We start from the raw sequence: 60948 nt of genomic DNA on the forward strand, positions 1-60948 counted from the left end.
TCACTATTTTATTGGTACTTGGACGCAGAAATGTTATTCATTGAGAACATCACAAAAAATCTTGAGTTCAATACAATACTGTATGTCTTTAAAGCTTCTTAGGGTATGTTTGATTGCACATGGAATAACCTTGTCATTGTCACCATCGTCATCGTTATTGTCTTCGTCGTCACCGTCATCACCATCTTCGGCCAACTTCTCTCTCTCTCTCCCCTTCTCCATCCCTTACCTCCGCCACCACCACCATCACTACGTTCTTCCCTCATCTTCTTCATCATCTTTTTCCTCACTTACTTCCGCCGTCACCGTCGCTACCATCACCACCACCACCACATCCTCCCCTCTTCCTCATTTTCCTCTCCCCCTTCTCTCATCTTCTTTCTCCTCATCCTCCTCTCATTCTTTTTTTTTTTTTTCCTCATATAATTTTTCCATAATTTTATCCAAGTAAAATCAAATAATAGAATTTGATTTTCCAATCCTACCTATTTTCCACCACTATTTTTCCATGGATTTCAAACTCCCTGGAAAATCACTTTCCATGTAATCAAACATACCCTTAGTTCCAACTCTAAGTGACATAAGAAGCTTCCCTACCATATGTAACAAAACGTGTACAAATATCTTACAAAAGAGTCGGACTAGCCTTACTAAGTTAGTGAGGATTTCATCTTTAATAGAGGTCATTGGGCCCACGTTGTTACATAAAAAGTATGATTCGATACATTAAGATTGTAGATGACAAAATTCTATGTACATTGAATTTTTTTTTTTTTTTTTCACCTTGAATTTTAAATTTAAAATTTGGAGTTAGGTGGAGTTTTGGTAGCCATCCATTTTCAAACCTTGGATCAAGTCCAACCATTGTCCTCTATGGACCCTATTCCTTATACCATTGATATTATCACGAATCAGTCAATCAGGACCATCAAATAGTGGTCCACATCTTACCAATATTGATTAATCTTCCAAAAATCAGTAATTCAGTTTTTTATTTTGACATACTAAGGATGGCCCACAGATTAAATTGTACCGATAGACCAATCACTGAGCTACATGCAAGGAATATAAGTAATTAAGGAACATTGGGGATGATACACCTGAGGCTCATCTAGAAATGTGGACTTTTGTGATACAATCTAAGCAGACATCTTAGAAATCCTTGTAGTCCATGGACCACCCTTTTCGTTCCTTGCATGGCTTAACAACATTCTTTCTTTCTTTCTTGGAAATTACTTATCCATCTCCAAATTAACCCTTTATAAACCACCCATTAATCTACCCAAATTAACTCATTAATCTGCTCAAACCCATACTCTCTCTCTCTCTCTCTCACACACACACACACACACAAACACACACACACAATGGATTATAAGCTCAAAGACCACCATGAGAGTTCAAGGAGGAAGCAATCTACTAGAGTAAAGAGAAAGCCCATGAAGATTGTCTACATCTCCAACCCAGTGATGGTTAAAGCTAGAAACTCTTCTGAGTTTAGAACACTTGTTCAACAACTTACAGGCCAAGATTCAGACATCATCAAGAGTCCCACTATCACCACTCATGGAGTTGCTAACATTGAAACGCCAAAGACTACGATGATTGATCGGATTGTTGTTGATGAGAATTTCATGAAAACAATAGCTTCAATTGGGTTCACCAAAGATTTTTTTTTCAATGAAATGTTAGATAGTTTTGCTGAATTCCAATCTCCATGCATTAATGTGTAATTTGCTTTTTTTATTTTATTTTATAGAAAGAATTCTGATAAATTTGGTTTTGCATTTTGAGTTAATAATTAGTTTGTCTTACATTTTGATATTCTAATTAGATAATGTTGTGAGGTTACTGTACTTGTTGGAAAGAAAGTACAAGCTAGAAGATTCTACAAAATTGGGAAATTTAATTTTGAGGATCAACCTCCCCAAAAATCCTAGCTATCCTATTCTTTGAGTGAGTTAGAAGAAGAATCATAAAATCACTGATTAATTCGTGTATTCACTGATTTAATCGTTCAGTTGGTCCCTTATTCAGATAATTTTTCCAAAATTTTTGGGAAAATTCGTCAAATGATGGGAAAAGTGGATCAATGTTGCTAACCCCAAAATTCGGGAAAAGACATAGATGATGATAAAAATGATGAAATAAAAAATCAAAAGTAAACAAAATTAATCATATGTTGGAGAATTGTTATAAATTCAACCCGGATTCTTGATGATCCATTAACGACTCGTATGATCCGAATAGGATGGGGGGGGGTGTTGAAGCGCCCGATTGAAAATTTTCGACCCATTTGGTTTGAATTTTTAATCCGATCTGTTTTATCCTCTTTGTCACTCTAAATATATAAAAGGTACTTTTAGGGTTCATTCTTTGTGTGAGAAAAGGGATAGTCGCAAGAGAGAGCACATAATGGGTGTAATAGGGGGGTTTTGTCAAACCACATAAATCATGTCTCTTATTTCGTTTTACTTTTAATCTCTTGCTCATAGTTTGTTTTGTTTGTTACACGCTTTCACACAACATCATACATTCCTCTTAGTTCCCATCTTTAACTTGGGCTCTTGAGTTGACACCATGCACTGTGCACTCCCCAAAAGCTTGTTTGCCATTGTCATTGCCCTGTTAGAGTATAGAGAATCATAAAATCATATTTTCTTTAGATAATAATTATTTAAAGTAAAAGATAAATAAATTATTTTAATTAAAATATACAAAATTTCAATTGACATGACTAAGTTTTATTGACTTATCCAAGATTTTCAAAATATCATTTGACTAGTCTTGTTTATCTTATGAGATAGTGTAAAGCCTGAGATGCAATGTAAATTTGTCTCATGGTGAGATGATACCGAGATGACTCGGGTGAACTATCTGAGTCTCAGATGAAATTTGAAACTACAATCTGGAAGAAAATGAATGACAAGGTTTTTATGTAAGGATGGGCATTGATCCTTTACAATACTTTTTTCTTGTAATTTTGTACAATACTCTTTTATTAATGGAGAGATCATACTGAAAAATACAAATCTAATACATCAACCATGTAATCATCATGACTTGGGTTAAAATTGAAAAATAAAAATAAAACATAATTTATTTTTAAATAGAATAAAATGGATTTAAAATGAAGAGTCACTAAACTCCAAAATTTCAAATAAGGGATTTTGCTCTTTATAGCATGTGGCACTTTTGCAGGACACTACGTTTGATACTAAGCTGACATGGACATGTGTACAAAATCATAGATGTTTTTCAGTTGTATCTCGAGGAAAAATACCTATAATTCTATGCACAACTCTACATCAGCCCAATGTACAACGTAGTGTCGTAAAAAGCACTTCAACATTTTTCTTTTATAAATCAGAAGATCTCAACCTATTTGAAAAGAAAAAAAAAATTCCTAAATTGATTTCGTACGACACTGTGTTAACGTGGCAGTAGTTACAGAATCATAGATGCTTCTCCTTGAGATACGAGTGAAAAAATCTATGGTTCTATAAACTAGCACGTCAACACAGTGTAGCAACTTAGTGTAGAACGGCTCTTCGAAAAATAATGTATTATAATACCTGTCATTATCTTATTAGTCGTACGACAAGAAGCTTCTTCGTAAGAAACATCACCAAAATTCAACAAAAGACTTTGCTTCCCAACTTTTAAGTGACATATGAAGCTTCCGTACTGATTTCGAAGAAAAAGAAAAAAGAAATATTCCGTAGACTTGAAACCATCGTCCTCTATGGACCCTACTCCTTAGACCCATCCATGCCTATCAAGACCACAACCAATGAATCCAGACCAGCAATAATCCTATAATGACACAATCTTCCAAAAATCTGAATATTTTAAAATAACTGTCAAAGTTGTAACTCTTGATTTGTTTGTAAAATTTAAGAACTTAGTAACTAAGTTTTATCTTTAGATACATTAAACGTGGTCCACGGGTTGAATCAATCAATCTGTGAGCTATATATATGCAAGGACTATAAGTACACCACAAGCTCATCTAGAAACTAAATATTAGTGAGGACTTTTGTGTTAAAATGTAAGCAGACATCTTAGAAATCTTGGTGAAACCCCACCACCTTTTTTAAGTACCGTGCGAGGCTTGACAACATTTCTCTTTCGTGGAAATTACTTTAATATATAAATATAATTTACTCCAATAAAGTCAAGATCCGACCTACCCTATTAGTAAAACGATCTATAAGCCCACATTTAATATATTGAACACGTGAATTCAAAGGTTGATTATGTTTGATCACATAAGCAAGTGTAAAGTCGTGATTTTAATTTTATGAGTAATTTATGTTAATGAAAATAACAAGGGTATGTTAATCTTTTATATAATAAATATTCAATATATTTTAATCTTTTGATTTAAATATATATTTTTTAATAATAATTTGACAATCAATATTAACATAATAAATACATTTATTAAGATTATAATAAATATATTTATTATATAAAAGATTAATATATCTTTATCTTTTTTTCTTTTTTTCATTAAAAGATAAAATAGAGATAGTATTATTGAAAAATAAATATAGTAGAGAATGTTAATGTCCTCATGAGGTCTTAGATATTAACATTCACCATATGTATAACACACAAAATCATAGATGCTTATCACTCGTATTTCGATGAAGAGCATCGATGGTTCCATACACTCATCAACGTCAGCAATGAGTGAAAAGACGTAAATTTCAATGTCTCGTATGTGTGAAATTCAAGTGAAAACAACCCCTTAAATAGATGAAGACAAGGTATTAAGTTATCTTTCATGATGAGGAGGTTACTGAATCTCAAATATAAGTCCTGTTACTTGTACGTTCTCTATAAAAATAATAATTAATTAGGAATTAGGAATCAGGAATCTTCCAAGTTAAGTTTCTTTCTTATAATTTTGGGTTTTGACGTAGATCTTTATAAAAATCCTATTAGGACATTGATGAGCTAATTCAATAAAAGTTGTTTATTTATATAGATAATATATTTAATGCCAAGAGTAGGTAACAAAATCTATATGAATAATGATTTTTTAACGTTCCCCCTCTAACATACACCCCCCTATGCCTCATCATAGAATGGTAGATCATTTGTCTCATGATACACAAAATCATAAATCTTTTTCTTGTGCATTCTAACGCAAATGATCTATGGTTCTATGTCGGGGGCATCAGATTATCACGATCCAATTTACATAACTTATTAAGAAACACGGGCTAGTCAATATTTTTGTGAGCTTGAAAGATAAAAAAGGCTATTATCAAATCATATGTTCTTTTATTACATCAGGTAATCAAATTCAATAAATTTTTTTTTTATTTTTATGGATAAGACATTTAATTCCAATCATAGGTAACAGATCACACTGGTCAAAATTTTGGTGGGCTTGAAAAGCTTCATAATTAAACCTAGTATCAAATCATTGGTCTTCTATTCCAAATGCCTGCTCACACAATCTTGGCAACGAAAATCCACTAATGGAATAATATCCACACTTCAAACTTCACAGACAGTGATATATATAGTCAACCCAAAGAATGTTGACTGTTGACAATGTACCATGGATGACATCAAAAGAAGATCTCCTCCATTGTTTCACCATCACCCGGGAAATTATGTAATGTATCCGAGTTCCATAATCTTCAACGGAGCCTTGCACCAAAGCCATATATGCTCAATGGATCAACATGATCATTCTCTCAAGCCATCGAAGGTTATAATTTTCGATTCAAAGGACATATATTTGAATAAAAATATACAAAATGATGCATATATTCTCATACATTATTGAGTTGGATCCTTTCTGGATAGGGCATGATTGATCCAGACTAGGTCTAATAAGTTATCAGATTGGGTTCTTAGGGAATCCAAATCCTTGACTTGGACATAAAATTATCAAATTAGAACAAATAAATTTTGAGTTGTATATAAATCATTGACAGCCTTAATCTTAATTAAGATTGACAGCGAAATCCCCAAAATGCTGCTCGTAGCTTGAAAATTTTGGCAACTTTTAAGTAATAAAATAGTTTTAGAGTATTGTTGATTGAATTTCTTTACTTTTCTAGAGTTATAAAAATAATGTTGAGTCTTACCTTTATATCAGGAAGATAGCATACATATAATTTTTTTTTATTAAAATGACAATATTTCATAACATAATAAAATGCTCTTATATCAAAGATTTTTTTTTTTATTCTCAAACTTTTTTTCTCATTTAATATATTTTAAATTCTACCTCTTATTCTAGTCTTTCTTAGTAAGGAAAAAAAAAAGACTTAGTAAGGCTCATCCATTGTCAAAACAAACCTCGAGATTTGTTCTTACCTTACTAAGTTAGTCAGGAACGTGTTTGTGTTTTTCTTATGTTAGATTCCTAGTTCTCCTCTTTTTTTTTTTTTTTTTAATCTTATGAATTCGGTAGATCCATTCAACTCTCACTTTTCTCATTATCAACGATGAGCATTGTTCTAATTTATCAATTTGCTTTCTCTCAATTTGGATCCAATGAACTAATTTGACTTTTCTTCGTAAGAACCAACCGACAATAACATTGAATCAAACTCTATCATCAATCAACGATATTACGTCAATTGCCTATAAGATTTTTTTGTAATTTCTAGTCTTTTACAGTGACTCGAAATAACACTCAAGTGTGCAAGGAATCATCGATTGTCCTCAAATGTATAACACTACTAGAAAAAGACATTTATGATTTTTTGCATATTTGAGTGGTACTTAGAGTGTTGTTTCAAGTTGCTTTATCATTTATTCGATATATCATGTATGAGCCGTACTACACCGACGTTGTATAACACTTTCTACAACACTCTCTGCAGGGAAGGAGTCAGGATTTCTTGTAGTGGGGGCAAATTATGGTTAATTGTATAATTGAAGAACTTGAAGATGAATGATTTTAAAGAAAAATTTAGAGATTTTTTATTAGAAGTTGAAGAAATTGATATTTAAGTCATTTTCAATTAATATATGAAAACGCCTGATCAAGAGGCAATGTCATCAGTAAAAAATTGAAAAGGGGAAAGGGGGAAGGGGGCAAAATTGGAGGGAGATGACGGTGTGAGGGCAAATGGGGAGAGAGGTGAGGGAGTGCTAACAAATGAGGTATGTAATTAGTTAAAAATATAAGGGTGTCTCAAAGTTCCAACAACACTTGTATCTCAAGAAGGAAAAGTATTTATGATTACGTGGATACTACCACGTAAGCATGATTCTAAGGACGGTATAGGGAGACAATGCAGCATTTCTCATCATGTACAGATCCTTTGATTATTTTCATATTTCGATTTGGTTAACATGTCATCATCTTATTGGTCATTGGATGCAAAATTTTCTACGTTGAAAACTTCAAAAAAAAATCTGGAGTTTAATATTAGAGCCAGTGTCTTGGAAGCTTCTAACTCTTAAATGACATGTGAAACTTCCGTACAATAATTGACCATTAACGTGCAAGAGTCGTGATTTTCTGGCGCGCCTATGTTCCCTGACGTGGCATGGTTTAAAACCACAATTCTCTCTCAGGATACACCATGTACATCTCCATAAATATGTGAAGTTGTGCATCTCGAGGAAAAGAATGTATGATTCTAACAAATGCCACATCAGAGGACGTGTTTCAGAAAATAAAAATCTTAGATAAAGAAAAATCACCATGGATATCACCCACAACCAATCCTTCTTACCAATGATCAATCTTCCAAACATCAATTTGATACAATTTATTTTTCCTCAATAGTTCAGTCTGATCTATAGACATATGGTGCCCATAGACCAATCACTGAACTACATGCAAGACTATAAGTAAGGTCTATCGAGGATGATACACCCCCGACTCCTCTAGAAATGTAGACTTTTGTAACACAATCCAAGCAGACATTTTAGAAATCCTTGTACCATGCTTGTACAACCCTTTTGTTTCTTTGCATGGCTTCACAACTTTTTTCTTCTTTTCTACTTTCTTGGAAGTTGCTTTCTTCATCTTCAAATCAACCCTTTATAAACAACCCATTATTCTGCCCAAACCCATAATCTCTCTCCTCTCTCTCTCTCTCTCAAACACTATGGATATGTTCAAAGACCATCAAAATTCAAGAAGCAAGCAATCTACAAAAGTAAAGAGAAAGCCCATGAAGATTGTCTACATCTCCAACCCAGTTATGGTTAAAGCCAGTAATTCTTCTGAGTTCAGAGCACTTGTTCAAGAACTTACAGGCCAAGATTCAAACATCATCAAGAATCCCACTGTCACCACTGAAGTTAATAAAATTGAAACGCCAAAGACTACGATGGTTGATCGGATCGTTGGTGACCACAAGTTCTTGAACACAATATCTTCAATTGGGTTCACAGAAGATTTTTTCCTTAGTGAAATGTTAGCTCAATTTCAATCTCCATGTATTAATGTGTAATTTGCTTTTTATTTTATTTTATATAGAACTTTGATTAATTACGTTTTGATTTTCTATTTAGATAATTTTGCCAGATTATAATAATACTAATTAGAAAGAAAGTGCAACTTGAAGATTCTCGAAATTGGGAAAATTTTGGGGATAACTCAAATGGTGTTTTTGGATTTCTTCCCAAAAACCCATTATTTTCAACCTGCATAAAAATACTATCTTGCTCTCAAGATTAGGTGGAAAAGGGTGGTGGGGTTGTTAATAAAAAAATTACTGATTAACTATTCATCGATTCACCAATTTAATTGGCTGATCTCTTACTCAGATAATTTTTCCAAATTTTAGAAAAAATTCGTCAAATTTGTGGATTTCAATGGAAAAAAAGTGGATTCATGTTGCAAACCACGATATTTGGGGAAAGGCAAAGATGATGATAAAACAGAGAATCAGAAGTAAACAAGATGAATCAAACATTTCAAAACAACAATCTCAAAATCAGCACAAATGGTTGCATCACTCAATACTCAAAATCACTTTTGACCATTGATGCTACCAACGATTAAGAATAATGAAACACACATCATTGTAAACCAAGGAAACAACATCATCAGTCATTCAACAGAACATAAATTTGCAGGATTCACTATGCACGTTTCATGCTTAACAAGGAAAAAAAGTTTTCAGTGTAAATTCCACCCCACAGTCGACGTTACTATCATACAGATCGAAAGTCTTTAGCCAATTGACTATCCCACCACCACACCACCTCTTAGTACCCTTCTTGGGTGCCTTTCAACTTGACATCTTGAGTTGCCACCACTGCCTTCAGCACTCCCCATGTCTTGCATGTTTGCCAAGGAGTTGTTTTTGAAGACTAGGTTTTTAAATAGGAGAGTTTGTTTCATGACTACTAACTTATAATTTGGGCTTTTGGTGTCACTTCATCTGTTTTGTTTGCATCTTGTCTTGTTTTGGGTCTTCTCGACCTCGACCACCTATTGCTCCTACTCTTTTTATTGATTCTTAAATTAATTGTCTATACTGATAATAAAAATATGTGGAAAATATTACCAACCCTTCCAGCAATCTCAACATTTAATTCTTTCAAAATCATGACAAAGGAAAAATTGAAGACGACGTAAATCTATTTTTTAGGTAGAGTAATCTTAGGGAGGATCACAAGGTTTTGAATTTTCGGGTTGAGGAAAGTAGGGATGGGTGCAAAGTTTTTGAACACAAGGTACGATGTGGAGGGAAGGCATCATCCTCGGATACCATAATGGGTCATAGATGTGATGAAAATTTAACTCATTAATCACAGATGTGTAGAGTGCACTGGTCATGAAAAACTCTCCAGAAAGAACATGCACAATATACTAAAGCATGTTATGTTCCAGTTGAAGAATAACATCCACTCCCAATTATATTGTCTAATAAGTAACTAAAACACCCAATCTGAATATCAAATAACCCTAATTCCACAGCATATCTACATGGTAAATTCCAAGCAATGTAATTAAGGTGACCATGTAGTTCCCCTAGGCAAACTCCTTGGGAAGGTGATCTAACCAAACGACCTGAATAATCTGATAAAAAATCGGATCAATTGAAATATATCATAACATAATACATTATATACATGGTTAGTCATAGTGTGTAAGTGTGACTACATACACTGGCAAAGAGAAAGAACCCCTTAATTAGGTCTCTCAGGGATACTGAGTCATCTCTCCAAAGGGAACTTTGACAACAACAAAAAAACCAAAGACCCTCCAAACAACACCCCACAGCGTTCAAAGCATTATGGAGCACTGAGTCACCTGAACCTTGAATCAAGTTTCTAAGGCTATTTCCCAAGGTCATAGAAGAAACAAGAACACTTCCATATACCCAACCTAGAAGCTCATAAAACAAGTGTAAACCACACCTAACAAATCAAAAACCTGACTTTTCCTATGCCTCTCCTAAAACCAAATTAGCTCCCTAACACTCCTAACCCCACACCAATATGTTTGATAAGTATATAGTTTATCGAAATGGAAGAAAAATGAGGTCAAGAAGACCTACTCATCACAAGCATTAGACTTCAATCAAAATATGTAACTTCTATATGAGGTTTCAATTAAACAAAACACCCTAAAACAACCACCCTTTAAACTCATCAAAACAACAAATCAAACCAACTATAATGCAAATCACTTCCTGAAGCAAGGAGTCCTTTCCTTTTAGAACCCCCACCCCCCAAAAAAACAAAAAAAATTACTGCAAAAGGGGCTAGAGCCCACAAAATTCTCTCTTTGCAAAAAGGCTTGGATATGCCAACTTTGAATAGTTTTATATCTGATTTAGGAAAGATCCAATGAATAAGGAATAAAGAAGTCAAATTCATGTGCTGCACCAGAAAAGAGCATACTTTGGACTACCTGGATGGGTATAAAGTTCCCAGTACAAATATTGGCTTTAAAACCAATATTTACCTTAAATATATCTTAAATAAAAATGACTGTTTCAAACTATGCATTCCAAGTTATATATGTTCAATTCCAACTGTTTTTGGATGCAAATCGATCTTAGATAATTATTTGCTGCAGTTTGAAAGAATTTGAAATCTAGCCTTGAAAGAAAATGGAAAACAGAAAGGAGAAGACCCACTCAATGTACATCAATGAATTGAACTAGGACAAAATATTTTTAGCACAAGAACAACGGATAAGAATGTAGTCAATCGATTGCTATGTGATCAATCTGTGTTATCAACATACTATGAAACCAGACTTACTCGGCACATTCACTAGTTTTTCCTGAGTTTTTGATTCTCCGCAATCTTCAGAATCGACAACCTGTTCTCATCCAGATACTGCATTAGTACGTTCACCATGAAGCAGAAATATATTCATGATTAAGTTAGAAATAGAAGGATGATATTCTAGTAAATTGGAATATAAACAAAAAGAAAGTTTGGAAATTTATATATAAATAATTAACTGAGTAGAAAAGAAAAAAAGAAATACAAGTCAGTCGAATTCTTGAGCAGAGAAAGATTGAAGAAAACAACCATTACCGAGTCAAATAATACATGATCCATAAATTAACCAAAGTAGAAATCTAATTGATTTACTTTCCTTTTAGCAATGAAAAAAATAATAATAATTTGCATTAATAGAACTGCTCTTAGAACCCGCTACTAAGTTCATACAAATACTCCACCAACTGATGACAATCAAAGATGAAAATTAGCATTTCCATCATGATTTAAAAAAAAAAAAAAAATTTGGGACACCATGGCTAATCCTATATCTCGATGGACCTGGGTTAAAACTACATCAAACATCCGCATTTGAGTGTGTTTGGCTGCAGGTGTAAGGGAAAGATTTCCATGGATGATGACTATCTTCTGATCCATGGAAAAAGGGGAAATTGGTCTTCTTCTTCTTTTTTATTCTTTGATGGGTAAGGGGAAATTGGCCTACCTGTGGAACAGGGTTTTAAACAAATAGATAAAAGTGTTGGTTTGAAGTATAGACTTATAGTTTATTCCTTATCTCTTACTCCCATTCAAGCTGAATAAGAGGATAAGTTATTATGTTGAGCAGAAGAGCGAAAATTCCACAGCAATACACCTGAACTACCATGATTACTATCAAAACCCTTGCAAATGTTCCCTGAAATCTAATGGACAAGTTCCATTTCCTGCTAAGTTCTTTGGTTAAAAGGCAAATAAGCCTAATCAAACCAAACTTATTACAAACATTAATTCGAAAAAAAGGGGGGATTTTCGACCAATGCCCATTGAATTTATTTCAATTACCAAATTAATGTGGAGATGGAAAACTAACAGGAATCCCAGATTGGTAGGAATCAGGAGGAAAAACTCCCTCCTGGGTTCATTTAATGCATTTTTCAATTGGAATTTTTGCTGAAAAGTATATCAAAATAAAAGGAGAAATACCCAGACATCCAATCTTCATTTGTAGTCTATTAATTACCTTAACACAACATCAAAAGACCCAAAATCAACCTTGAAGAGATAATAAATCATTCCAAAGCTTAAACATTGAAAGGACCATCATACCCCACAAACCAACATGTAAAAAATCCAACGAGCATCTAAATAAAACCCCACAGACCATCAAAACCCCTCTAATCTAATCCAAGAATTAGTACAACAGGAACGCCAAACCATGAACCAAGAAGAATCCATTTGAACATAAAGTAATTAGGAAACATCAAAACAAAAAATACCCACTAAAGATCATCCATTGAAAAAAAAAAAAAAACTTAAAAACCAAAAATGGCATAGAGATAGACCTGTTGTATGTGGTCTGGACTCTGGAGTGAAGTAGTTGATGTTATAAAATTGCTGCATTTCTTCTCCCCAACTCTTTCTGCTCTTCTCTACAATACAATATTCTCTTACAGCCTTGCTTTTTCTTCTCTTATTCCTCTTTCACGAGACTTACAATTGATACAAGTTGCAACAGAGAGAGAAGCAAACCTAGGACCAGTGATTCTGTTAGTCAATAGTCTCTGGAGTCTGGACTGCTCTGTCGCTTGTCGGACCTTTTGTCACTCTGGTGACGTGTAGTAAATGCTACACCGACTTTTGTTAATGCCGCACTAATTCTTATGTAAATAAAATAAAAATTAAAAAAAGTAAGTGGCAGACAGTTAGTGTGGCGTTACCAGAAGTTGGTGTGGCAATATTAATTCTTTTTATATATGGGGATTTTCCATAAAACGTGGGCAAGTTATGCCTAAATTCCGTATTCAATACATTGTTCATTTCAATTCTCAAAAACATGCATTTTGAGTGAATTCGACACTTTTATAAACAATGAATTCACTGGCATATCTACGAATTCGTGGATAAAAGTGGCGAACTCACGAGTTCATAAGTTATAAAAATGACGAAAATGAACTTGAAACTTCGTCATATTGATCTAACCAAATGGAGATTCACCCTTATTTATGTTTGTAGGAAGATTAAGGGCTCTTTTTATTTATATACATGTGCCAATAATAGCTTTCTTTAATTTGTAAGAGAAGATGAAGGTAAAGGGGCTCTCATTAGTTCGTAAGAGAAGATCAAGGTAAAGGGGCATGTCATTAATATGAAAATGACCTAAATGCCCCCTTCTCCCAAATTCCCTTAATTTTCCTCCCTAAAGTCTGTCATCTTTGGCCTCAATGGTAAATTGCTTTTAATTTGTTCAATCACATCTTGAATTCATCATTTTCAACCTCACATCATCCTTTTTAGAAAATCCTTAATTTCTTCTAAAAAGTCGGTCATCTTCTTTCAAATCTAAAAATCCTATCCTGTTCTCAAGGTTAAAGGATGAAGCAGCTAGGATCTTAAAAGTTGCAATTCAAGGTACGTAAAAAAAATTTAAACCAAGAAGTTAGCAATGATTGGTTTTGAGTTCAAAATCAAGAGTTAGTCTATAAATTGAAGACAATGACATTTAAGTGCAATATTACGTTTATATTACGTCTCGGCCCAAAGTTAATATGATTGATCATCTATGGAATGATAGTTCTTTTATTAATTATTTTTCAAAAGTGATCAAAATACTACTACATGAAGAAGGGGTAAATTTGACGCAACTCTTCTAAACACTACGTGAAAAAATGGCTAAATTCTATGGATCTTGATGTCAAATTTACTCATTTTTTACGTGGTACCCTCCTCAATCCTTATGACTAAACTACTAAAAATGCCTTTATATATAAATAAAATAAAGATGTCATTTACAGTTACATCATTTAATCAGGATGTTAAGTGGTCTTCTACCTATAAACTCTATAATGCTCATCTCATTTTTTTTCTTTTCTCGTTGCCCACCTTCAATGAATTTTGTTTCTAATCAAACTCTAAACATTTCAATTTGGGCCAATGGTTGGAGATAAAAGCTCTACACTGAGTTTTTTTTATTCTTTTTTACATGTAAAATCTTCATTTTGTTGAAAAAATAAGAGATGAAAAGTTGGGTTCGTGATTCTTCAAACGATAATACTTATAAATTTTGCAGGTGTCAACTAACTTAATTGGTAAAGTCTTTGGGTGATGATACCAAAGAATTTGGGTGATGATACCAAAGTTGTGTCCAATAGGGGCATATATTATTTTTTCTTCTATTAGTTGTTGGCAATCTCAATACTTCGCAAGTGGGGGGTACCAATTGGCACAAAATTCAGAGTAAAAGATGAGGGGTTAATTTATACTCAACTGTTTTATCCTATGATTAAAAGCTTTTGGGGCAACTTAATTATGACAATGCAATTTATATATAACCATTTTTAAAATCGTTGGATCACTGATCTAATCAATGGCTTCAAATTTTGATGAAATCCCAATTCCGGCTCACTGTTCATTTTAGTTCCCAAAACATGAAGAGTGAGATTGTGATCGCTTTGAAATACCTGCAATCTCGTTCTTCATATTTTGGGAATTAAAATAAATAGTGAGTCAAGATCAAAATTTCATCACATTCACGTCATGGAATGGTAATTTACCCTAAAATAACTTTTAGAAAAAGTGTTTTAGAAAATAACAATAACTGCTTCTTCATCTTATTACTGGTTTGTTTCCAAATCATCTCCTTTCATTCTTTGTATAATTCAAGTTTCAAAGATAAATTTTGATTACAAACCTATTCAAGCTCATATAGTCATTGAGGAAATCAAAATGTTAGTCAAAATTAAAAAATTACAAAAACTGAAAAATCACCCATTATTAAACTGGAAAACTACTGATTGTAATAAAACAAGCTGGAACAACCTGATACATATAATAACCTATTAAATAGCTCACATTCATGTCAAACTGAAGCTATTATTAAACTATCAGCTGTAACATCATTCACCATTAATCATGAAGATATATATAGGGTCCGTTCAGCACCCTACACTTTACCCTACGTGTTTTGTCCTACACCATAAAGATCATCTTCACCAAAAATCAATCTATTCCAAAACTTCTAACCCCATCAAAAATGATTTACAAAAATGGACGGTCCATGATTTTTCAACTTGTAAACATAGGGCTAGAAATTTTGAAAGTTTTGAAATGGGCTGATTTTTGGTGAGGAGGATCTTCTAACAGTAGAGATCATTCTCACCAAAAATCAGCCCATTCCAAAATTTCTAGCCCCATGTTTACAAGTTGAAAAATCGTGGACCGTCCATTTTTTGTAAATCATTTTTGATGGGGTTAGAAGTTTTGGAATATGCTGATTTTTGGTGAGGATGATCTCTATGGAGTAGGACAAAACACGTAGGGTAAAGTGTAGGGTGCCAAACGGGACCCTATATATATCTTCATAATTAATGGTGAATAATGTTACAGCTGATAGTTTAATAATAGCTTCAGTTTGACATGAATGTGTTTTGTCCCTTATATGAGAAATGTTCGACACCCTACATTTTGCCCAACGTGTTTTGTCCTACATGGGTTAGAAGTTTTGGAATGGGCTGATTTTTAGTGATGATGATCTCTATTGTTGGAAGATCCTCCTCACCAAAAATCAGTCTATTTTGAAATTTCTAACCTCATGTTTACAAGTTAAAAATCGTGGACCGTCCATTTTTTTAAAACCATTTTTGATGCGGTTAGAAGTTTTGGAATGGGCTGATTTTTGGTGAGGATGATCTCCTCACCATAGAAATCATCCTCACAAAAAATTAACCTATTCCAAAACTTCTAACCCATGTAAGACAAAACACGTTGGGCAAAATGTAGGGTAAATAGTAGGGTGCCAAAAGGGACCCTATATATATATATATGCCAAACATTTTTCAACTAGGGGTTACAAGTTTTGGAATGGGCTGATTTTTTGTGAGGATGATTCTTATGGTGAAGAAATCATCCTCACCAAAAATCAGCTCATTCTGAAACTTCTAACCCTAATTTACAAGTAAAACAAACGTGGACCATCCATTTTTTGTAAACTTTGATGGGGTTAGAAGTTTCAGAGTGGATTGATTTTTGATGAGGATGGTCTCATTAACCTGAAACATTAACAATTTACCATTGAATGTGTACAGGTTCAAATAGCTCAAAGCATACCCATTCCCAACTGATTGCCCGATTTGGATATATGACGCGGATCCATGTATGATTTCTAGGGCTTTTTCTAGTGATAATGAGGTGCAGCACATTTCAATAAGGAGTGTGTGAACACCATGCTTGACATAAAAAGTTTGCACAACGCAAATTTTGGGTGGATCTTGAAATTTTTAAAAGATCGTGATTTTCTGATGCCCCTTTTGACATATATATGCTCCCCGACATGGCATTAGTTAGAATCATAGATCATTTCCTCGGGATACACAACTGCACATCCCCATAAACATCTACAGTTGTGTATCCCAAGGAAAAAGATCTATGGTTCTAGTCCATGCAATGTCAGTGAACGTATGTTAGAGGGGGCGTCAAAAAATCATTAGTCTTTTTATAATAATTAATATTTATAAGGACTTCTTTCTTTCTCCATTTAAAAGTTAACATTATTTGTACTTATTTAAGAAACGTAGAGATTTTATTTTCCAATAAAAATAGAAGTGGTGGACAACATTCATGCTGTAATGTCTATTATTTCTGCAATACTTGAATAGGAGTTTGCCTTCTCATAAAGGGTGATCATACTAGTTCATCAATTTAGCCATTCAACTCAATTCCTTTGCATATCAGATATGATGGTTAATAATAATTTTCTCTTGTTGTTTTTTGCTTACAAATTTTAACTTCTTTTATTCCAATTTCACTCAAAAGATTCACGCACAACGGCAATATTTTAAGAAACTAATTAATATAACTTAATTTAATTTACTAATTATTTATATCAATAGGATAGAATCTGACCTGACCCTCAACCCAATATATATATATGCGGGATTAGTGGTTAGTAATTAGTAGGTGAAGGCGAGTTTTAATTTGAACCCAAATCCCACATCAACACTTACAAGCTTTTAACGCGAGATGGCACTTCCAAATTTAGATATATGTTTGAGATATTGAGCTTTAGGACAAACATTTTCAATCCAACTAACCATGGAAATTATAGGATAAATCACATGTTTCCACATAAGATAATGATCATTAGTCCATTAATTAACTTGATTGATGTGTTTAATGGGAATTAACTTAGGGTTTCAACATATATAATTAAATATAATACAAACAAATTAATACTTCTAACCTGTATAGAAAAAGATCTAAAAATAATAGAATAAAAGGTATGTAAATCAACATCAATTACATAGGTTTGCAACCATGAAAGGTTGTTACCAAGCAAGAAACTAAAGAAAAAAAAATGTGTAAGAGAAAAGACTGTATGGTGTATTCACACCTATCATAGTCCAGCATTAGAACTTGTCAGAGTTGATATGAACACACTTGAGTTGATATAAAACATGACTTTAGATTTAATTAAGTGTAGCAATTAAGATTCCTTTGGCCGAACCCAAATTTTAAGATAACGGTCAGAAGAGATCAAGAGCTTTGATCTTCTTGGTGCGACTCGTTAGCGACAAAAGCGACACCAGGGAAGGGAGGCGGCGGTGCTTGAGCGACGTGGCCAGCGAAGTTCATCACCTTCAATGTACATCGACCACCACGACCTCTTCCCGGGATGTAGGTGCATTTAGAAGGTTCCGAGGGAGTCACAGTCCCTCTTTGGAGGGACTCGAGCACAAGCCCATTTTTCTTCAACCATTCCTCTCCTTCCAAAGGCCTCACCGCGTCAAGTGGCTGAAGATTACAGATCAAGAACATGGTTACAACACATAGTAATGTGAAGAGAATTCTTATATTAGAACCCATTTGATTGGAGAGATGAATGATTTTTTTCCCCCCAGTGTGAGATTTGAATTGGGTTTTTAGTTTAAAAGAAAAAGAAGATTTGAAGCTGAAAAGGCTTTGAGATGGAGATGAGAGTGGTGGGTTAAGAGATAAAAGAGCTTCATATATAGGGAATGGTTTATGATATACGTCTATATTTGTGTTGACTTGGCTGAGATGAGGTGACTAAAAGGCGTAGTGTGGACTCGCCGCGTTTTGAAGTTTGAACTCAACGGTCTAAATCAAAGACACGGACCCTTGAACGAAACAGTCTATGTTTTAAGGTTGAGCGAGTCTCCAAAGGGTTAATGGATGATCACGTTATAGATATTGACCCATGATGTGGGACCAACTGATCCTAACCCTACTTAGATGTCCATTGTACATCTTATGGTGATGCGTTTAGGATTTTTTTGTTTTGTTTTTGTATTTATGATATTTTTGACTTTAGTACATATATTAATTCACATTTATTTTTCAATTTCATTGAAATTATTCGTTTGGAAATTTTCCAAAAAGTTAATCATAGATTCTTCACTCCATTGGAACAATAGGGTCGTTATGCTCATTAATAAACTTGTTGAAGATATGAAATATAACAAAGGTCTAGGAATTCTTTATCTTACTCATATTTTAAAAACTCATTGTGATGACTTGAAATCAGTTGGGTCAACTTAATCAATAGGATTTGGAGGTGATCACTCGGTCCCTACTTGATGGAATCAACTTTCCAGGTAAGCTCGTCAACACCAGGTGTGATTAGAAACTCTACCGAATTATTTTCTTATACATACATATATATATATATATATATTTTATGGGAAGCGTTTGAAGACCTTAAAGAGAGCCAAACATATTTCAAACACAGGGGATAAGTTTCAGAATGGGCTGATTTTTTGTGAGGATGATCTCTACGGTGAAAAGACCATCCTCACCAAAAATAAGCTCATTCCGAAACTTCTAACCCTAGTTTAGAAGTTGAAGAATTGTAGACCGTCTGATTTTTGTAAATTACTTTTGATGGGGTTAGAAATTTCAGAATTAGCTGCTTTTTGGTTAAGATGATCTCATCATTAAAGAGATCATCCTCACAAAATATCAGCCCATTCCAAAACTTCTAACTCATACATTGAAAAAATGTTTAGCATAATGTTTGACTCTCTTTAAGGCCTTCAACCGCCACCTTACACATGTTGCCAAGAGCAAAATACACTAACCATTTTTAAAGCTTGATTAGGTTGAGTTTTAAGTATTTATCATTATAGCATCCTATGCAACTTTTAACGACAATTGATAGAGCACCAAAATGGATAGTCATTGAACTCCGAAATTTAAATGAATTAGTTTTTTATAATTATGCCACATGGCACATGACACTCTCTCAACCATCAAAAAAGTACTTTAGGATGTTATATAGGAAAAAAAAATACTATTAGAGAATTCACTCCCTTCTCTGTCATAACCCTTATTTGCAATTTGGAATATGGCAAAAATTCAACAACAAATTCGATAAACAGAAAATATACGACATATGCATCATATGTGTATTATCTATCTCATTTCTTCGATAATATGATAGTGATGGTGAAGGTGATGATATAGTGGTTATGGTAATAACGATGGTAGTGATAATGAGGGCATTGAAGTTATTGTTCCATTGATTTATAAAAGAAGACTTATACTGTCAAGGGATTACAAATCATCAATTTGAAAAATTAAGGTGGAATCTCAAATAAATATAGAGGGACATATCATTATTTTTTATAAGATGAAATGGACATTTGTCATCTAAAAAGATAGCTTCCTCCAAAATTTTGAAGTCTGCCTTCAAAGTCAAATTTGTGTTACAAATCACAACTTACAAGTTTACACTTTGGAACATACAAAAAATTATAGTAGTAGTTTTTTCGACAAGTTTTATAAAAAATAGTAAATGAAGTAAAATTCATAAAAAAAAAAATGTATTTTATTCTTTTTTTACTTAGATAAGTGAATTATTCAAAATAAAGCAAAAATCCGGAGAAAAATACTTACATTGAAAAATTCATGAATTTTTCAAGAATTAAACGGGAGATCGCTAACAAGGGTCATAACTCATATGTTGGCAGTTCGACTTCAAAGTCCAAACCTTGCTTGAGGTTACAAAAGACTTAATTAACAATATTAACATACGTAAATATTTGTAACATTTAAAATAAAAATATATGCCCATTTGTTCTTTTTTGAAAAAGTCTTAGATAACCATATAACTCAACAAGTTTCCAACTTGACTAGGATAAGTTTCTGAGTTTTCATACTGGGTCTTCTGAAAATTCTGCTAAGCAAGTCAACACCATCTAGTTTTATGTAATACAATTTAGCAAGATCATTGCCAAGAGTATTTTAATCATTGTCTGTAGTCTCTACAGAAGACCGTGGTCAAGGAATAGGTGGTTTGTTTATTGTGAAACCCTTTCCTTAACATAGTAAGATTTATTCTTTAATTTGCTAAATTATATGGCAGATTTATTAATAGTTTTTCCATGGACCCCTGAGTGTTCTCAATATAGTTCCGTTTTGAATATGTAAAATAAAATATAGTACAACTATTAGTTACAACATTTTTTATAAAGCCCGATGTCGTCCATTTTACAAGATTCTATGACATCCGGTGGTATTATAAAATACATTGAAAAAAATTGGTGGGCGACATCCGGGTGATGTTGTAACAAAAATGTTATAACAAATACTTGTCTCCTGATTCTGACCCATGTATGGGTAGTATTCGGCAACCAACGTTAGGGACCGATGTTGAGAGTCAAAATCTGATTTTTTGTGAGGATGGTCTCTATGGTGGGAAAGATCATCCTCACAAAAAATAGCACAATTTGAAACTTCTTGCCCCATCAAATTAACGGTAAAAAACTCGACAATATACAATTCTAAACCACTTTTGATGTTTGATCCAACTTGATGCAGTTTCAAGTTGACATAGTCAAGTTTTGAGTTTACTCGACAGGTTTTAAACTATGGTTTTTTCTGATCATTACTTATCCTTTTTGTGGGACCTACATGGACCATATTGAGCAATTCAACTGAAATGAGCTACTAATACAATGAAAAAAAAAATTTTAATAGTTCATTTTTTTTTTTATAAACCTAATCTCAAGAAAAAGTAAAATTAAATTTGTTACATTATTTGATAAATGATTTTTTGGATCAAATTTTCACATAATTATTAATAGGGAAGCATTCAAAGGCCCTAAAGAGAGTCAAACATTTTTCAAAATAGAGGTTAGAAGTTTTAGAATGGGCTGATTTTTTGTGAGGATGATCTCTATGGTGAAGAGATCATCTTCACCAAAACTCAGCTCATTTTAAAACTTCTAACCCTAATTTACAAGTTGAAAAATCATGGATCCCGTCGGATTTTTATCAATCACTTTTGATGAGGTTAGGAGTTTTGAAATGGACTGATTTTTTGTAAGGATGGTCTTTTCATCATAGAGATCATCCTCACAAAAAATCAGCTCTTTCTAAAATTTCTAACCCGTACATTGAAAAAACATTTGGCACAACGTTTGGCTTTCTTTAGGGCCTTCAAACGCCACTCTTAATAATATCAATAAAAATTAAATTTACTAGATTATGATCATCATAGCCAAAACAACTTTTCAATATGATTTTGTTGTGAATCCGAGAAAAGAGAGTAAGACAAGGAAGGAAGTATGGGACTATGGGTTAAGCCACTATTCATTGAAAATGAGGACATTCATGTGTAAGAAATACAACATTTTATGAGACTAACATCTGAGTATAAAAGCCTCTCTCAAGCTTTATTTAGCCAACATTGGGCTCCTTAACTACAATACCATTTTGATCAACCCAAACTCGAACCCTATCACACCGATAATCCATGGTAACGAACGCTCCTTCCTTTATGATGACAGCATGGACCTTAGGATTATCGCTCTCAATCACCCCCGCCGCAACCTCTCCGCTTACACCCACCAACTCGGGCCACGAATTCTTACCAATATCTACCATTTCCACACAACACACATTACTTAGCCAAAACAACCCAAAAAAAAAAAAAAAGAAATTTGAAATAAAAATAAAAATCATCTTAAGAGAAGTTATAATTTCATGTTGAGTAAAAAATAGCTAGATGTATAAGATTGAGCTCTTACACTTGCATTCTGATGACATTTTCTCCTCTTTGTCTTCCTTTCTCTTCTTTCTTGTGAGGTAAGGTAAGACTGTATGAAAACATGGGTATTTATTATATACAAAGAGGGTTCACATGGCAGGTTTGTTGACTTGCCTGGCTATTACCTATGGTTAGAAAGAAGATCAAGTTTTCATGTGAGGTGTCTTTCAATGGATCGAATAAGACCCGAAATCTAGTTTGAAATTTAGGGTCTGGATCTAGGATTTGCGATCCAATAAAGATCCATCATGTTATTGGATTGGTTAAGGATCCGTTCCGATAGAAAGCCAATCTACGAATTGGATAGAAAGTGTATAATGCATATTTTGTGTATAGTTTATTGAATAGAATTTCATCATAGGTAGACCTTATCAGGTTCTTTTTAGATAGGAGTCGAGATCCGATAAGGTTCAAATCTGATAAAACCCAATCCAATAAGTTATCGTTATTGTATTGGACCGATCCAAGACCTTTATCCGATCCGTTGTCAGCCTTGATTTACGTACCATGTGAAAAACTTATCAATTATCAGGATCAAAGTAATCTTCCAAAAGGAAAGACAACAAATTAAAACATCGTTTTAGGTATATATTCTGGTAGGTCACGGGGCAGCCCATGAAAAGAAGAATAGTAAGTTTATAAGAAAGAAACAAAACAGAAATGCAATTATTTATTCTGAGGAATGTCACGGGTGGGAATGGTGTTCATCCTTTTAGATTCTTGATTAATGATTGCTTATGTGTGGGCCCAACATTATAGGATCAAAGGGACCAAAGAATGTTCCAAATTGCATTTTTTTCGGGGGTGGTTGTAAGGAAAAAACAAAAATGTTTGTGTTTTTATCCTAATCCTATAATATTACCTCGAGATATGTACTAAAAGGTACAATAATCAAGAAGAATCTTGAATCTGTAAATGTAACAAGGCTCTTAATACTAGATATCTTAAGACAGGTGATATGATAAGTAAACTCGTCAACCAAGACAAGATCTTGACTTTTTGTCAAAGATGACGATCATGATTTAAACATCAAACTATCCTCATAAATCTCGTATAATTAAATTGTTATTTGGAGTTTTGGACATGTATCGTTGGAACGTAAATGAAAATATGATCTATAGTCAGGACGATGGACTAGTACCATCCGAAAGGGCGTGTAGTAAGGATCTGTGAGGGATAGCTTGCTATGTTTAAAAATAATAATGTATTTTTTATCTATAAAGAAAGATAAACCTAATCCCAAAATTATGGAAAATATATGTTTTGATCAGATTATATAAAAAGACAAACAATTTACTTTCTGATTCAAGCTGTAAAATATTAAATATACTATGAATCTAACTAACGAACAAAGATGTCTTTTGCATATGTCAATACAATGCCAGAAGTCAAAAAAGAGATTGGAGCCGAATGCCTCATCGAACAAACCTTGAGACTTCAAAGTTTTTGAATCTCCACTTTGGAAATTAGCCTAACATGCCAGTCCTTAGGTATATCTACTCATGGGATCCATCATTGTCAATTCTAATTAATAAGAATCATATCGACATATTTGCTCGATAAATATCAATCCCCTTATGACTTTACAAGAAAATGTAGAATTTAAATGTCTGTAAGCACACAAGAATGCCATTACATGGCAAGTGCGATTCTGGAGACCCAAGGAAATCTCACATTCCTATTGGTCCATTTGTACTGATGACATACCAATTTGCAAAATTACCCAAGTTATACCCACATTGGGAAGGGATGCCTTCAATACACATGACCCAATAAGAATGTGGGGTTTTTTGGGCTCTCCAAAATTGCATTCTTGTGCGGCGGATGTCACCACTTGGATTTTTTTTACTTTGGAATTGAGATATCTAAGTCTCTTAGAACACCCAACTAAGCATCGGGTCACGTGCAGTCCCCTCCCTCCATATGCATGAGGAAAATTTCTTAAATAAATCCCTGAGGATAGTCCCTAAGATGGGATTTGAACTCATGACCTCCGCTACTTGAACATCACTTGAATTTATCCTATATAAACATACATGATAGCATCCAATTTTTATGATAATTGTTTTAGGGCTTGTTGAGTTTATTTGAAATTAGGCCCAATTGAATTTCGAGTTGACTTGGTCCCAAAATTCGTTTTTAACTCAAAAACGTGAACGAGTCGACTTGAAAATATATTGAATGGGAATATAAACTCAACTGAGTTAAGTGGCTCTATTTAAATGTTGAGATTAAACTGTACTGAGCCCCTTAGCCGGCGCCGAGCCGCGTTCAAAGTTCAAACTGATCAAACGTGCTTAGGGTTTACAATTTTTGAAATTATTTGACTCTGGATCTGAAAACAAAGTTTTGATCAAGGGGTTTTACTGGCAGATTGATACCCATGAAGCAGTTGTTGAGATCTGCAATTGTTAACTGTACGGTAAGTAGAACTGCTTTGAATTCTCTGTTTTTCAAAATTTAAAAATATCGTTAATTTTGGCGGAAGAATTAATGGTCGTATCAACGGCTATAAATCTGTAGAGGTTGGAATTCGTTAGAGGGTTTGCCAAAGGAGCTCTTATTGAAGGAATTAAAGATATTATAGCCGTTGCTTCTGGAAAAGGTGGTGTTGGCAAATCTACTACTGCAGGTATCTTTCCTTTTTACCCCCAAATGTTTAGCTTGGGATTATGGGTGCTAGTTTTGATTTTTTATTTTTCTTTAGTTATCTTGTTTTCCCCATTTGGATGATTATTGTTGGGTGCAAGAAGCAAATTTATTGAATATTGTTCTATAATTTCACATTTTGACTAAATGGATTGGATGAAAAATCATGAATTTTATGGTTTGATGAAGTTCTTATTTAGGGGAAACATAAGGATTGGGTTTTGGGAGTAGATCAATTAGTATTGAGTTTACATGCTCGTATTTGCGGTGCAGGACGTTGACCAATTCGATTTTTATGATTAATGGGTGGGGAAGATTTTGTTATTTATGGCCTTAATCTCAGGTTACTTCTGTGGAGGTATGCAGGACTTGGGTTCATCGCAAGAGTGTTAGTGGCGCTATATTTTCTAGCATTTTCGGTATTAGAAAATACGTTGGAAGCCCTAGGACGCAATATATTTTTGTTCTCTGGAAAACCCTATTTTTGTATTGTTTCCATGACTACATCAATAATAAACTTTCATCATCGCCCGTGGATGAAGGCAATTTTGCCAAACCACGTAAATCTTGTCTCTTGTGTTGATTTTGTGTTCCTTCTTTCTTTTTGGCATACTTGTTTAAGTGTTCATCAGAAGCAATCGTAGGGTATTTGGGTGCTTCTGCGCAACAAATTTATGATGTTTAGATTATTTGAAGTCAGTTCTATGGGAAACATGCATTTCTAATTGTTTGGTCAATTTTCCAGAACTGCATTGTCTTTGTGGGCTGCAGCCTTGAATTGGGTGGTCAAGGTTTTTATCCATTTACTTAATTTTCTTTTTCCATTATTTTTATTTTTATTTTTTTATTTACTTTTTATTTTTTTCCTTTTTACCTTTTTTTTCTTAATTGAATGATCAAAAAGAATTTAAGCGTCTTTATTTCTATTCAAGCGCAAGGTATTAATTTATATACAGAAACATGTGTGTAGATACATATACAATATGTGTAATATATATTGATTTGCATGCAAATGGGATGTTCGTTTAGTCATTGAAGCTTCATGTGTTGTGCTAGTCTTTGAGGTTCTAATATGATACTTTTGGGAATTTACAGTTAATTTGGCTGTGGCACTTGCTAATAAATGTCAACTTAAGGTGGGCTTGCTTGATGCGGATATATATGGGCCATCTATTCCTACTATGATGAAGGTTAGCGGAAGACCCGAAGTGAGTGAAGGTGATAGTCTCTTATTCTTATAATTTACTTCTGAATCTTAAGATCATTGAAATTTAGTATGAAAGTAAACTAGCTTGGAAGTTATTATTGCTCATTAAGACACATTAATGAACAATAACCACATTTTTGTACCAATTCTCCAGAGATTGGTTCATTAAAGCTAGTTCCAGATATCATTTGGTTGCTAATTTATTCATTCTCGAGTTCCTTTTGAGCTCATGTGATTCGGTCGTTTTTTTTTTTGGTGCTAAGCAGGTGATTTGGTCACTTGTTTGATGGTTCTCATCTTTTTGGGCTGAATGTTTGTTGGTGTAGTTTACTTTTGTGTTGTTATACTTTACAATGTCAATTCTCTCACAATTTTTTGAATTAAAAACTCCAAAAAATCCTTTGTATACCTAGGGTTTGCGGCGCTTAAAAAGAAGAGATGTATTGTTGGAAAGGCACCAGCTTTGATTCAATTGCAACCCATTAATATTGTGAAAAGATGCATGCATGTGCATAGGTCACTGCAGAAAACTTAATAGGCATTTTGATACTCAATCCAAAATCTGCCTGGATGCTTTTGTATTTGTTCTGGTTCAAGTGGTAGTGTCAAAATCAGAAAATGGATGTAAGACATTTGAAATATCTTTTGATATTTAGTGTGATTTTGTTTGAATTTAAGTGAAAGCTTTGTTGGTCGAGCAATATTTTTATTTTACAAATCTTTGGTATATATCCCTGTAGTCTAAAAGGTGTGTACAAATATCTTTTGATATTTAGTGCGATTTTGTTTGAATTTAAGTGGCAGTTTTGTTAGTCGAGCAATATTTTTATTGTAAAAATCTTTGGTATAAATCCATGTAGTCATAATAGGTGTGTACCATATTTTACCTCAGCAATGTTGGCACTGACTTGAATCTGCAGTGATATGATCTGTTGCTGCTTTAGTTATATCATGGTAGGTATTAATTGTTTCTTGCATTCCTTTAGCAGATATGAAGATGATTCCTATTGAAAACCATGGAGTGCAGTGTATGTCAATGGGATTTCTTGTAGGCAAGGATGCCCCAATCGTATGGAGAGGTCCTATGGTTTGTTTTTAGCTCAAATATAGTGGTTATTAAATACTTTGGAATATATTTTGGCCCTTCTTTTATTTAACTATTTGATGGTTTGTCCTTGCAGGTAATGAGTGCCCTTAATAAGTTTACAAGGGGAGTTGCTTGGGGAAAGCTCGATATTCTCGTGGTGGATATGCCCCCTGGCACGGGCGATACTCAGTTGTCTATTTCACAGACGCTACAATTATCAGGTATCAGAAGAATCTATTCTGTAGAAAATTCATTTGTACCTAAAGTTGGAATAGTTTCTCAATTTAGCCTTTTGGAAAGTTTCTCATTTACAAAATGTTTGCAAGTATTAGCATACTTAGTCTATTATATGTTTTATTAGTCATGACTACCTTATAGTCACCATTTTTTTTTCTCCTACCTATCGAATGGCTTTCAATTGGATATTTGTATTTCAAATAAATAATAGGACATGTTTATAATACCCTCCTATGTTCACATTTTAATTAATACACGCCACCTGTATTTTAAAAAGTGTAGATTGCCCTCGTTGGTTGAAGTTTTCATGACTAATTAGTGCTTGAATGTGACTTTTAGTCACATGCATGTTCCAATTTCCATTACTGTGGAATTGACCGAAATATCACAACCTTATAATGATTTATAAGATGCCTCAAATCTTAAAAACTTTGTGCTATTATAATGAAAGATCGACGTGCAAAGGCCAGCCAAGAAGATTGAGATTATTTTGTGGGGGAAAGTCTTATTGGATGTTTAGGGATGACATGGTTTAAGGTTTTGTGCCGTTTTAAAATGTTTTGACCGAGATCAGAACAAAACATTGACCCCAAAACATTGAATGTTTGCAGGAATGTTTCAGATTGTCTCAGTTGAGACCATTTTGGTTTTTCTCCTAACCAGAACATCACCCCTAAATGAGATTTTACACCTTGGGGATGAGGTATTCGGTTGAGAGCATTTTGGTTTTTCTCCATACCAAAATATTACCTCGAAACAAGATTCTACTCGTTGGGGATGAGAAGGCGAAGTACGGTACTTTTGACGGTTTTCTTGTTTACAGATGAGATGAAGTGTTGTCATCAAGAAAATGGTTGTTCTTCTTCTTAGTTTATGTTGATGATGGGTGTAGACTAGGTTTCTAGGGTGTTTTTTCATCATTTGATGAAAGATTTTGGCGGATTTCAAGCATCTCTTTCATGACTCTTGACGCTTTTCATGCTTCTCAGTTTGGAATGAAGTGTGATGATCATAATCAATGGTTCTTCTTCATCTTAGTGTATGGTGATGGTGGACTTGGACTAGGGTTTCCTTGGGCTTATAATGGGTTCCTTTTATTTCGATCATTTGATGAAAAGATTTTAGGGAATTTTCAAGCCTCTCGTTTGTGGAGGTCATGAGGAGAATCTAATTAGAATGCATGTTAGCTATTGAAAAATGTAAAAGAAAAACCAGTGATCTTAAACCACAACGTTTGTTCTCCTAACGTTATGTAAATTTGGAATTTATATTTAATATCTCTGCAATGTATGTAAATACACCCGAGGTTGTGTATATGTATGGTTAAGAAATCTTTGTTCAGTTAGTTAACGTGTTTTGACTTATATTGCCAGGTGCTTTGATTGTCTCAACTCCTCAAGACATTGCATTAATAGATGCTCGAAGAGGAGCTAATATGTTTCAGAAAGTTGAAGTTCCTGTATGAGCGCATCAGTTTTATGCTTTCTTTACCATTTTAATTTGATGACTAAAATTTGTTACGGACTTACCATAGTCGTAGTGTATCATTTCCGTGCACTTGTATCAATAGTATCAAGTTTCTATGCTGAAAGCATATCTTGGAATTATGGTTATTTTCTCAGATTTTGGGACTGATAGAGAATATGAGCCACTTTAAATGTCCACACTGTGGTGAGCAATCTTACATTTTTGGGAGTGGAGGAGCACGTAGGACAGCTGACGAGATGAATTTGGAATTTCTTGGTGAGGTATGTTCAATCAAATTCTATCTTTCATGATCCATAGTCATAATGTTTTCCTTTTTCGAGAGTGTGTGATTGAAAATTATAACTTCACGCCTAATACCTTGTGTATTTGATAGTGTTGATGCACAACAACATAAATTTACCAACTTGTTTTTTATGTTTTTATTATTATGATGAGGTTGTGGTATCCCTTTAATTTGTTTTTTCTAATTATTACTATAATTTTTTTCTTTTTAGATACCTCTGGAGGGAGAAATTAGAAGAAGTTCAGATGAAGGAAGTCCTATAGTAATATCAGCTCCTGATTCTGCAGTCTCTAAAGCATTTAATGATGTAGCAAACAAAGTTGTCCACAGACTTGCAGAGTTGGCGAAACTACGGGGAGACGGTCCAGAGATTTCGTTATAAAGTTTTATGTTCAACGAGAATCTTTTTCGACTTTCTGTTAAATTTTAATTGCTTTTCTTTTTTATGGTCAATAAGAATTCTAGTTCTTGTTGTTATGTAAGATGATATTTTATCGATAATTCCAATAGACTTTCCCATTATTTTTCGTATGAGAGAAAAAATCGTGGATTTCATGCTTTATTTGTTTCTTCTCAAGGGCCCAGTTCATCTAATTTGAAAAATCAATCATTTTGGATCAGTCCCAATCCAACCGAAATCCTTGATCGGGACGTGTAATTATTGAATTGGAATGGATCGGATTTTGGGTTGGGTCCAATTTATTGCCAGTTGTTTGTCACATATTACCATATCAGGACTTTTTTGGACTGATCAAACATCTTATTGAATCGGATCCTTATATGATCGCATAGTTTTTTTGAAAAATAATCCCACATCATTGATCCATACCCTAGGTTATTGGACTAAATCATATTTTGGGTTCGATCCGATCCATTTACAACCCATGAATGAGTGATAACGAGATTTTAAAAAAGAAGGAACAATAAAGCCGTTGGGATCTAATACCCTTTTGTAACCCCAAATAGAACTGCCCTTATGTTTTACCCTTATTGGTCATAAACCCTTGTATTTCAAAAAACAACAAGTGTACCATTTTGGATTTACATGTTTATTCATAAATTATGCATGGGTTATTCCCGAAGTAATGAAAATGTGTTATTTGTAACATAAGTTTACAAATAAAAAAATTATGGATTTTAGAAAGAAATATTTGATTTAAAATTAAAATCTTGATTCTTTGTCAATGTAATAAAGTCAAATAAAATAACTCGATCAAGTTTCTAATCTAAATGGATACATTTTCAAGTTGACTCAATCAAGTTGATAACTTGATTTGACAAGTTCTATTGAATTTTTTGTCAAGTCACCGAAATCCAATTGAGTCAACTCAAATACAATCTTTAAGTATCAGGACCTACTATGTCATTTTTATTCATTTATAGAAATTATAGATCAAAATCGACTATTTCTCTCACCTCTATATAAAATAGCCATTTTAACAAAAACAAATCCATTAACACAAGGAAACAAATATTGGATGGTTCAGGAGATCAACTCAATAAGACCCATCATCATCAAAACTTTTATTCAAAATTTTAGGATCGAGAAAATGAATCTTATTCCTCCATTCAATTCTATCCATAATCAGAATCATATCTTACATCAAATCAAATTTGTTTCTATCTATTATCATAATCCATACACTTTTCGGATTTGTTTTTCTTAGAGAAGAGTGCGAAAGCAGAGTTTCGATCCCAATTTTCAGCAGTAGTGCCTTAATGTCTCTCTCTCTCTCTCTCTCTTAAAATTTTCAACTTGCACAATTCTTTTAATGACGACTTTTTAAATTTGATCACTCAAATGCGATGCCATCACCAGCAACTCACGATCTTGATTTATTTTCGAATCGTCCAAATCAAATCAAACTCAATCCTAAAAACTCCATCAATCCTGCCAACTCGTCCGAGTCAAATCGGTTCTGAAATATGGATTAGTATGGGGATAATTTTGTAATTGTATAAATAAGAAAGAAGGTAATAATATTTTGACCTAAATACCCTCTTTTCAGCCTCTGCCCTAGTAAATTTCCCATCAAAATTCCTCTCATCCCATCTTCTGCCACTTTGCCCCTGCAATTCTCAATCTCCTTCTCTACCCTTCTCTCTTTCAGGTTTTTTCCTTAATTACCCGCCAAAAATTCCTTATCTGTCCCTCTTTTTTTCAAATATCGACCCGTTTAAGTCTTTGACAACCTCTGCGTCTCTCTTCTTCTCTACATCTCGAAACCCTAATCGAGCTTTTACAGATCCTTTTTTTTTTTTTTTTTTTATAACTCCCCCTAAGATCTATACTTGTTCTTCGAGTTCTTCAATGAAATTTGGGTTTTCTTGTCTTGTAAATTAAGATTTTGGATTGATGGATTTCGGTGAGATCTATCTCTTATTGCTGTTCCAGTTTTGAGGTAAGGTTTTTTGGGGGAGTGAAAATTTTATTATTAGTGCTTGTTTTAGCTGCATTTTGTGGTTTCTGAAGCTGTTGATTTGAACGAATTTAAGTGTTTTTGTTTGAATTTTGGTTTTTTATTTTGTGGGTTTCCGTTTACTGTAGTAGAATCGGTAGAAGAGAATTTCTTGTTTTTTATTTCAATTTTCTTACTTGATTGTCTTCTTGTAACTTCTGCAATATAGTTTTTAGAAAAAAAATCGAAAATGGAAGGATCAATTGCTTACAGTAGCACGGTCTTGCTCCAATACATGTGGAAATTAGGGATTTTAAGATATAAATTGAACATTTGTTTTTGAAAAATTGTTGGGTTCTAGTAGTTGATTTGTATTCTGTGAGTTGTTCTTCGAAATGGCTAACCACGATTTGATTCTTGGGCAAAACCATGATTTAGCACTCGGGCACACCCATAGTCTTGGATTAGGACAGAACCATGACCATAACTTGGGTTTGGGTCCGTCTCACGAACAAGATCTAGGTTTAGGACATAGCCATGACCACGAACTCGCTCTAGGACAGACCCATGGCCATAATCATGAACACGAGAACGAATTAGCCTTGGGTCAGAGACACGATCTGGACAATGTGCATGACCACGTTGATGATGAACACGATCATGAATTAGCTCTTGCTGCGCAGAACCATGAGTTGGATTTGCCGGAGAACCATGACCTCGATCAAAATTTACAGATAACCGTCGATCACAATCATGAGATGGCCATTGATCCTTCCGAAGATATAGATGTTCATCAACCTCATCTGGTAATCACTCCCGTCCTTCAATCCCGTTCCCTTGTTACAAACCCTAACTATGAACTAATTGTGGGGCAAGAGTTCCCGGACGTAAAGAGCTGCCGAAGGGCATTGAGAGATGCAGCCATTGCTTGTCACTTTGAAATACAGACTGTGAAATCAGACAAAACTCGTTTCACTGCCAAGTGTGCGAGCGAAGGATGCCCATGGCGTGTTCATGCTGCAAAGCTTCCGGGTGTTCCTACCTTCACCATTAGGACCATCAACGATGTCCATAACTGTGGAGGAATCACACATCTCGGCCATCAACAAGCGTCTGTACAATGGGTTGCAAATTCCGTGGAACAGCAGCTTATGGAAAACCCGAATTGCAAACCAAAAGAGATATTGGAAGAGATACATAGGGCTCATGGAATTACTTTATCGTACAAGCAAGCTTGGCGGGGAAAGGAACGTGTCATGGCTGCTGTTCGTGGCTCATTTGAAGAAGGGTATCGTCTTCTTCCACAATACTGTGATCAAATTAAACAAACGAACCCGGGGAGTATTGCATCGATTTATGGAAACCCAAACGATAATTGCTTCCAACGAATGTTTATATCATTTCATGCATCGATATATGGGTTTGTGAATGCATGTCGACCGCTTCTTGGGCTTGATAGATCTCTTTTGAAGAGCAAATACCTCGGGACTTTACTTTTTGCCACGGGTTTTGATGGTGATGGTGCTTTGTTTCCTTTGGCATTTGGCGTCGTCGATGAGGAAAATGATGATAATTGGATGTGGTTTCTGTCTGAGCTGCACAATCTACTTGAGATTAACACGGAAAACATGCCGAGGCTCACTATCTTGTCAGATAGGCAGAAGGGTATTGTAGAAGGTGTGGAAGCAAACTTCCCGACTGCCTTTCATGGGTTCTGTATGCGTCACCTAAGTGATAGTTTTCGAAAAGAGTTCAATAATACAATGCTCGTTAACCTTCTTTGGGAAGCCGCTCATGCTCTCACCGTCATCGAGTTTGAAGCCAAAATACTAGAGATTGAAGAAATTTCACAAGACGCTGCATATTGGATTCGACGTATTCCACCTCGTCTTTGGGCTACGGCTTATTTTGAGGGTACACGATTTGGGCATCTTACAGCAAACATAGTTGAATCGTTAAATTCTTGGATACTCGAAGCCTCGGGGCTTCCAATAATTCAGATGATGGAGTGTATCCGTCGACAACTTATGACTTGGTTTAATGAACGGCGTGAAACAAGTATGCAATGGACTACAATACTTGTTCCTTCTGCCGAGAGGCGTGTGGCAGAGGCTCTTGAGTGTGCACGGAGCTATCAGGTGTTACGTGCAAATGAAGCAGAGTTTGAAGTTATTTCTCATGAAGGAACAAATATTGTCGATATTCGCAATCGTTGTTGTCTATGTCGTGGTTGGCAGCTCTATGGGGTTCCGTGTGCACATGCGGTGGCGGCACTTCTCTCTTGTAGGCAGAATGTCCATCGGTTTACTGAGAGCTATTTCACAGTTAATACATATCGGAAGACGTATTCACAGACTCTTCATCCTGTCCCTGATAAAAGCCTTTGGAAGGAATTGTCCGAGAATGGTGCCAATAAAGGTGTTGAAATTATAATAAACCCACCAAAGTCGCTTCGGCCACCAGGACGACCAAGAAAGAAGCGAGTTCGGGCTGAAGACCGTGGGCGTGTGAAGAGAGTTGTACATTGTAGTCGTTGCAATCAGACGGGGCATTTTAGAACTACTTGTGCAGCACCTATATAAGTTTACTTCCACGTTGTAAAATCTTCTCTGCTAGCAAATATGGGTATTTGTATTCTCCTTACAAACATAAAAAAAAAAGAAGAAAGGTTTGTTAAATAATGTATATTATGGAGCTTATATTAGTTGTCGTGTAAAAATCTAAACTGATTTTCTTTTCCCAATTATTGAAGATTTTATTGGTGTATGGTTTCATGGATGTTGTTTTTGTTAATCAAGCTTTTCAGTTATATCTTTTATGCCAGTTTTTTCATGTGTGGATCTTATCTTGGGCTTCTGTACAGGTACAAGGCAACCCATATGTGATTTTCCATCTCTCTTTGATGTTCATTTGTTATGGAACTATAGAAGTAATTTTTCTTGCATCCCTACCCACACAATGTCAGTTCTGGATGATTTACACATATTTCATTTATTTACTAAAGAGAAGGGTTTTATCTCTTCGGCCTAGTTAGATACCATTAACAAAAGAATTTAAGCCTTACAAAATGCTGTTTTGCTCAAATGGATTACCACATTGGCAATCCAACACCACAGCCCTCTAGAATTCATTGAAAAATTCAGATAAGAAAAAAATTATTTTGTATTTGATCCAAAGTTTTGAAAATAGACATCTATTAAACTTCTATCAAAACTCCCAAATTTAAAATTAAAATATAATAATGAAATTTTTTTTTTTTTTTTTTTTTTTGAAAATCCTTTTTTCCCCTGAAGTTCATAGAAATTTGAAACAATGTCTCCCTCAAAATCTTGCTTTTTGGACTTGGTTATAAATTCCACCTTCTCAAGAACATTTATTTTTTAAGTGACAAGATTACACTTATTCTCAAGAATTGAAAATAAATTTTAAATGGATGATTATGTTCTCCAACAATGGACACAAAATATCCAATATTATTAAAATATTATTTATTTATTTAAAAATAAATAAATATGATTTTGTTTCTTACTTACAATTGGGTAAGGCAGGACTTTTTTTTTCCCTAGATAACATATATCAGATGATTGTACTGCCCAACTATATGGTATAAAAGAAGAAACAAAAAATCTGTCATAATCATATATTAAAAATCTAAAATTATGTTAAGTCTTAGGACATTTTTTTTTTCACATTTAGATATTTGGGGAACAGAAATAAAATATCACCTAAAAATAAATTTTTATTTGAATGATGATTTTCTAATTAGAAAGTCTTTACTCCGTTGATAGATTTTTTGGGGATACACAACTGCACATCTGTTATTTTTGTATCGTGCCACATCAGCCAACTATGGTCTGAGTGAAGACTTTCTTGTTAGAAAATAGAGTCGTGCTGGGGTGACACAGGATCTAATGTGATTCTCACAATTTTGACGTGGACATGCATACATAACCGTAGATGAGTTTTACTTGTATCGTGAGGAAAAATATCTATGGTTATGTGCACATCCGTCAGATTTGTGAGAATCGCAGATAATACTTTTTGTCATTTCAGCATTTTCCTAGAAAATAAGATGTGCAGACGTGTATCACGAGAAAAAATGATCTATGGTTTTATGTTCATGCCACGTCTGCTGAGTATTGACTGAGTGAAGACTTTCTAGTTCGAAAATCAGCACATTTTTTATTTTTGGGTAATACATTTCGTAAAGAAGAGTGAAATTTGAAATCGGTTTAAACGGTGTTCACTCGTCTGAAACGAGATGATTCGGACGATTCAACTCGACATCCGTGGTTGGGGTTGAATTGAGGTTTAAGAAGAAAACCACTAAAAATTCTTCCTGATTCGAGAACGATGTTAACAAAAGCTGTTGTTTCTGGTCCTCAAATGGGTATGATTCTACGCTCTCACATCTCTTCTCTTTCAATCTTTCGATATAACTCTACAAAACAAAGAGACACAACTCCCTCTGAGTCTCAGTCCCATATAAAAAGCCAAACCGATTTCAAGAAATTCGTAAAAGATCGGTGTAAATCTGGAACTCTTAAGCTTGATGAAGCATTGAGTTTCTTTGATTCTTTGGTTCAAATGAAACCCATTCCCTCAATTTACCCTTTTAATCTAATTTTGGGAGCCATCACTAGTATGAAACACTACTCTACTGCACTTTCTCTGTTTAATAAAATGATGATGTCGGGTGGTACTACAGGAATCCAACCTGATATAGTTACTCTTAACATCTTGATCAACTGTTACTGCGGATTGGGTCGTGTGGATGTCGGTTTTTCTTTCTTTGGAAACATTTTAAAGCATGGGTTTGAACCAGATCAGATAACTTTCAACACTCTTCTTAAGGGACTCTGTATGGAGAACAAATTAGAACAGATGATGGAGTTGTTTAACAAAATAGTGAATAATGGGTACCCAATCGATGTATTCATCTTTAGTGTTGTAATTAACAAGCTTTGCAAGATTGGGAACACTGATGAGGCTCTTAGGTTGTTTAGGGTTATGGAGAAAGAGAGGAGGAGGTGCAAACCTAACGTAATAATTTATAATATAATCATCAATTGTCTTTGTAAGGACAAACGGGTAAACGAGGCCTTGAGCATTTTCCAGGAAATGAGGCATATAGGCATTGCACCAGATGTCATCATCTACAGCTCTTTAATTCAGGGAACATGCAATTTAGGTCTGTGGAAAGACGCTAAAAACTTGTTCGATGAGATGGTGAAGTGTGGAATCTCACCAAATGTAGTAACCTTCAACATTCTAGTGGATGCTCTTTGCAAAGAAGGGATGATTAAAGAAGCATGCATGATGTTGGAAGTAATGTCTCAAATGGATGAAAAGCCTGATACAATCACATACAATTCTTTAATTCATGGATTATGTAAATTAGGTCAATGTGAACAAGCCATCACGTTGTTCGATGAGATGACGGGTCGTGAAATCTCACCAGATGTAATAACTTTTAACATTCTAGTGCATTCCCTTTGCAAAGAAGGGAGGACTAACGAAGCATGTATGCTATTAGAAGTAATGTCTCAAAGAGGTGTAAAGCCTGATGTAATCACTTATAGGTCTTTGATTCATGGCTTATGTCATTCAAGTCAATGTGAGCAAGCTATTAAATTGTTCGATGAAATGACATGTCGTGGAATCTCACCAAATGTAATAACCTTTAATGTTCTAGTGGATGGTCTATGCAAAGAAGGGATGATTAAAGAAGCATACATGCTATTTGAAGCAATGTCTCAAAGAGGTGAAAATCCCAATGTAGTCACTTATAACTCTTTGATTCATGGCTTATGTCATTCAGGTCAATGTGAAGTAGCCATGAGGTTGTTCAATGAAATGCCAGGTTGTGGAATCTCACCAGATGCAGTAACATGTACAATATTAGTGGATTTTCTTTGTCTACAAGGCAAATTGGACGAGGCAGTAAAAGTTTTTTATTTTATGGTGAGTAGTGGTTATGAACTTGATGTTTGTAGCTATAACACATTGATCAATGGCTATTGCAAGGCTAGGAAATTGGATGAGGCCATGAAACTCTTTAGTGATATGTGTCACAAAGGATTAACTCCGGATAATAGTACATACAACATCATTATTGGTGGGTTATGCAAGATTGGGAAGGTCGTGTCTGCAAAAGATCTGTTTGTGGATGCGAGCTAATGGCCAAAGTCCAGATATCATTACTTATGGTATATTGTTTGATGGGCTACTCGCGAACCGTTGTTTTACTGATGTAATCGAATTGCTTCATGTGATGGAAAACAATGGATTGAAAGCCAATATTGTTATTTACAACATCATCATTGATTGTATGTGCAAAAATGAGAATATGAAGGAAGCAATGGAGTTGTTTTGCAATCTTTTTGCCAAAGATTTGCAACCCAACACTATAACATATAACATTCTTATTCATGGTTTTATTAAGGAAGGAATGCTAAAAGAAGCCGAGGATTTGTTCACACAAATGCAAGAGAAGGGTTCAACTCCAGATGATCTCATGTTCTAGAAAACATGTGTTAATTCCATATGGAACTTCTGTGTTCTTATATTGGACCTGATACTTGTGCTTGTTTTATAGCTTTTAATATATCAAATCATAATTGCTTTTGTATAGCTCATGTCTATCATTTGTTGGCCTTGAATTAAAGCGTTGTAAGTGACTATACTTTTTTCGATCATTTTGCTGAAGAGATTCAAGGCGTCGTTTACCCATCTGGTGGATGCTCTTTGCAAACATGGGAGGTCTACTGAAGCGAAGCGCACATGCAATTAGAGATAATTTCTCAAAGAGGTGTAAAGCCAAATGTGTTCACTTACAATTCTTTGATTCATGGATTTTGAAATTCATGTCAATGCGAACAAGCCTTAAGGTTATTTGATGAAATGATATGTTGTGGAATCTCACCTGATGTAGTAACATATAGAATATTAGTGGATTCACTTTACAAACAAGGGATGGCCAAAGAAGCACACAAGATATTACAACTGATTATTCAAAGAGGTGAAGAGCCTGACATGGTTGTGTATAATGCGTTGATGGATGGATATTGTTTGCAAGGCCAAATGGACGTGGTGGTAAAACTTTTTAATTCTATGGTGAGTAGAGATCATGAGCCTGATGTTTTTAGTTATAACATATTAATCAATGGCTATTGTAAGGCTAGGAAATTTTCAGTGGTTCCAATGAAAAAAGTTTTTCAAAAAAGATAATCTTAAATAGACTTCATAATGCCAGCCTTACCATTGATGCAAGCCACATGGTAACCTCTGCCCCCTAGACCTTCCCAATTTTGAAGCCCTACACGCAGAAAAAAACCCTCGAGACAAAAGAGTGACACAGGAGATCTATACCACCTGAACCCATATAACATAATTATTGATCAATTTCAACTACAGATTACTTGCAACAAAAATAATGAGAGCTAACATAAAGTAAAGATAGGCATAAGAGATTCTTCTATCATTTCAGTGGCATGTATCAGTATTGATGTCCTAGATATGCAGGGAGAGAGCGATATCTTTCCTTTTCTTTTTTTAATGTTATTGCCAAGGATATATTTAATGTTCATATTGGCTTCGATCATACAGAGGGGTTAATCGAGCACCAGTTTGGGAGTTTCTCTTTGGACTTTGGATGATTTACTTCATTTGGTCAAACCTTCATTGTAACCTTACCTCTCCCTCTTCACCGAGTACATTTTTTTTTCAAGTGATCATCATCCCATTATAGACATGATTTCATCTGCCAACATATTTTGAGAATTTCAAATCTAACCTAGCATTCACGTTTTGGTTTTTGAGTTTCGACCAGAGGGATTACATTTTGTTGGTACCTTACATAGAAGGCAGGCGTGATCCTTGTGCCGTACTAAACATGTGTGCATACTGTAAACATACATCTGAAAAGCTAACAAATATATATTCACAACGCTTCACACAATTAGCAAGATGAAGTAACCATCACGATCGATGAGGAATAAGACAATGATATCAATTCCAAATGTTTGACAAAAAGGACTCGTTAATTCAGCTACAAGGCAATCCATATGTGATTTTCCATCTTTCTTTGATGTTCATTTGTTATGGAACTATAGGAGTAATTTTTCTTGCATCCCTACCCGCACAATGTCAGTTCTGGATGATTTACACATTTTTTCATTTATTTACTGAAGAGGAGGTTTTTATCTCTTCAGTGTGGTTAGAAACCGCTAACTCAAGAATTTAAGCCTTACAAAGTGCCGTTTTGCTTCAATGGATTACCACATTGGCAGTCCAGCACCACAGCCCTCTAGAATTCAAAATGGACGTGTACTGAACTTCTACCAAACTCCCAAATTTAAAATTAAAATTCAATAATGAAAAATAAAAAAATTTGGATCATGATTTTGGAGTTTGAGGACCATTAGTAAGGTTAGTCGGACTCTTTTCATACGCAAGTGCTATTTACAAATAACTCCCCTAAAATTTTGAAACTACTCTATCTCCCTCAAAATCATGCTTTTTTGACTTGGTTATAAATTATACCTTCTCAACAACATTTATTTTTGAAGTGACAAGATTACACTTATTCTCAAGAATTGAAAATAAATTTTAAGTGGATGATTATGTTCTCCAACAATGTTGAACAAAAAATATCCAATATTATTAAAATATTATTTATTTATTTAAAAATAAATAAATATGATTTTGTCTCTTACTTACAATTGGGTGAGGTAGAACTTTTTTTTATCCCTAGATAACATTAATCAGATGATTGTAGTGCCCAACTATATGGTATAAGATGTGCACATTTTTTTATTTTTGGGTAATACATTTTTTAAATCAATTTAAACGGTGTTCACTTGTCTGAAACGAGATGATTCGGACGATTCAACTCGACATCCGTGGTTGCGGTTGAATTGAGATTTAATGAGAAAAACCCCTAAAAATTCTTCCTGATTCGAGAACGTGGTTGCTGTTTTGCTCAACTGGATTATCACATTAGCAATCCAACACCACAGCCCTCTAGAATTCATTGAAAAACTCATATAAGAAAAAAATTATTTTGTACTTGATCCAAGTTTTTGAAAATGGACGTTTACTGAACTTCTACCAAACTCCCAAATTTAATATTAAAATTTAATGATGAAAAATAAAATAAATTTAGAAATCATTTTTCCCCCCTCATGTTCATTGAAATTTGTCCTCTTCAACTTTGAAGCATTGGATCATGGTTTTGGAGCCTGAGGACCCTTAGTAAAGTTGCTTTTTGGACTTGATTAAAAATTCTACCTTGTCGAGAACATTTATTTTTTAAGTGACAAGATTACACTTATTCTCAAGAATTGAACATAAATTTAAAATGGATGATTATGTTCTCCACCAATGTTGGACAAAAAATATTCAACATTATTTATTTATTTAAAAATAAATAAATATAATTTTGTCTCTTACTTACAATTGGGTGAGGTAGAACTTTTTTTTTTCCAAGATAACATCTATCAGATCATTGCAGTGCCCAACTATATGGTATAAAAGAAGAAAAAAAAATCTATCATAATCATATATTAAAAACTAAAATTATGTTAAGTCTTGGACATTTTTTTCTTTTTTCACAGAAATAAAATATCACTTAAAAGTAAAGTTTTAGGCATAGAACCATAGATGTTTTTTGTTTTTGGGGATACGCCACTGCACATCTTTTATTTTTGTGTTCGTGCCACATCTGCCAAGTATTACCGAGTGATGACTTTCTGGTTGGAAAATAAGATGTGCAGTTGTTTATATCTAGAAAAAAGATCTATGATTCTGTGATCATGCCACGTCAGCTGAGTGTTGACCGAGAGAAGACATTCTAGTTAGAGAATCAGCACATTTTTTTTTTTAATTTTTGGGTAAAACATTTTGGAAAGAAAAGTGAAATTTTAAATCGGTTTAAACGGTGTTCACTCGTCTGAAACGAGATGATTCGGACGATTCAACTCGACATCCGTGATTGGGGTTGAATTGAGGTTTAAGGAGAAAAACCCCTAAAAATTCCTCCTGCTTCGAGAACGATGTTAACAAAAGCCGTTGTTTCTGGTCCTCAAATGGGTATGATTCTACGCTCTCACATCTCTTCTCTTTCAATCTTTCGTTATAATTCTACAAAACAAAGAGACCCAATTCCCTCTGAGTCTCAGTCCCATATAAAAAGCCAAACCGATTTCGAGAAATTCGTAAAAGATCGGTGTAAATCTGGAACTCTTAAGCTTGATGAAGCATTGGGTTTCTTTGAATCTTTGGTTCAAATGAAACCCATTCCCTCAATTTTCCCTTTTAATCAAATTTTGGGAGCCATCACCAGTATGAAACACTACTCTACTGTATTTTCTCTGTTTAATAAAATGATGATGTTGGGTGGTAATACAGGAATCCAACCTGATATAGTTACTCTTAGCATCTTGATCAACTGTTGCTGCGGATTGGGTCGTGTGGATTTCGGTTTTTCTTTCTTTGGAAACATTTTAAAGCATGGGTTTGAACCAAATCAAATAACTTTCAACACTCTTCTTAAGGGACTCTGTATGGAGAACAAATTAGAACAGATGATGGAGTTGTTTAACAAAATAGTGAATAATGGGTACCCAATCGATGTATTCACCTTTAGTGTTGTAATTAACAAGCTTTGCAAGATTGGGAACACTGATGAGGCTCTTAGGTTGCTTAAGGTTATGGAGAAAGAGAGGAGGAGGTGCAAACCTAACGTAATAATTTATAATATGATCATCAATCGTCTTTGTAAGGACAAAAGGGTAAATGAGGCCTTGAGCGTTTTCCAGGAAATGAGCCATATAGGCATTGCACCAAATGTCATCACCTACTGCTCTTTAATTCAGGGCATATGCAATTTAGGTCTGTGGAAAGACGCTAAAAACTTGTTCGATGAGATGGTGAAGTGTGGAATCTCACCAAATGTTGTAATCTTCAACGTTCTAGTGGATGCTCTTTGCAAAGAAGGGATGATTAAAGAAGCATACATGATGTTGGAAGTAATGTCTCGAATGGATGAAAAGCCTAATACAATCACATACAATTCTTTAATTCATGGATTATGTAATTTAGGTCAATGTGAACAAGCCATCACATTGTTCGATGAGATGACGGGTTGTGGAATCTCACCAGATGTAATAACTTTTACCATTCTAGTGGATTCCCTTTGCAAAGAAGGGAGGACTAAAGAAGCATGTATGCTATTGGAAGTAATGTCTCAAAGAAGTGTAAAGCCTGATGTAATCACTTATAGCTCTTTGATTCGTGGCTTATTTCATTCAGGTCAATGTGAACAAGCCATCACGTTGTTCGATGAGATGACAGGTCATGGAATCTCACCAGATGTAATAACTTTTAACATTCTAGTGGATTCCCTTTGCAAAGAAGGGAGGACTAAAAAAGCGTGCATGTTATTAGAAGCAATGTTTCAAAGAGATGTAAAGCCGGATATATTCACTTTCAACTCTTTGATGTGTGGCTTATGTAATTCAGGTCAATGTGAACAAGCCATCACGTTGTTCGATGAGATGCCGGGTCATGGAATCTCACCAGATGTAATAACTTTTAACATTCTAGTGGATTCCCTTTGCAAAGAAGGGAGGACTAAAGAAGCTTGTATGCTAGTAGAAGTTATGTCTCAAAGAGGTGTAAAGCCTAATGTAATCACGTATAGATCTTTGATTCATAGCTTATGTCATTCAAGCCAATGTGAACAAGCTATTAGATTGTTCGATGAAATGTCAGGTCGTGGAATCTCACCAGATGTAATAACCTTTAACATTCTAGTTGGTTCTCTTTGCAAAGAAGGGAGGTCTAAAGAAGCGTGTGTGCTATTAGAAGCAATGATTCAAAGAGGTGAAAATCCCGATGTAGTCACTTATAACTCTTTGATTCATGGCCTATGTCATTCAGGTCAATGTGAACAAGCCATGAGGTTGTTCAATGAAATGTCAGGTTGTGGAGTCGCAGATGATCGCACGTTCAATTACATGGTTCAAGGGTTCCTCCGAAAGAACGATAAGTGCATGGCACTGCAACTTCTCAAGAAAATGGTTGAGAGAGGCCTTTTACCAAATGTAGAGACCATATCCATGGTAGTGGATTTGCTTGCTGCAGATGGACCAGATCGTGAATGTCTGGAGATGTTCCGCAAGTTTTTTCCATAGAGCTGAGTCAAAGGTAACATGATCAATGTTTAGTTGCAGTTAGCAAGTTTTTTTATTTTTTATGGGTAAGCTGGACTTGAACCCACGACCTCAAAGTTGTTTTGCAATGAGTCAACCCTACTGAGCTATAGGTCTAAGCCCATTGCAGTTAGCAAGTTGTTTAATGGAATGTTGTATCCTGTTGCATGCTTTAAAGATCATTTTAATATTGTTAGAATTTTCTTTCATCAAGTATTATCTCAAGGATCTCTATTCCATGACGATGAACTAGGCAAATTGTTTATGTTTTCAATGATCCATTAGTTCATGGGCTAATTTATGTTCTTTTACCTCCATGGTTGGCCGTGATCTTAATGTAAACACTTGAATCAATAGACTCTAGTTTCCAAGGGGTATTTGTATTGTACAATGCATTGCTTTTGTAAATTGATTGATTTTTTATTTTTTGATTTATGTATTTACTCTTTCTTCCTATTTATTTTGTAATACCTAAGTAAAACATGGTTATTATTTTATTCCTCTAACTTACAAATATTCAATGAAGCATCATTTCTCTTTTACCTCTTGAAAGAATGATTAATTTCCCTTATTAATTTTTGGTTGGCCTTACCTTATTAACTTCAATAAGTGTGACTATGATATCAGCTCTAATTAATGGTAGTGACTCCATTGTTGATTGTTTTGGGTCTGTGCATAATAATCTTACTGCATATTGAATAGGTTCTTTAGTATGTAGAAGAAATTCACAAAGTTATCGTATTTCAACGAATTCATACAGTATGTATTAGATCGTAACACATCGATCCATAAATGCCTTGTTTTATCTATACTATGTATTGATTGGAGAATGCATTTTGACATGAACCATGCAAATATAGTTGATTCCCTTAGTATTTGTCACATTTGATCATGGTGATGTTGATTACATAAATTGAATGATGTCACATGTTGAATCAATAACTATTTATACATGTGGATGGCCTGCATCTAAATGTACTTTTGTAAATTTGTTCTTGGACATATTGTTCAGATATCTTCTTTATGTTTGTCAATCATTGTTTTAGAACAGAACACATGATCTCAAGAAACCTTATTACTTCTTTTGTTTTTAAGTGGCATCATTTTATGCGTATCAATAAATATGGCATCATTTTTACCATTTTTTCATATTCATGAATGTGCTTATGTGAATAGTAGAATTGTAACCTTTACCATGGCCAGCCTTTCAGCATAACCACGATGTTAGAGCATTTGTTTTTGGCTCGTATAATGTTAACCATTTTTTTTTCCTAAAGTTTCCAATGTTAGAGCTATATAGTTATAGGAAATTTGTCACTCTTAAGAACATAATTTTCTTTACTTAGTAAGGGCTTCAGTATCCCCGACAAGTGTCCTATGTGCAGTGGAATGAAAGATACAATCATTCACATTCTCATCCCTTGTTCCCTCGTCAAATTTTTTAGTAGCTCAAACGGTGTTGTGTTATGCAGTTCATTTAGTTTGTAGCATCTTATGTTGATTTCAGACAATTATAAGGGTTTTGTTTTTTACAACAAGGAATACCCTGTGGATAAAGTAGTATTGAAAGTTAAGGCCCTTGTCTTCTATGTGTTCTTTACAAGTGGTCTTCCCTGTGATTCAAGTAACTAATATGTTTTAAAAGATGTTTATTACAAATGCAATGTTGTTCTTCTATTGCTCACATCCAGCAAATTTGGTCGATACAACACATACAACAAATCCTATCACAAGAAGTATCCACTGGCATGAACTCAAATGCTCTATCTCGGCACTTATTGAAAAGTTGTGATTAAATCGAGAAAAGTTTGCTTCAAAAAGAAATACCAGTCCTAGAATAGAGATTAACATGTCAGGGAGTAGATTCCATAGTATTCTCTTCCAGAAAACAAGGAATAATCCCAACTTTGGAAAAGTGACAAGACAGAGTGAGGCACCATCCGACTGACTTGAAAAACAGCTGAGAAGTTGCAAAACGACAATGCAAAAGGATAGGGTTCCCTGACTCATCATCTGATTTACACAAGGAACACAATTTGGCCCCAGAAATCCTCTTCTGATAAGATTATCAAACATAAGGATCTTCTCATGAGAATCTAGCCACACAAAAAAAGACACTTAGGATGGAATCTTTGAATCCCAAACAAATGAGGATGGGAATTGGACTGAATCCTGATGTGGATTTTGCACCTGAAGGGCAGAAAAGAGGAGCTAACAGAAAAACATCACTCCCTATTGCGTGTCCATTCCCATGCATTCTGCCATTATTACCTCTTTCATTTTAGAAGAATGCATGTTGTAGTAAGGTAGTAAATAAAAGATATTTTGAAAAAGTTAATAATCTTATTTTCAGCATTGCATATCCTTTGGATTCATGCTGATATTAAGATATATCTGTTTTTGGTTTGAATCCAACTCGGGTCAAGGGACATCAACCTAAATTCAACCCATTTTTTAATCTGGATCAAACCCACTAAATCATCCAATTATAGGATCATTTTTTAATTGCAAAGATTTATTGAAATTGTTTGAAGTGTTATATTGTTGAGATAATAATTTGAGCCAAACCTTTGTAATGGTTCAAAATGCATGTTTTGAGAATTATGCTGAACAGTCTATTCTAAGTTCTAACAGGAATTTGGACATAAGTGATGCGAAAAATCCCTTTAAGAAATTGGGGTGTAATAAGTAAAAGTTGGGTTGCCAAGAGCAGCTTTCTAAACTCTAAATTTAAAAAACTTGATTTTTTTTTCTTCTCAAAATCTGTCATTTTCTTTTAATCTACTCATCATTTCAAGTTTCAAGCTTCAAATGTCCTCATCTCTGTCTAGCCCTAAGAACCGGGTTTCATTCTATTGTGGTGAACCACAAACCCGAACCCGAATTCAAACTGAACGAACCAGCAAATCAGGTAACATGAATCCAGACTCCATACTCTGGAGTGATGTTTCTTAGGTTTGGTGGGGAAAAATAAAAAATCTAAAACTCATTTTTTGGGGGAGTGTTTGTTCTTCAATCTTCCTAAAAAGATGTTAAGAAGAGTTGTTGTTTCTCTTTCGGGTTGTCAAAAGGGATTACTCATCTCTTCCCTTTCTATCTTTTGTTATTACTTGACAAAACAAAGGGACCCAATTCCCTCCAAGTCTCAGTTTGATATAAAAAGCCAAAACCATTTGGAGAAATTCATAAAAGATCGGTGTAAATCTGGAACTCTTATACTTGATGAAGCATTGAATCTCTTTGATTGTTTGGTTCAAATGCAACCCATTCCCTCCATTTTCTCTTTTAATCAACTTCTGGAAGTAATCACCAGAATGAAACACTAATCTTCAATATTTTCTCTGTTTAATAAAATGATGATGTTGGGTGGAATCCAACCTGATATTGTTACCCTTAGCATCTTGATCAACAACGGTGGATTGGGTCGGTTTTTCTGTTTTAGGAAACATTTTAAAGCGTGTGTTTGAAGCAGTTCAACACTCTTCTTAATGGTCTTTTTATGGAGAACAAATTAGAACAGGTGATGGAGTTGCTAAAAAGAAATAATAATGAAGAATGGATACCCATTCACCTACAGTATTGTAATTAACAAACTCTGCTAAGATTGGGAACACTGATGAGGCTCTTAGATAACTCATGGTTATGGAGAAAGAAGAGAGGAGCTGCAATTGCAAACCTGATATAGTAATTTTTAATAATATCTTTGATAGTCTTTACCTTCCAACATAATTTGAGAACCCAAACTTTAACTTGACCACATCTAAGGCATCCATCTGTGCACTAATAATACTCATAGTAGTAATTTAATCGAGTCATTTGAGAGTTATTCCCATGAAACTTGATTGGTACTTTGTATGAGTTTTTCTTCTCTGAATTGGTGGTTCTGGTTGATTCTTTAGGATCCTCTCTAGAGTCGCAGGCCAAATGAAGAGAAGTTACTTTGTTACTCTGGATGGAACATTGTATGTTTGGTAACACTTCTGAAGTTTGAATGGAGATGGTCTACCTTTAAAATTCAGACTTCAAAAGATTTATTTCTATTTGTTTCGTTTAAGATTTCAGATGTCAAAAGCAAAATTCAATAGTTTTAAACCAACGATGGGGGGACGGTGGATGAAACTTCTAAAATCTGATTGCTAGTTTTCAGACTTCAGAAGTGTATTAACTCTCTCTCTCTCTCTCTCTCATTATTACAATAGATAGTGAGTATGCTTGAGATAGTTCAGATATGTACGATAAGACTATGAGAAAATCATGCAAGTCGAAGGCCCTTAAAGGGCAAATGAAAGATTGAAAATGACATGACCGAAGATGATGTTGTGATCCTATGTATAAATTAGACCTTCAGACTAAAAGAAGGACCTCTAATTAAAAATACAAACTCAGCTTCAATGGTCGAGCAATGACTGATCCATTCCCATCGGGTTGTTGGCAAGTGTGTCCATTGAGTTTGTGCATAGAAGATCAGAGACCCCCCCACATGCTTAAATATCCATTATGAGTCAATCTCAAACCATGGTTACTAGTAAAAATAGAGAAGATAGGGAAATCTAAAATAACAAATCTCGTTTGAGTCCTCTACAGAACTAAAATAATGGTTGATGAAGGACTTTATATGATCACCCACTAGAAAATGATTAAGAAGGCTAAAAATTTCAAAAATAAATTCCATGTACAATGGTCAAAAAGAACTTTACCTTGCCCTTTGCACAATATTTTAACTCCAGCTTACACAAACTATTCAAAATAAATAATGCCTTGGGTCGGAACAAATTACTATAATTCGTCTCCACCGATCATATGCATCAGTAGTAGATTTTTTCACAAACTTTACAAATGGAAGCCCGTATTTCATATTTGTCATTTCTTACCTTAATTCCAAATCTACTCCTTGGAAGAAAATAATTCTCAAGGTTTTGAACCTTGCTTCTGATTTTGATAGCTAGTCAGAATCATTTGGTGAAAGGTCAAAGATTATGTGAGTTGCTCAAACAATCCCAATCAGCACCCTTTTCCGGGAACAAACTTCTCGTGCTAAAACCCAAAATTCTTTCTCTCTTCAAGTTTAATTTTGAGATATTCTTCAGATGGAAGTTTGGCACCACCTTTTAAGGTTGCACACCACCATGCCATTAGCTCATCCTGTAAAACAAAAGAGGGTATGACTACTTGGAGTAGTGTATGAAATATTCATATCAGTTGCCGAGCCCCATAAGGTACAAAATAGGTACTGTTTACCAATCACCAAAAGGAATTATTTTTACAAGAATTTCCTTGTAAAACTAAACTTTATAGTACCATAAAACCCATCACATTTTGTTTAATATCTAAGGGGAATTGAATGAAGGAACAAGATTTTGCTTAAACTACAAAACTTTGGGATAAGGCTTCGATGATGATGATGCATCATAGTTTAAGATTTGACTCTGCGTACGATTATCAGGAAAACCCAAGGCCATCTTGACCTATACATTCCAAGACAATCCAATACAAAGGAAAATATGATGTGAAACATTAAAAGCTATATACATAGCACTGATATCAAGTCCAAGGAATTAGTACACAGTTTCCATGCTAAGATAGCATGCTCATCAACACCAGATTAGGTCAAAAGACTACCATAATGGGCAGGGATAGAAAGAAGACAAATATGAATAAGAGTGTTTTAATAACTAACGTAGATATTTAAATGTTGAACAGAAATTTGAAATTTTTTAGATCATAAAATTTACCTCAACAAAATCACAGTTAGAGATGTAACGACTTTCAACTGAACATTTGAAACCCCCTATGTTCACATAGAGGGGAATTTTGGAATACCCAGATGATCTTTCCCTCAAAGCCCCTATAAAAATCATGAATTCAGGAACACGTAAGAAGTAGAGTATTAAGTAAAAATAAATAAATCAAACCAAAATTTTAACATCAATGATCCATGCAGGATTTTTCCCTTCTACGATTTGAAATTCTAAAACGAAACAATAATATGTTTTTAGATTTTAGGTGGTTCCTATGAAACAAGTTTTTCAAAAAAGATAATCTTAAATACACTTAAGAATGCCAGCCTTACCATTGATGGAAGCCACATAGTAACCTGTGCCCCCTAGACCTTCCCAATTTTGAAGCCGCACACGCAGAAAAAAACCCTCGAGACAAAAGAGTGACCTGGGAGATTTATACCACCTGAGCCCATATAACATAATTATTGATCAATTTCACCTACAGATCACTTGCAACAAAAATAATGAGTTAACATAAGGTAAAGATAGGCATAAGAGATTCTTCTATCATTTCAGTGGTATGTATCAGTATTGATGTCCTAGATATGCAGGGAGAGAGCCATATCTTTCTTTTTTTTATGTTATTGCCAAGGATATATTTAATGTTCATATTGTCTTCAATCATACAGAGGGGTTAATCGAGTACCAGTTTGGGAGTTTCTCTTTGGACTTTGGATGGTTTACTTAGTTTGGTCAAACCTTCATTGTAACGTTACCTCTCCCTCTTCACCGAGTTCATTTTTTTTCTTTCTCAAGTGATCATCATCCCATTGTAGACATGATTTCATATGCCTACATATTTTGAGAATTTCAAACCTAACATAGCATTCACGTTTCAGTTTTTGAGTTTCAACCAGAGGGACTACATTTTGTTGGCCAAAAAATTACTAAACCTTGCATAGAAGGCAGGTGTGATCCTTGTGCAGTATCATTTAGCTCTGATATATCTAGGCCATACTAAACATGTGTGCATACTGTAAACATATATCTAAAAAGCTAACAAATATATTCACAACGCTTCACACAAATAGCAAGGTGAAGTAACCATCATGATCAATGAGGGATAAGACAGTGATATCAATTCCGAAGGAAAAATAAAATGTTTGACAAAGAGGACTAGTTAAAATTGTAGACAATGCCAAATGAATCGCCATGCGGATAACGTCATTGAGCGACATGTAGTGCTAGGTCACCAAGCAAGTACTACCGGATCTTGTAAAATCCTATAAAATTGTAGACGATGCCAAATGAATCGCCATGTGGATAACGTCATTGAGCAACATGTGGAGCTAGGTCACCAAGCAAGTACCATCGGATCTTGTAAAATCCTAGGACCCTCGGCATAGGGAAAATGGACCCTCTACAACTGGATCCAAATATCATTTCCAATTTGTGTTGCATTGGAGTGAACCTATTCTACCAATAGGGAGCAAATAATGCGAATCAGAGGTTCAAAGGTGACATGGAAGAAAAATCCCTTGTTGGTGCCTTCCTAAGGAAGACGAACACCTTTGTGGCAACGCAGGTACCACAACAGGCGCTAAGTAGAGAGGCATCATGTAACAACAAACTGATTAGTAGGTGTAATAAAATGTTCTCAACACATGTATAAGGGATCAGAACTCAACTTAACATACACAAAGGCTTTTTATTAGGATAAAGGCATTTTGTCCTTGTATATCACCCATGTCCTAACATTCATTCTAACACATTTCGATTAGAAAGGTATTTTTGTCCCTCGCACTAAATCTACAGATTAATAGAAGTTCATGGGCATGATGAAGTGAGTGATGATGAGTAATCTCAGTGTTTTCACTCCCTCCACCCTTTCTCCTTTTCCCCAATACTTTTGTTTTCCTCATCTCCCTCTGCAACAATGTCCAAATAGCAATTGACTTGGTTTGACACATTGCAAAACAACTTCAAGGTAGTGGGTTCAAATCCAGCTTACCCGTTCAAAAAAATGTCCAATTAGCTATTGACTTAGTTTAGTTAGAGGTCAGGTTAGTCTATCATTAGCATCACTTTCTTTCACTTGGTGACCAATATCAACAAAGTCCTTATTTGTTCCCATTACAAAATAAAATATTCAGATTTTGAAAAAAAAAATATTTTACCCTATGGATTCTTCACTGGAACAATGGAAATCATTTGTGTAGAGCCATGCTTGACCCAACTCATCCCAACTCTTATGTGAATCGATCATGACTTGACCTTTAGAATCACTCTGGATCAACTTTGGATTGACCAACCTGAGTCTAGATCTTAATCCCCTTAAACCATGCATGTTGCAACAAGTTCTCTATGAAGGCCAAACTTAGGTTCAATTTTTCATTTTGTTCAAAACTTCAGCTCACCATTTAGCCTTCTTCCAGGCACATGGGAGAATTTTTGTTGATGGTTAGCTTTTTCATTATGTGTCCACTTAAGCACCTCTAATCTTTTCTTGGGATATTCAACATTATATACTTCACCTCTCGTCAGTGTGTTGAGCTTCACTTACCTATGCGCATTAGCCTAAGTTTCTACTCAAAGACACGAGTAGATCTTCCCATGTCCTTGCCTAAGTTACCACCCCTTGGGCTCTTTATCAAGAGTGGGGACAGATGCTTTTGAACACTTATCATTTGTCGCAAGCTTCAGTCATGAATAGTAAACCTCACCGAAATATTATAGGTAAGTTTTGTTGCACTGGGTCATTAATCAACGAAATTTAGCTAAATTATATGAAACTTCACCTAATTTAATATCATGATGCAAACTGTCAGATGTAGTCTTTCTATGCTGCCATTCTCAGATGTAACCTCAATGATTGATCTAAGCATTTGATGTGTTGATTAAGATAAAACAACTTGTATAAGTAGGACCTAGAGGAAAGCCCTCAGAATTTATCAGTTTAAATAATGCTAGGAATCTAACAGAACTTTATGACTTTCCTAACAGTTCATCATCATCATTTCCTTATCTCAAAGATTTGGGGCCAGTATACCTGACAGTTAATTACAAAAAATATCTAACAATGGTATCATATTAGTATTGTTGCATGTTGATTGTGTACCATAGAAGGTAATTCCAAAGGAGTACTAGAGCTGAAAGAATTTGAAGCAAAAATTATGTATGAACACTTACAAATCAACTTTCAATGTTGCAGATATGTATAGGGACTTAAATATTAATTTGGGATCTCCTATGCCATCAAAGAATCAAACAATTCATGCAGAACATTTATTTACTCTATAATGGTTATGAAAGATTCATTTTGTTTTTACTTACTTGAGAATATCTGTGCGAGACAAACGAAGCCGTTTTATTGCTTCAAAGGTTCCCCTCGGTACAGTAGGAATCTGCCTATAGACAAAATTGCAAAAGGCGGTGATCCAATTTTCTTTCGACTCACGTTCTGTGGAACTTGATACAGTTTGATTCCCATTTAGTTTAAATTCACTTGAACTATCCTTCAATGATGTTCCTTCACAAAAATCAATCCCTAAAAGATCCTTCTTGATATTTGCACCAATAGTAACTTCTCCGTCCACCCTTTGTTTTTTTCCATTACAAAATGTATGTGCAATTTGACATCCAGAGTCCTTATCTTCAGACGGATTTCTACCATCGTTATTGGCAAGTGTATCATTTCCTGGGATGTGAAGCATTTTCCCAAACATCCTGAAATTAACCAAAGAAGAATTGCCATCTGAATGACTTCCTCTTTTTTTCAAGGATGTGTTGGGACATGCAATGGCCCCATCATATAGAATGATTTTTTTCTGAAGATCCTCAATCTCGGATTCAGTTATCTTCGAGCAGTCACGTAACTTGTGACCTCTCATGCCACAAAAGCAACAAGTCATGGTGGCATGACTTGTATTACCATCAACCTCTGAGGGTAAGATATGTTTGAGGGCATCCAATCTTTTTGCAAATACGGAAGTCATTGCCTCTGAATTTTTGAATCTTTGAGAAGGTTGAATAGGGTTTAGTCTAGACTTGAATTTCTTTGTACTTGTGGTATCCATTCGGACTTCAGTGCAACGTTCGTGCCCATTCCCAAAAATGTCCGGGTCCTTGACAGAAACATTACAATTCTGAGAGCGAGAGACTTTCTGGGAGAAACGAGTTATCCATAAGCTTCTATTGGTCACAGGTTTCAACGACTTGTTTCGATCAATGGAGCCAAGTTCATAAGTGTTTTTACCTTCACATGGAGAGTCAGACCCATTCTGGGAAGAATATTTTGGTGAGATTATTCCATCTTTTTCGAGACCATGTGCAATGTTGCACAAGTTGTTATTCTCGGGAGTGCCGATCTTTTGATTTTCTTGCAGGACGCTAGTATTTGCAAAAGCAACATTTGGGAGAGCTGAAGGGCCTTCACCATCTCCAGATTTTCCTTGATTAAACTTATCATTTGGAATAATAATTCTTTCAGATAACTTATCAAGTTCTTTCGAGCCTTCACTTGCTTGATGATCAAGAAGAAAAAGTTTACCATCTTGCACACTCGTGTTCGAACAATGCAAGGCCTTAAAAATAGTTTCGAACTCCATACGTGTGCATCCAGACTTTTGATTCTTTCCATGCAGACGACTCATAGTAAAAGCCAAAGAAGGTGTCTCGTCTAGATTGGATTTCGATAATCCCTTCACCATGTTTGATATCCAATTCTTAAAAGAGCTAGCCTGTCTATGGAAAGATGGAGAAAGATGACTTTCATAGTCTAGTTTTTCTTTCTTCATCTTTTTATTCCCAATAATAAGTTTCTTTTCAAAGCTGCATGGTCTCTTTCTAGTTAAAAACAACCTCGTGTTACTAGAACTTTCAATGCTCTCATGGAAGTCATCCTCAGATTTTAAAGTTTTTCCATCAACTTTGGCATTAGAAAAACCCATTTCTTGATTTTTGCTTTGATAGAAAGGGATTATGCTCTTATTTGGAGAAGTTTCAATTCCCTCAGTCCGACAAGGGCTTCGTTTAACTTTATCAGCAGATTTTGATGCTATAATCATACCCACCTCAAGACAAGAAGCGCCTTCGCCCTTCAGATTCTGTAAATCCTTTTCAGCAGTAGATTCTTGTCTTTCCAGAAGAGGGATGTTAGTCAACCCAATTGTCGTCATGCTATTTTTGCAATCTTCTTCAAGAACGGAAGCTAATCTTTTGTTGAATTCTCCACATTCTGGTTCTACGAGTCCCAAATCAAGTTTGGGTTCATCCATTTTTATTAATGAAGAATCGACCGTTCTCACCTTGTCAGCATCTGTAAGGAAACCATGCACTTGAGTGAGATATCAAAGGACACGAAAACAAGAAAAGCTCGCAGTTAGAAACATACCTAACATAGGAGCTTTCTCAGGTAAATTTGGTGTAGTGTCCTCCGGATTACTATCTATTTTAGTGATCAATTCTTTCTTGCCTCCACTTGATCCTACCAAACCAAGAGTTATTAGGATCTGAATTTCCTACTTTCCAATCAAGAAAAAATGTTTCCAATAAAAAAGCTTAAACAAAGATATGACAATTGACAACCACTCTAATAGACTAGAATTAATGGCAATTCATTCAAAACACAAGTTATGATGTCAGATATTTGGCACCCATGAGGAGAATCATACCTCTGTGGTGTTCATGACTCGTCGTCCGACTTATTGGCATGACGCCTATAGTTCTAGTTGGAGACCAGACCAAGTTAACTCTTTCAGAAGTTTCACGGACTGAATGGGGTGCCATATGCACCATATCGCTTGATCCCACATCATACAAATGGGAGGATTTCTTATCAGCACATTTAAGAATCAATCCTTTATGTGAAGACCAAACTAGTTCAGATAGGGTGTTGGTGGTCGGAAACATCATTTCTGCTTTGTAACCTGCATTTGCACCTGCACCTGCACCTGAATCATTATTCGATTTCCCTAGAGTGCGTTGATAGCCAGAACCCAGAGAAAGTCGTAAGTCTGTCACGGGTTCATCTTTGTTATTGTTCTCATCATTCTTCTGCAGAATTCTGTGTTTGTTAGGGAATTCTGAAATTCCAACTGAGTCCATAGAAGCCATTCCTCTAGCATGCATTCTGCTCCTGCAAACAACATAACCAACAAAGTTTGCTTTAACTGAAAGTAAACAGATATAGTTGATAAATGTGGCAAGAATTAGTTGTGTGAATAAAAAAGAAAATATTCTTGTGGGGTGTACAACTCCCCTTACCCAATCAATTGTTTCCTTCTGAATGTCACATATGAACAGTTTGCTCCTCTTTGTGCTTCCAAAATGCAGTATAAGGAAATTAGAACCCATGCTCTGATACCTTTTGTTTCAAAATTATGGCAATTGAAAGACTTAAAATAGAGAATATGGAAAAACTCACATATAAGATAGGACTTTCTTATGCTTCACAACAAGGGCAAATCCTCAAGCAATGAAGGTCGAGATCTTCCACTATGTGAACTGAAAAGAAAGAAAAAAATAAGCTCCAAACAATGGCTTATATAAATCCCAAACCAGAATTCCAAATAACAGGGAAAATCCAAAGAAGGAATGCCCAAGAAATATGAAACCGTGGTTTTCCTTCCCAAACCAATAAAAAGTAGATCCCAAAATGTATGAAACAAATGTAGTTTCCTTAACTAAGAAGATTGTTCACTTCCTTATGTTAGCCCTGAGATTGACCCTTTTCTTCAATCATTGTCGAACAACTAAACATTATATGTTTGCAGTTGTCAAGTCTATAAAACCTAGATAAATGGTGTAGAAATGAGAAAAAACAAAGGAGACTAAATAGGAACAACAAGGATTCACCGAGAAAGACCCTTCAACTTTGCTTTGTTCGGAAGAAAAAGAAGATCCAGAAAGAACATAGATGATGAATAAGCTCTAATGGAGGAAGCTCAATGGGTTGCTCTCATTGGCCAAATATGGTCGGGTTCTTAGATAGTAGAAAGGAACCCTGAACCTGGTTGACAGGTATCAAATCGTGTTAATCCATGGGAGAGACATCACGGACATATGCCATTCATAGATGGTATTCACAGATAGGATTTGTTCATGGTAACTTTATCCATGAATTGATGGATAAGATCTTGGATCCTTGATTGGATTCTTTTGACAAGAATGAGCCCCAAATGGAAAGTAACAAATGGATGGACTCAGATGAGGTGTTTCCTTGGTTAAGGCTTAAAGGATGGGTAGTATCAATAGTACACATTCTATGTAATAGCGTTATTCAAGATGGAGGCTGTATAAGAGTTATTTACAATGAAGGCTAAACGGATGGGTGGCAATGACCTTATCTTGATTTTGATTAGGGAGTCTTGAATACCCCCCCCCCCCGCGAAACAACCCCCCCCCCCCCCCCCCCCGCGAAACAACCCACCCACCCACACACACAATTAGTCAACATCAGAGTCTCATGTCTCACAAGGATTTTGATCAACAATGAACATAAGTTTAACACATTCAGCACTTTCTACCTTAAAATTTAAAAGGGGTGGGGGGGAATATCCAAGAATTATAAAAAAGATTCACTGATTTTTAACATACCAAATGTAAAAACCAATCCATGGAATCTATTGTAATCCTTTGGAGTTCTTACAAAACATACTTATCTAGACAAATTGTAATTATCAATCTTGACTACTCAACTAATTCTTGGATTCTATGAAAGAAGACCATTATCACTATTGAAGTTAGAAAAATATGCACATTTCTCTTGAAACAGATAGAATTTAATATCATCCTCCACACTGCAGTAATATAAAATCTGAAAATGGATACAAGAACACAACATAAATAAATCCACAATCACCTCTGTCAGAATCCTAATTATGGTTCCCAATTTGCATATTTTACAATAGACAAACATCAAATCAGATGGATCTAAATAGTGGAATCACAGAAAAAAAAAATTAAAGTTTGCCCATCAAAAGTGGTTCATTAGAAATACATAATTCACTTGGCAAGCTGTATAAATTGTAACCACAAAAATTCTAGTGAAAAACCAAGAATAAATAGTGTAAGAGGAACACCGTGACCATAATAAGGTTTAACAGCTAAATTGTGATTTATTTGTTTATTTTTGGGTTGAGAGAGAACAAATAGGCAACCACAAAATCCATGCAGAACATGGAGGTACAAAGCAAAACCCATTGGAATGAAAGATACCCATTGAAGGAAACCTGGATTTTTGCAATCCCAATTACCTGTTAAGCCTTCAAATCCATGAAAACTTCATGTTTCAAGTTAGAACTTGACAGCGGTGGTTCTCTATGTTCTTCAGAGAACTTCACGAGAAAATTTAAAAAAAAAGACCGTCTTGTCAAGAGAAACGAATTGTAAAATTGTGTTTGTGACTTCATGTGTCAGAGTGTGTGTAAGAGAGAAAAAGACAGCTCAGTTAAATGAAAGCTCTAAGCTGTCCAAACATTCTGAAGTTTAGTGGTTAAGAATCCGTCACGTTTATTAAGAGTTTGCCATTCAAGGGTAGACAGGCCAGAACCCAGATTCATTGGGTCTCAGACCCAAACTAAGGTAACTCTCCCAAATTTCACTTTTTTCTTATTTTTAAATGATTCTCACTCTTTTGCATGGGCTTGTTTCTAAGTCACCAAGGACAGTTATGGTAAAGAATTGCTATTGCCGCACCAATTTTATTAACACTTATGCTTTGATGATCTATATAGGGATTGATGTGGCGTTAGTAAGAGTTAGTGTGACAATAGTAATTCTTTTATAGTATCTTCCACGTTGAAAAAAAATATTATTTATTATTTATTTTTAAAATATGAAAATGCCTTTCATTTACAATATATTTTTAAAAGATAATGAGAAAGTAAATATTTTGTAAAGATGATGGTTCTTAGTCACTTTCACTTTAAAGTACTTTTTTCTAATAATATTCTTCCAAGTTTATTATCTTTTCTCATCAAATTTATTACATTTCCTCATCTACTCCTTAAACTCATAAAAGATGCTTAGGCTTCAGTTTATATAATAAAACACAATGGTTATCTTCCTAATTTTTATTCTCCCATAAATAGAGGCGAATTTGATCTCCCCATGAATCTTGAGAAATAATTTTAATTTATTTTTTTTTATCTTATTTTTCAAGAATATTTCTTCATCTTTAGGGTAGTTTAATTGCATGGAATTTGAAATTTATGAAAAAATAGTAGTAAAAAATAGGTAAGGTTGGAAAATTAAATCCCATTGTTTGATTTTACTTGGATAAAATCATGAGAAAATTATATGAAGAAAAAAAAGAAGGAGAGGAGGATGAAGAGAAAGAAGATGAGAGAAGGGGGAGAATGTGGTGGTGGTGGTGGCGGCGGCGATGGCGACGGTGGTAGCGGAAGTAAGTGAGGAAAAAGATGACAAGGAAGAAGAGGGGAGAATGTGGTGGTGGTGGTGGTAGTAACGGTGACGATGGAGGTAAGTGGGGAAGAAAATGATAAGGAAGATGAAGGGAGAACGTCGTGGTGGTGGCGGTGACGGTGGCAGTGACGAAGGTAAGAGATGGAGAACGAGAAGGAGAATAAGATAGAGAAGGTGGTTGAAAATGGTAATGACAACTACGACGACATCAAGGTTAGTGTGATGGTAGTGGTGGTAATGGTGGTAGAAAAGAAGAAGATATGAGTAGGAAAGAATTGAGGATGGAAAACATTGGTGGATTTCACTTTCCCACCCATATGGGTGGGAAAGTGAAATCCATATTTTAATGGGCTTTTTAATTGGGATGGAAAATGAATTTCTATTTCCATGTGCAATCAAATATACCCTTAGGGTATGTTTGATTGCATGGAAAATCACTTTCCATGGAATTTGAAATCCATGGAAAATTAGTAGTGGAAAATAGGTAGGGTTGGAAAATCAAATTCCATTATTTGATTTCACTTGGATAAAATCATAGAAAAAATATGAGAAAAAAGAAGAAGAGGAGAAGGAAAAAGAAGAAGAGGAGAGGAGGGGGAGAGGAAGAAGAAGATGACAAGGAAGAGGAAAGGGGGAGGATGTGGCGGTGGTGGTGGCGACGGCGATAGTAGCGGTGGCGACAACGGAGGTAAGTGGGGAAGATAGGGGGAAAACGTGGTGGTGGTGGTGGTGCCAAAGGAGGTGAGTGATGGAGAAGAAGGAGAAGAAGAAGAAGAGAGAGAGAGAGAGAGAGAATGTGGTCGGAGATGGAGCCGACGGTGACGGCAATAGAGATGACGACGGCGGTGACAGAGATGACGACGGCGACGACGACGAGGTTAGTGTAATGGTGGTGGTGGTGGTGGTAGTGGTGGTGGTAGGGAAGAATTGAGGATGGAAAATATGGGTGGATTTCATTTTCCCACCCATATGGGTGAGAAAGTGAAATCCATGATTTAGTGGACTTTTTGAATGGGGTGGAAAATGAATTTCCATTTCCATGTGCAGTCAAACACTTGAAAAATGTCATTTTCCATGGAAATTGATTTTTCACCTTATTTTCCATGTGCAATCAAACATACCCTTAATGTTTTTTCTTTTCTACCTTTTTCAATAATACCCCTTTAATTTTATCATTTTTCTTTCTTCTTTCTCTATTTTTACAATAATATCGCTCTAATTTTATTGTCTTTACCTTTCTAACACTATTCCAATAATACATTTTTATTGTATTTCCTATTTTATCTCCATAACTCTAAGGAAGATGACCGTGTTTTGAGTATGGGAAAACTCCAGTATTGATAAGTTCAACAATATTGTGCTAAAAAAGTGTTCATTACCACCAAGATGGAACCATGTATAAATTAAACGTTTAAAAAAGAAATTTTTTTCTTTTTTTTTTTACGATAAAATTTTAAAGTAACATAAAATTAAAATTATTTCTCGAGATTCTTGGGGAGATCAAATCTCAAACCCTATTTATGGGGGGTGACACATTCGGAAGATAACCATTGTATTTTTATACAAAGATTGGAGCCTGGACATCCTCTTTGAGATTAAGGAGTAGAAGAGGAAATGCAATAATGTTAATAAAATTTTGACATTTTTTTTTTTTTTGCAATACATTATATTTAAATATACATTTAATAGTTAAAAAGATAAAATTAGATAATACATTTTGTACTACTTTTAATTATGGGAAAAAAAAAGGCAAAGATTAAAGAAGAGGAAAC

At 34.8% G+C, this 60948-nt stretch overlaps 5 protein-coding genes across 12 annotated transcripts; 4 read left to right on the plus strand and 1 right to left on the minus strand.

Annotated features, from left to right (window-relative positions):
* The first annotated feature begins 24684 nt into the window (after positions 1–24684).
* Positions 24685–29938, plus strand: INDH (INDH1(iron-sulfur protein required for NADH dehydrogenase)). Of its 4 annotated transcripts, none has more exons than XM_086439009.1 (8): positions 24685–24887; positions 24989–25097; positions 26210–26332; positions 27308–27408; positions 27503–27629; positions 29019–29104; positions 29268–29393; positions 29628–29938. In XM_086439009.1, the coding sequence occupies exons 1-8, from the start codon at positions 24849–24851 to the stop codon at positions 29796–29798; spliced, it is 882 nt and encodes a 293-aa protein (XP_086295135.1). In that variant the 5' UTR covers positions 24685–24848; the 3' UTR covers positions 29799–29938. The 4 variants fall into 4 exon arrangements, with proteins under 4 accessions (XP_086295135.1, XP_086295136.1, XP_086295137.1 ...); XM_086439010.1 differs by having other exon boundaries at positions 24687–24887; positions 27311–27408; XM_086439011.1 differs by lacking the exons at positions 24685–24887; positions 24989–25097 and adding an exon at positions 25165–25472.
* Positions 29939–31427: 1489 nt separating this feature from the next.
* MUG3 (MuDR family transposase) lies at positions 31428–34581 on the plus strand. Of its 2 annotated transcripts, XM_086439014.1 has the most exons (2): positions 31429–31818; positions 32499–34581. In XM_086439014.1, exon 2 carries the CDS (start codon positions 32574–32576, stop codon positions 34395–34397), a length of 1824 nt encoding a protein of 607 aa, XP_086295140.1. In that variant the 5' UTR covers positions 31429–31818; positions 32499–32573; the 3' UTR covers positions 34398–34581. The 2 variants fall into 2 exon arrangements, with proteins under 2 accessions (XP_086295139.1, XP_086295140.1); XM_086439013.1 differs by having other exon boundaries at positions 31428–34581.
* A 918-nt stretch (positions 34582–35499) lies between these two features.
* On the plus strand, positions 35500–38831 carry LOC147403431 (uncharacterized). Its single transcript, XM_086439021.1, is given in 2 exon segments — positions 35500–37987; positions 37989–38831. Coding segments are annotated over 2 exon segments (2172 nt in total). The 5' UTR covers positions 35500–36168; the 3' UTR covers positions 38342–38831.
* A 2897-nt stretch (positions 38832–41728) lies between these two features.
* On the plus strand, positions 41729–44570 carry LOC147403432 (uncharacterized). Of its 2 annotated transcripts, none has more exons than XM_086439019.1 (2): positions 41729–43701; positions 43801–44570. In XM_086439019.1, exons 1-2 carry the CDS (start codon positions 41871–41873, stop codon positions 44010–44012), a joined length of 2043 nt encoding a protein of 680 aa, XP_086295145.1. In that variant the 5' UTR covers positions 41729–41870; the 3' UTR covers positions 44013–44570. The 2 variants fall into 2 exon arrangements, with proteins under 2 accessions (XP_086295145.1, XP_086295146.1); XM_086439020.1 differs by having other exon boundaries at positions 41731–41907; positions 42226–44570.
* Positions 44571–48708: 4138 nt separating this feature from the next.
* Positions 48709–58158, minus strand: LOC147403433 (uncharacterized). Of its 3 annotated transcripts, XM_086439018.1 has the most exons (9): positions 58006–58158; positions 56175–56254; positions 56015–56069; positions 55423–55886; positions 55143–55235; positions 53084–55067; positions 50101–50213; positions 49763–49875; positions 48709–49172 (listed from the first exon to the last, which is right to left on the minus strand). In XM_086439018.1, the coding sequence occupies exons 4-9, from the start codon at positions 55877–55879 to the stop codon at positions 49065–49067; spliced, it is 2868 nt and encodes a 955-aa protein (XP_086295144.1). In that variant the 5' UTR covers positions 55880–55886; positions 56015–56069; positions 56175–56254; positions 58006–58158; the 3' UTR covers positions 48709–49064. The 3 variants fall into 3 exon arrangements, with proteins under 3 accessions (XP_086295144.1, XP_086295142.1, XP_086295143.1); XM_086439016.1 differs by lacking the exon at positions 56015–56069; XM_086439017.1 differs by having other exon boundaries at positions 56015–56254.
* Between the last annotated feature and the right edge of the window lie 2790 nt (positions 58159–60948).

Source organism: Akebia trifoliata, chromosome 4, assembly GCF_017979445.1.
Source record: "Akebia trifoliata isolate Shusen 1 chromosome 4, ASM1797944v1, whole genome shotgun sequence".
NCBI lineage: Eukaryota > Viridiplantae > Streptophyta > Magnoliopsida > Ranunculales > Lardizabalaceae > Akebia > Akebia trifoliata.

Coding starts and splice junctions, on each gene's coding strand:
- INDH (XM_086439009.1), top strand. CDS start 24,849: ATGAAGCAGTTGTTGAGATCTGCAATTGTTAACTGTACG. Junction 24,888..24,988: donor CTGCAATTGTTAACTGTACG/GTAAGTAGAACT, acceptor ATAAATCTGTAG/AGGTTGGAATTCGTTAGAGG. Junction 25,098..26,209: donor TGGCAAATCTACTACTGCAG/GTATCTTTCCTT, acceptor GGGAATTTACAG/TTAATTTGGCTGTGGCACTT.
- MUG3 (XM_086439013.1), top strand. CDS start 32,211: ATGGCTAACCACGATTTGATTCTTGGGCAAAACCATGATTTAGCACTC.
- LOC147403432 (XM_086439019.1), top strand. CDS start 41,871: ATGTTAACAAAAGCCGTTGTTTCTGGTCCTCAAATGGGTATGATTCTA. Junction 43,702..43,800: donor AGAAGCAATGATTCAAAGAG/GTGAAAATCCCG, acceptor ATGAAATGTCAG/GTTGTGGAGTCGCAGATGAT.
- LOC147403433 (XM_086439016.1), bottom strand. Junction 50,214..53,083: donor TCTCGCACAGATATTCTCAA/GTAAGTAAAAAC, acceptor ATATGGGCTCAG/GTGGTATAAATCTCCCAGGT. Junction 49,876..50,100: donor CTATGTGGCTTCCATCAATG/GTAAGGCTGGCA, acceptor TGATTTTTATAG/GGGCTTTGAGGGAAAGATCA.